Source organism: Mytilus edulis, chromosome 9 (assembly GCF_963676685.1).
Source record: "Mytilus edulis chromosome 9, xbMytEdul2.2, whole genome shotgun sequence".
NCBI lineage: Eukaryota > Metazoa > Mollusca > Bivalvia > Mytilida > Mytilidae > Mytilus > Mytilus edulis.
The window spans coordinates 30,506,594-30,578,682 of NC_092352.1; the positions used below are offsets into that span (position 1 = coordinate 30,506,594).

General features: G+C 40.6%; 2 protein-coding genes across 2 annotated transcripts; one reads left to right on the top strand and one right to left on the bottom strand.

Annotated features, from left to right (window-relative positions):
• The first annotated feature begins 26,016 nt into the window (after positions 1-26,016).
• On the top strand, positions 26,017-27,867 carry LOC139489907 (putative ATP-dependent DNA helicase Q1). Its single transcript, XM_071276754.1, has 3 exons — positions 26,017-26,448; positions 27,116-27,257; positions 27,728-27,867. The coding sequence occupies exons 1-3, from the start codon at positions 26,404-26,406 to the stop codon at positions 27,865-27,867; spliced, it is 327 nt and encodes a 108-aa protein (XP_071132855.1). The 5' UTR covers positions 26,017-26,403.
• Positions 27,868-28,501: 634 nt separating this feature from the next.
• Positions 28,502-31,620, bottom strand: LOC139490292 (uncharacterized). The gene is made up of 3 exons (XM_071277131.1): positions 31,569-31,620; positions 30,773-31,091; positions 28,502-29,710 (listed from the first exon to the last, which is right to left on the bottom strand). The coding sequence occupies exons 1-3, from the start codon at positions 31,584-31,586 to the stop codon at positions 29,085-29,087; spliced, it is 963 nt and encodes a 320-aa protein (XP_071133232.1). The 5' UTR covers positions 31,587-31,620; the 3' UTR covers positions 28,502-29,084.
• Positions 31,621-72,089: the final 40,469 nt, after the last annotated feature.

Below are 72,089 nucleotides of genomic sequence, written 5' to 3' on the forward strand. Positions count from 1 at the left end.
ATATCTCTACCAGTGTGACGTCGTCAAACACGCGGTTCTACGTAAGAGCCATGTTGATCTTGCAATTCAGTACCAGTGCTTTAAATTTTTCAATCTTTTACTGATGGATTTAACATACACATATAAAATTTAAAGGAAGGAAGCAATGAATGAGGTTGTTATATTTGATATATGCCTGTTTGTGCTTCTTTGTTAAATTTTTTTTTTTTAAGAAACTTGTGGTACCTGTACATCCTATTCTTATTGTTTATGATATTCTCGTATTCTTGTCTTTCATTTTGGCTTATGTGCTTTGTCTACATGCCTTTTGGTTTCGTAAACTAGTTTGCTGTTAGTCTTTCATTTTTGCGATGTGCTTTGTCTATATGCATATTATGTTTATTTGCTACATATATGACGTGGCTCTGTACTTCTACATCCCGTCATTGTGTTTTTGTACTATTGCAAATTTGTGTGTTCTTGTCTTTATTTTTTATTTAATATGCTTGGTCTATATTATAAGCCATTTTGTGCTTCTTTGTTACATATTTGTATGTTTGGTTAGTGATTAAGATTATAACACAATGTTGACTGCTGCATTTTTGACAATTTTATCTATCATGTCGCGTTATACCGCACGCAACGAAGTTGCAGAGGATATAATGCCCGTCCATCAGTCCTGTTCGTGTCATCGCATCTCATGAAACAGCACAACAGATTTTCATAAAACTGTGTAGATAATAAGAACATACTATGTAGATGTGCATATCGACAGACAGTTTTATCAGCTGACATTTGTAGAGTCTTTTAATTTAGGAATCTGGTGAGATTTGTTTGTCCAGTGACAATGTGGGGGCGAGGGGTATGTAAGCGTGCTCGCAAAGGTTCTTTAATTTGTTTTATCCATGCATCATTGTCGATATGATGGCATTTGATGCCACTGGCATACAAGCGAGAGGTTTAGCTAACTATAACACCAGGTTCAACCCACCATTTTCTACATAAAAAAAATGCCTGTACCAAGTTAAGAATATGACCGTTGTTATTCATTCGTTTGATGTGTTTTTGCTTTTGATTTTTACCATTTGAATAGGGACTTTCCGTTTACAATTTTCCTCGGAGTTCAGTTATTATGAGATTTTATTTTTTCTAGTTCAGTGAAGATGGACCTCATACTAAACTCCAAAACACATAAATGACCTAAAATTAAAAAAAATCCATTAAAAACGTACAAAGGCCAAGGCTTGTGACAGGCGCAACATTGCGACAGGATTAAAAATGTTTTATCAGATATCAACCGCCCCTATACCTTTAGCCAATGTAGAATAAAGAAACACACAGTAATATGCACGGTAAAAAGAAGTCAAGATTCCGATATCATAGATAACAAAAGAAACTACGGAAAATTACAATGATACATATATAAACAAAGGACTCCTTGAAGTTACTGGCATGCCAGCTTCAGACCTCAACTAAATTGATTAAAAGATGTCTTCATCATATAAAACTTAAGCACAATACCACTATGGGTTTAGTTCATACCATTATAAAATATATGAGACGAACGTAACCCGTATCATGCCAACAACTGGTTTTTAGAATAAATGAGTTTATTTCCGATGGAAAGACCCTATGAGTATATCAATATTACTACCAAAATATGCCATTCTTAATGACAACAGTATTGTAACTATATCCCTTCTACAAGAAGAAAGTATGAATCCTTTTTGCCACTTTATTGGACGATATTTCTCAAATCAACCAAAGTAAGGTCTGGACATCGCTTAATTTTTACCTACTAATATATAGTATTTGACATATGTTTTTGATTAAATAGCTTTCAATAAATTGATAAATTTATTCTTATGCATTGATAAGCCAGGTTATTCTTCGATTATAGTGTTTCTGATTTTTTTATTTCGAGTTTTTCAGGAGTTTGGGTACAAGCCTGGGAATAAGCGGAATCAAGTGAACAGAAAACACTGTGCTCACTAGTTAACATCCACTTTTTATATCAACAAGGCAATATAAACTATCTAAAATATGGCAAGTCTGAGAAATTGCACAAAAACCACAAAACTTCGTAAAAGGATATAATTAAGAAATCACAGACTAAATTGAAGAAAACTGATGAAAGTTTATGACTATCTAATGAAATAACAGTTTGCATTTCAAACGGATTAAATGACCCTCGCCGTGATAAGACATTTGTATGCTAATAGCCAATCATTGATCGCGTTACATGCCGATCAATTGTCGTGGATGCCGATCAATTGTCGTGGATGGATTACGTTTGGCAGCGGGATAAAGAATGATCTGTATCATTACCGCAGTTAAATATGGATAATCAAATCCCTAAGTTTATTTCAATTTGCAATTGTACAATGAATAATGACTAAAATGACAATTCGTCTTTCACTGATGAAGACTCGTGGGTCAGTGATGGTAATTGAACCATATTTCTAACAAATGTTCTGTCAACGGTGACGTAAACAACCCATCAATAACAATCCAATATGGAGACTTGGGAACAAATGTCACTACAAAAGGTAATATATTTAACATACAGTATGCCACTGGATCTTTCCAGCAAATTACTGGTAACATAATGGGAATAAGTCAGTCGTCCATTTCAAGGACTTTCCAGCAAGTTACTGGTAACATGATGGGAATAAGTCAGCCGTCCATTTCAAGGATTTTCCAGCAAGTTACTGGTAACATAATGGGAATAAGTCAGCCGTCCATTTCAAGGATTTTCTAGCAAGTTACTGGTAACATAATGGGAATAAGTCAGCCGTCCATTTCAAGGATTTTCTAGCAAGTTACTGGTAACATAATGGGAATAAGTCAGCCGTCCATTTCAAGGATTTTCCAGCAAGTTACTGGTAACATAATGGGAATAAGTCAGCCGTCCATTTCAAGGACTTTCCAGCAAGTTACTGGTAACATGATGGGAATAAGTCAGCCGTCCATTTCAAGGATTTTCCAGCAAGTTACTGGTAACATAATGGGAATAAGTCAGCCGTCCATTTCAAGGATTTTTACAGCAAGTTACTGGTAACATAATGGGAATAAGTCAGCCGTCCATTTCAAGGATTTTCCAGCAAGTTACTGGTAACATAATGGGAATAAGTCAGCCGTCCATTTCAAGGATTTTCCAGCAAGTTTCAACAGCAAATCTCAAGACATGGTGGACGATTCATAACTTTTCCAGTGACTGCACCACAACAACAAAGAGGAGTTTATTGCAAGATTCGGGATCCCTTGTGTTTTAGAGTGTTTTGATGGAATTCTAGCCCGGATCAAAATCCTGTCCATACTAGAATGAAGATATCGCACCTTAAATATGCAAGCAGTTTGTAATATTAGAAAAATGTTTTTGAACTTAGTCGTTAGATGGCCTGGCTCCACCCACGATGCTTTAATTTAGAGTGAGTGTGGCATAAATAACTACTTAAATCAGAACCCAAACACTGGTTCCTTGCTTTGTAACCAAGCTTTCCCGCTTAAACAGTTCTTATTATCACCTAAATGAAAATCCATTCTCAATTCAATTGCTGATCAAGATCGGAATAAAAAGGTAGTATAGATAAACAAAGGATATGAGGTATCCATGATCCATGACGAAAATAAAAATCAGTATATGCACATGGTTCTTTTTGGAAATGTCTGTACCGGTTTGTTAGATGATCATCCTAAGTACTCATTTAATACTCCTTTTTTCATTTCGTCAGGTTTCATTACCCCGCTGTAAGGAAAAGAAAAGTAACCAATTTCAACATTTTCAAATGCTGTTATCAACACATTTAAAGCGTGTTCACGTATACTGTAACAAAATACAAACCTAAGGAAAAAACAAAAGCTTGTACCATTTTCATTTTTGTATTGATATAATTTCACTAAATAAAATGAAACTGTTGTTTTAAGGAATCAATATTTGTTTTTTTAATTCTAACAAATCACGGTATTCTAACAGTCATCTCTGTAGCAATGGTTGCTACTGTGATCTTATCCGATTTTCTCAGATCCAAATTATGATGAAGTTGATAAGTTAATTTAGTTAAATAGATTGCTAATTAATCCTTTCCAAATGAAATGCGACACACGACGATAGCTATCATTTCTCTGATACAATTCCCAACGGTGTTAACATGAGAAATTCACAATCTCTACGGGAGAATTGGTTATCAAAACTTTGTCGTCAAAAGAAAGCTTAAGGAGGGAGACTGAAAAATGAACTTTATTATCTGATACAGTTAACTTGAATATTTAAATTTGTAATTCACCACAAGATTTTAATTAATGTGAGGATTACATGGATGTCGAAGTAAATTATTCAGTTCAGAAAAGCGTGCAGTGTGAAGTTTTTAAAAGTTTTGGTACGAGATAATGCTTTAGCTTTCTTTATTATCCTGAAACGTATGCATGATTTTATTTTTTTGTTACAGTATAATGTAGATAGTCTCATAGTTAACAAAACATGAGCTAATAGAACCGGTGCTAATAGATATAGGAAGATGTGGTGTGAGTGCCAATGAGACAACTCACCACAAGTTAATTTGTAAATTTAGATACATCGTCTCATAAACAAAGGCAACTGTAGTATACCGATGTTCAAACCTCATAAATCGATAGAAAAAAAAAACAAATCCGGGTCACAAACCAAAACACTATGAATTTTGCTGTAGTAGTACATTTTCATATTCCTATATGATAACCCAGTATGTTTATACCAGAAGCCCTATTCTGAGTAATATTTAAAAGCCAATATCTCTCTGTTACGGGATTATTTTCTTTATGTATTTCATGTTTTCTCCAACATTCATAATAAGATAAGGATCGGTAGTAAAATGCTAAAATTGAAAATTTGGATGAAAGTTGATCTTAATGTTAAATTCAAAAGTATGAATCTTAAATTATTTTTTTTAAAGATTTTAGTTTGTTCAGATTAAGGTACAAAGTAAACCCCCTGATAGTTACGTACAATAAAGTTTTTAGGTAAAGCTAAAGTTTTCACGGACCAAAACGATACCAAGATCGACGTATTTAAAAAAATGTATGTTCTGCTTGTTTCTATTAAAAGAACTATTACGTATATAAACAGGGAAATCCTAATATAAAGGGTTTATTATCGTACTCCATACTTTTGGTAAAACTGTATACTCCAATAATTCAAAGTTTTAAAAAGTAAAAGGGCATTACGTTTTTACTTGATAAAAGAAGAAGACAAAGCAAATAATTGCACGCAAATTAAAAGAAATGACACAAAGTTCCTTAAATTCATTATCAAGATTATCTTCGCTGTAATTGAATTAAGTCTTTCAATAGGATAACAAATTTGGCACTGCAAGAATGGAACGTACGCCGATGTCAATTTATGTCCAATTAAACTACATAATGTAGCAATATTATAATGAAACTGATTGAAGCTAAAAATCTGTCACTCATCAAGAAAAATTTAAATCTCACTTGAAGTATGTTCAACTTAGAATAAAAGGGCTCGTTTTGATTCACACGTTCAAGTATCGGCAACATGCACACACGCTCACAGCTTTAGATATCTTAAGAAAATGAGAAATAAAAAGATTTGCAGAGCTAGTGAAAGAGTTTAGGTTCAATACCAATTAATTCATGTTTATATCGTCCTAAGCTCATATTGACTTTAATAAATCAGAGAAATTAAATTTAAGACGGATGACTTAATTATTATATTCCGTTAATAAACATTTTACAGCATGCTACTGATCTTTTGGTTTAGGTCTGAATCACCTATCATACACCAAGGATCTGTATAGTAAATACCACTGGATTCTATGGTGGTAAAATAACAATCGCATGTAATTCTGGATTTGTGACAAAATCTCAGGTTAACAAGAAAAGTTTTCCACCAAACCTCAAAATAAGCTGGTATCTGATGATTAATTGTATGATATATACAAGCAGATTTCTAATGTTATTAATGGCATTTCTGGTGAATTAATGGTCTTTGAATTTTAATGCGGAATGGATCTAGTCGATTTTCCGGATGACTTGAGTAACTGCAAGTCGATAAATCCAATCATATTGTTTTGTTTAACGCTAAACGACGGCAGTAAAAGGCTATGATACAATTCTATTTGTAATTATCATCCAAATAACCATTTGACGACCAAACGACTGTAAACAATTCCGAACGAGATTACTGTCATGTCTTCTAGCTAAACAAATCAGGATTAATTTGTATATTGAATATCTAAATGAGGTATCGTCTGTTTCCAAACCAAAAACAGTGATGTTGGAAACGATACCGTCATTGAAGAAATGTCCTCTGACAAAAGAAATAACCGACCTTTTATGCTTGTCTTTATAAATCAACTATATTATATCAAAATTATTCATTGAATAAAAAAGATGACGACCTATATGGGATAAATTTTTTTTTGAAGATATCTTTTGTGTGGTAATCTATTTTTTTTTCAGATATCTTGTTACTAAATACAATGGGCAATGTACTTTATCCTGATCATTTGAAAGGTTGTGGTTTTTAACCGGATTTTTGTGACAAAAATGTCGGTTATTGATTTGGGGATGTACGGCGGGCGGCCGGCAACTAAATTTGTCCGTGCATTTACTCATGAACCGTTCAACCAAAGCTTTTCAAATTTTAATATGTTGTTACAGACAACAAAATGAAGGTCAAGTTCAATAATGACTTTTACTGTTCAGGAGTTATGGTTCTTGAAAGATTGAAAAATGGCATTTCCAGTCGTGTCCGTGCATTTACGCATGAACTGTTCAACCAAAGCTTCCCAAATTTTAATATGTTGTTACTGATGACAAAATGGAGGTCAAGTTCAATAATGACGATTTGGACTTTGGAGTTATGGTTCTTGAAAGATTGAAAAATGGCTTTTCCAGTCGTGTCTGTGCATTTACTCATGAACTGTTCAACAAAATCTTTTCCAATTTTAATATGTTGTTACTGATGACAAAATGGAGGTCAAGTTCAATAATGACGATCTTGACTTTAACCGTTCAGGAGTTATGGTTCTTGAAAGATCGAAAAATGGCATTTCCAGTTGTGTCCGTGCATTTACGCATGAACTGTTCAACCACAGCTTCCCAAATTTTAATATGTTGTTACTGATGACAAAATGGAGGTCAAATTTGATATTGACGATTTTGACTTTTACCGTTCAGGAGTTATGGTTCTTGTGATATTGGCAGGATACAAATAAATGCTAATAAATCCGGTTTGCTGTCGTTGTATAAGCCTCTTGTTGTGTTTAGAATTCAAAGTAAACTTGAAACGCTCATATACACCGACACTTTGAAATCAATTTCAATTCTTTATTACTTTGAGCAAATGATGCTCATCAGTACAAATATAATATATATGTAAATACAATATATCATAAATAAATACATAAAACATACATAACTGATAAATGAATACATCCGAGAAGAATAATAATCTATATTAAGTATTGGTTATAACATGTCTGTTCTACGTTTAAATGCATGGAAAAGAAATTTACAAAGGTTACATATGTCTTTTACATTTTCTGTGCTCAGCAACTGTAAAAGCTTAAATGACGATGGACGCTTATAATAATATGGCTTAATATACTGTCTCCTAATTGCATTATAACAATCACACTGTAAAATGAAATGAAACTCGTCTTCTATTGTATTTAAAGTACAGAGAGTGCATTTTCTTTCAGATCTATTAACACCGTGATATCGTCCTGTTTCAACAAATAAGTTATGTGAAGACAATCTTATTCTCGTTAGATACACTCTAAAATTCACATGTTTAGTAAGGTAAAATTGTAAACGAACATTATTTATACAGTATTTATATAAAAAAACACTTTGGCGAGCCATCCAATAATTGATTCAAATGTTGATTAGCTTGACTAAAACACACACAAACCACTAAAAAGTACAATATTTTTTTTAACGTAGAACTGTTATTCAAAAGATTATTCAAATTTACATAATTTTTAACGTAAAACTGTAAACCAAAAGATTATTCAAATATATATCATGATGATTTTCCATGTTGTCGGCTGGATTTACTTACTGAGAATAAGGGTACTAGACAAGCTTCGTTTTGTACTTCAAGAAAATATATCATCATTTTATTAACAGATAATGAATCATTTATGTCGTATCTAGTCATCTGTAAAATACTAAATATACCGCAATAATAGCAGACTTAATCAAAATAAATCCAGGATTTGAACAATTCCGTCTTTGAAATTTTAATATAAATGATGTAATCATAAAATTCAGTAAGATGTAATAGCAACTAGTCAAGTGCTTTTCTCAGGAACTAAACTTCAAAGTGAAAAAGTGTTGGATAGATTGGTAAGCATGTCGCCATCCGTATCGCCATTCTCTCGCGTGACAAGTGTCGAAGTGTTTGAAGTAGAAATTTAAGTATTTATTTCAAATAAAATGAGGCACCATACCCCATAGCGTTTTAATTTTCTTAGTTTATATTTTGGAAAGCTAACAAGAAGATTTAATTTCCCTTATACTGGTAACGAACATCAAACTTTGATCAATTAATAAAATCATTATGATGCTTGATATGAAGATTAAAGTAATAATTATCCAATTTATATACTATGTCTACGGTTTAACAGAAGTCAGGGTTTGTCTTTAGACAAGTGTAATGTAAAAATTAAGAGGTACTTCTTTATACTTTTGATGCTACATGGAAAATTAATTCCCCCTTAACACTAACAAGTGCGAAAATATCATACCACTTTGCAGTTAGATATTACAACATTACGTCTAATTAAAATGACCAAACCCCATTACATTTTACGATTGAAACTAACATTTTTCAAAGTTAACAATAATTACTACATTTTCAATTAAAAATTACAAAGCAAAAATATTTGCATCTAAAATTTTCCCTTGAGAAGGAATTCATTTTGCAGTTAAATTATAACTGTTTAATTTTGCTATAATAATTGTGATTATTATAAAGTTGTAAAATGCATGCTTTAACCGAAGTATTTTTGTGAAATTGGAAGATATTTTAGTCATTAGGATATACTCAAGGAATTATGGTATATAAGAACTATGTTTAGAAATTTAAAAACCTGTGAAAAAATTACCTTTTTAATTTTTTTTTCTTACTGTCATTATAACATTTTACATATCAAATGAAGTAATACTTAGAGAGACAATTATTACCTTTGAAAATTTGAAGCTCAAAACTGCGTCACTGCGACAAGGTTTGTAAATTGATACTTTAAATGCAATTATCAATACCCACATAAAAAAAAATAATATTTGCATTTTTAAGTCATTCCAAGACGAGGAAGAGAAATACAAATATTTCAAACAGAAAGTACACGTTATAATTATATAATTAAAATTTAGATACACGGAATTGACAAATCGTTTTGTTGGTCAGTAACTTCTATATGAAGATTTCTAAGTAATGAAATGCCGATTAACCTTTCACATATCATCGATATATTATACTAATAACTGGGTGATAGAATATTAATAAAAATTTCTCTTGACGGCACCAGGTAATCTCACGAGATTTTGATGTGATTTCAGGTCGCATGAACGCGTGTCACAATAGCAAAATAGCAGAGGTCAACATGGTGTTTGTCTTGTGTAAAGCGATTACAATTTTTGATAGCTCTTCAACATCTGTCCTTTTTGTTTGCAATGATAATGATTTGCATATTCATAAGATTACGGGACCTTAAGGTTACTAATTGTACATATTTACATGCAGGTTTCATACAAACGGAGGAGCATCTCAAGTATCCATCTGGTGTAAAACTAGTAATTTCCCATACTGTTATCGGGGAAATGTGGTGATATGGTACAAAAGGTGAAACAGTTGAAGAATAAAAACAAAATAAAAATAAAAGTGATGCGTGGTAGATTAAAAACTAAATGTAAATAAAATTGATGAAAGGGACAAAGAGGATAATAAATAAATACTAGATGTTGATATCGAGAAACTATGACTTCTTCCAAAAACTTCTTTAAAAAATTTACGTAAATCTTGGGGAGACTACATGACAATAGAGGGGTCCATACCACTAAAGGGAGATAACTCTGTAAAAATCAGCTGAACGTTTTAATGACGTAGTGTTTTAAGGAAATATTCAGCATATTAATGATAAAAAATTAGTGTTTGTCAAACTGCATAATATCCCACGAATTTTTTCGATAAAATGTGTTTCAATTTTGTTTATATTTTAAAATTTTTCAAATGATCAAATATTTTGTCAAAATTTTAAGAAAATATTAGGCATATAAATGAGCTAAATTAGTGCTTGTCAAACTGCTATATGTCCCACGATATTTTCCGATACAATGTGTTTCAATTTGTTTTATTTTTTGTCAAAATTTTTAGAAAACTAAACGAACCAAATTATTCAAGTTTTTATCATTAATAGGTTACTGACAAATTTATTTTTGTGTGTAATGTAGTTCAAAACAGAAAGTCCCTTATCAAATTGCAAAATCAAAAGCTCAAAAACATCGAACGAACGTATACCAAATTCTTTTATTAATAGTAACTTACTTACACAATTAAGAAGTGGTACTTTGAAATTGAACTTGGAATTAGGAAGACATAAAACTATTGCTAGACATATGCGTCTATGTGAATTTTGCAATATGGGTTGTGTTGAAAATTAATACCACTTCGTACTTGTATGTCCAGCCTACAGAACTGTGAGACAAGAATATTTGCCAAAATATTATTATTCTTGGCCAAATAATTTTAAACGTTCATTTGCTTCAAGGAAAATCGAAATCAATAACAATTAAACTGCGTAACTATCTGAAAAATGCTTAGAAAATTAGATCATGCATTGTGAATTAATTGTACCGAAACGTATCAGCACAAAATTCCACAACGATACGTGAACAATAGTTATCAAAGGTACCAGGATTATAATTTATACGCCAGACGCGCGTTTCGTCTACATAAGACTCATCAGTGACGCTCAGATCAAAATAGTTTGTAAAGCCAAACAAGTACAAAATTGAAGAGCATTGAGGACTCAAAACAGACAAATATACAATGTACCAATGTCCCAGGTTAGGGGAGGATTGGGATCCCGCTAACATGTTGAATCCCGCCACATTATTTATGTATGTGCCTGTCCCAAGTCAGGAGCCTGTAATTCAGTGGTTGTCGTTTGTTTTTGTGTTACATATTTGTTTTTCGTTCATTTTTTTACAAAAATAAGGCCGTTAGTTTTCTCGTTTGAATTGTTTTACATTGTCTTATCGGGACCTATTATAACTGACTATGCGGTATGGGATTTGGTCATTGTTGAAGGCCGTACTGTGACCTATAGTTGTTAATGTCTGTGTCATTTTGGTCTTTTGTGGATAGTTGTCTCATTGGGAATCATACCACATCTTCTTTTTTTTTTTTTTATAAAATAGTGACAATGTCAAAATAGGGATCTAACGTTGTGTTAAAATCTATATCACCAAGAAACAAACAATAATCTAACAAAGCACAAACAAAAGCGAAAGACAAGAATACACAAATTTACCTTAGAACAATAACGGGATGTACAAGTACCGAGCTACGTCAAATGGTTATCACTAAAAATAGACTGAACAGGAAAATCTAATATTCAATAGACAATAAAAGAATACTACAAAATGTTTATAAGATGACAATACATATGTAATCCATACTTCAAGACCAGCGTGTATTATTTGTGAAGTTGATAGGCGTGAGACTTACGGAACTCACCGGCACACATTTTGAAACAGACAGCGAGCGTTGGAATGGTTTGGAACAAGTAACGTCTCCATTTGGACCAAAAGCATTTATTCATCTAACAGTTGCAAGCTCTATCATTGGTTTTACTGACACATATATAGAAGTCAAAGATGACCATATTTCTAAACCCTCTTCAGCTCTTTGTGAGTATTATTTGTAGTAAGGTTTTATTTTTTTTTATTGTTTTTATAAGTGTTTGTAGTTTTGATATCTATTTTGTCTTTTATATATAGTGAGGTGCTTCCCGATGTTTTGAAAGCCGGAAACCTAACCAGTGTTTGTCTGGTGTTATTCCTATGTTTATTGTTAGGTGGAAAATTTGATGGTGCCGTGCCGGATGTGAATATGTGTTAAGTTTATATTTTAATTTCTTTACAACCTTCGTGACGAACTAAAGATATTGTGATTAGTGTATATATCATTCCATAGTTAAAGCATTCCATGGTTAAACCAAACGATGAAAGTTCACTCCTCAATGTTAGCAAATGCAGAAAAAAAGGAAATCAAACCAGTAAGAAAATCAAAAACTAACGTCCAATGTTAAAAATACTTGTTCAAGATGGGAACAAATTAGCAATCAATACAATGAGTAGAACCTGCAATATAGATTCACTGGAATTAAAGATAGGAGAGTTTGACTACGAAAAGGAAAGTTAGGGTATAATAGATAGTGACAGAAACATGGTCTGCAACATACCACTTACGAACCCTTAATAGAGTCGGTCCGAGGATTCTCAAAGTGCAGAATGCATGTCACTTTTTCTTCACACATTAGTCAGTTTTAAATTCCTCATTCCGAAACTACTGAAAGTGTTAACGAACTTAACTGGCTTTTCAGTCCTCACACGGTCGGTCCCCTTTCTGACAAAACGTGGCTGCGTATTAATACATTTTGCAAAATTAAACAGAAAGGAGAACATCCTAATAAATCTGATTTATTTTTGAGTAGTTGTATCTAATATAATGTTAAAGGCTATATGGATACATAAATGAACTACTGGTATACAATTTTTTTTATAATAATCATTTATTAATCTACTAAATACATTATTAAATTTTCATCATACATTTCGCAAATGAATGTACGTCTTCTGAAATCCAGTAAAAAAATCATGTCCTACCAGTTTCAGTTCGATGCTCTAGGAATGTAGCTTAGTCGGTTATACAGTAACATTCATCCTATTTATAATCAATACGGTTCTTTGGTACTCGATCATCGGAACAACGACATTCGTCGTCTATCTACCACTGTATAATTTTTTAAGATAAAACTGTAATTTAAGTCATATGAAACAAGTGACCGCTGAAAAATAATGTTATTCCAATTCTTGAACCAATGCATACAAACATCATAAACTAAGTCTTCTGTGCACGATCATTTTTTTCGCTTAAATTTCGTATAATCGTCAATTTTTTTTTCAATCGGTCAGTGTTGTTGTGAAAATATGGCAGGTAATTAAAGTTTGTGTTTTGAAACCGAAGTTTAACGATTGTCACCTGTTTGTCAACAATCAACAAAAAAACATGGATATAGAGGTAAACCAAAAGTGAGAATGTGTGACATAGAGGGTAAACCAAAAGTGAGAATGTATGAAAAAGAGGGTAAACAGAAGTGAGAATGTGTGATATGGAGGGTAAAAAGAATTGAGAATTTGTGATATAGAGGATAAACAGAATTGAGAATGTGTGATATAGAGGGTAAACAGAAGTGACAAAGTGTGATATAGGGGGTAAACCAAAAGTGAGAATGTGTGATATAGAGGGTAAACAGAAGTGATAATGTGTGATATAGAGGGTAAACAGAAGTGAGAACGTGTGATATAGAGGGTAAACCAAAAGTGAGAATGTGTGATTGACATAGAGGGTAAACAGAAGTGAGAATGTGTGATATAGAGGGTAAACCAAAAGTGAGAATGTGTGATACAGAGGTAAACCAAAAGTGAGAATGTGTGATATAGAGTGTAAACCAAAAGTGAAAATGTGTGATATAGAGGGTAAACAAAAGTGAGATTGTGTGAAATAGTGGGAAAACATAAGTGAGAATGTGTGATATAGAGGGTAAACAGAAGTGAGAATGTGTGATATAGAGGGTAAAACGAAGTGAGAATGTGTGATATAGAGGGTAAACAGAAGTGATAATGTGTGATATAGAGGGTAAACCAAAAGTGAGAATGTGTGATAAAGAGGGTAAAGAAAAGTGAGAATGTATGATAAAGAGGGTAAACCAAAAGTGAGAATGTGTGATATAGAGGGTAAAAAGAATTGAGAATTTGTGATATAGAGGATAAACCAAAAGTGAGAATGTGTGATACAGAGGTAAACCAAAAGTGAGAATGTGTGATATAGAGTGTAAACCAAAAGTGAAAATGTGTGATATAGAGGGTAAACAAAAGTGAGATTGTGTGATATAGTGGGAAAACATAAGTGAGAATGTGTGATATAGAGGGTAAACAGAAGTGAGAATGTGTGATATAGAGGGTAAACCAAAAGTGAGAATGTGTGATAAAGAGGGTAAAGAAAAGTGAGAATGTATGATAAAGAGGGTAAACCAAAAGTGAGAATGTGTGATATAGAGGGTAAACAGAAGTGAGAATTTGTGATATAGAAGGTAAAAAGAATTGAGAATGTGTTATATAGAGGGTAACAGAATTGAGAATATGTGAAATAGAGGGTAAACAGAATTGAGAATGTGTGATATAGAGGGTAAAAAGAATTGAGAATATGTGATATAGAGGGTAAACAGAAGTGAGAATGTGTGATGTAGAGGGTAAACCAAAAGTAAGAATGTGTGATATAGAGGGTAAAACGAAGTGAGAATGTGTGATATAGAGGTAAACCAAAAGTGAGAATGTGTGATATAGAGGGTAAACCAAAAGTGAGAATGTGTGAAAAAGAGGGTAAACCGAAGTGAGAATGTGTGATATAGAGGATAAAAAGAATTGAGAATGTGTGATATAGAGGGTAAACAGAATTGAGAATATGTGATATAGAGGATAAACAGAATAGAGAATGTGTGATATAGAGGGTAAACAGAAGTGAGAATATGTGATATAGAGGATAAACAGAAGTGAGAATGTGTGATATAGAGGGTAAACCAAAAGTGAGATGTAGGAAATAATTACAAAAAAGCAGGATTTGGAAAATGTGCTTTCTGTTGTCGAAACCCGCACATTAAATCACTATTTCTGTGAAATTAATTTTGATGACAACTCTACTTAATCGAGCAAATGAGCAACACGACGGGTGCCACTTGTGGAGCAGGATCTACATACCCTTCTGAAGCACATGAGACCACCCTTAGTTTTTTGTGGGGTTCGTGTTGCTTAGTCTTCAATTTTCTATGTTGTGTTCTCTTATTTGTCTTTTTCTTTTTTAGCCATGGCGTTGTCAAGTTTTTGTTTCGATCTATGAGTTGTACTGTCTCTCTGGTACCTTTCACTCCTCTTTTTTTTTACACTTGAGAGAAATATTTCTATCCCCTCTTACAGAAATTTTGTCGCAATATTTGACGAGTTCTAAGCGATTCTAGGTAAATTGTTCAGACCTTAGATATGTAAAATAAAATATTATTCTGAAAAACCAAATTTTTATATCAATTTCTTTTTGCAATTTAAGACAATAAAACATATGAAAATCTTGTGTTTCAGCAGCAGCTTCCAGCAGTGAGTATGTTTAATTATTTTACAATAAACTAATCATATATAAATTTAGTCATATTGAAGTCGAATCATATTATAATCCCTACGAAGAACTGAACCGGTCTCTTATTACATCAGCTTTAGGCTATAATTTCTCTTTAATAAACATCTTTTCATACGACCGACGAATTATTTGCAATGGCACAGTAAATGTTATTTTTTTAGGAAAGCATTTTTTTGCCGAGTTCTTGTGATAAACAGGTTTATGACTGATGAGTCTTATGTAGACGAAACGCGCGTCTGGCGTACTAAATTATAATCCTGGTACCTTTGATAACAATTATTATTTTCAATACGCGACGATTCTTCATAAATGAGCAGTGTGAAGCACTAATATCTTTGACCGGGAAAGAAAGATAACCCCTTTTGAAAATTCACGAAGGAGAATAAGATTTTGAAAGAAAGCTAAATAAAACCTTAAGATGTAGTAATGGCTGTGATTATACGTTATGCGTTTTTAGGTCTAGAAGTTTCAGTCATTTTTCAGCACTGAAAGTTACAGTAATTTTTCAGTTCAGAATATTTCAGACATTTTTCAATAATTAAATATTTCAGCTTAATTTCAGTACTGTAATTTTCAGTCATTTTTCAGTACTGCATAAATCCGTCATTTTCAAGTACTGTTAGTTAAGAGGAGCTGTCATTACAAGGCGAGTGTGAACATTCATATGTCAGATAGTCAAACTAAAATGTTTTTTTTTTAATTACTATTTAATTGTTTAATTACTAACGTTTAGTGACAATGAACTACTTACTTTTCATTTAAAAACAATATACAAAAATACACGAACTAACAAGTAATTAAAGACATCATGGTAATCGCTAAAAGATAACTACAAAGTACGATAAAACAAAGACCTTAAGAATTTTGACATTTCGACACGTTGTAATTAAGAGGGACTTCGTTGAAGTGATTGGTATGCTCAGTTACACAATACAGACACCTACACGTTCTGTATGTGCATGTTCAAAGTCAAAATCCTGTAATTCAGTGGTTGTCTTTGTGTTACTGTATACCCATCATATTTTATTTTTGTTCATTGTTTTGTACATAAATCAGGCTGTATGTTTTTTACGTTTGAATTGTTTTACATTTGTTTTTCGTGACCTTTATAGCTAACTATGCAATATGGGTTTGCTCATTGTGTCCGTACAGGGACTTTTAATTGTTAACCTCTACGTCATTTGGTTTCTTGTGTGGTCTCATAAGCAATCAAACCGCATCTTCCTATAAAAGTCCATGAAATGACAAATGTAAAACAATACCAGAAAACTAACGGCCTATTTCATGAAGAAAACTAAAATGTGTCCAAAGTACACGGATGCCCAACTCGCATTATCATTTTCCATGTTCAATGGACCGTGAAAGGAAAAAAAAATCTAATTTGGCATTAAAAGTAGAAAGATCATACAATAGGGAACATGTGTACTAAGTTTCAAGTTGACTTTAACTTCATCAAAAACTACCTTGACCAAAAACTTTAACCTGAAACTCACGTTCGTTTTCTATGTTCAGTGGAACGTGAAATTGGGGTCAAAAGTCTAATTTGGCTTTACAATTAGAAAGATTATATCATAAGGAACAGTTGTACTAAGCTTCATCAAAAACTTTAACCTGAAGCGGGACGAACGGACGGACGGACGAACAGACCAGGGCCCGGTTGTTCAAAAGGCTGGGTAAAGTTATCCACTGTTTATCTAGTGGAGAACTATCCAGCGGTAAAATTCTGTTGTTCAAAACCTGGTTAAGGATTGGTTAGTTATCCACTGGACAAACTATTATCCAGTGGACAAGTCCCATAACGCTTAGTACTTCCTGTCACATTTGTGAAATGGAACCGGAAAAGGGGAAAAGGGCTGCAAATTTTACGGATGCAGAAAAGGTATTCCTGACAGAGCTAGTTGACTTTTGAAGGAACATCAACATCATAAATGCTAAATTCAACAGCTCTATTACCAAGCAAAGGAAAAAGCAGGTCTGGGAAGATATTGCAAAACAGTTGAATGCAAGGAGTGGGGGCACAGGGAACTGCCAACCAAATCAAAGAAAAGTGGAGGGAATTGTGTGGAGCAGCAAGGTAGGAGGCAGCAAAGGACAAGGTACATGCAAGGACGACTGGTGATGGACCTCCAGCCAAGGCAAAAGACCCTGTAACGCAGAAAATATTAGAACTACATCAGGGGGCACCAAACTTTTATGGGGATCGATGGAGGTCTTAAAATAGGAATGCCACTGCCATTGGAATTGATCAACAATCCTTTTGGATTAAATGATTATACTATATAAAATATTTTCACAATGGTTTAAAAACACAAATGCTCATATAATGACTACTACAAACGAACGTTAATGTTTTTAATTTAAATTGTTACACGAGAAACAGCGTTTTTCTTAAATCATAAAATGTGAAGCCATTTGCATCCTCCATAAATTTTACATGGTATTTGACCAAAATATACATTTAATTAGTATATTTAATTAATATATACACATACGTATGTTTATTAATTTTGTAATGTGTATACCTTCACTGCCTCCAGTGGTGCCTGTTGTACCTTATCATTTACCGGTTGCCCTGTGTCTGCATATTCTTCATCTTTCATTTTTAAAACTTCGGTTTTGTTTTTGGTTGTTTTTACAAGTGTCCTTGACCATGTGACAGAAAAATATTTTTCACATTCCGTGTTCATGGGTTTTAAATCAACACTTCGTATCTCCCTTCCCATTAGGTTTTGTGCTAGAACTAGATTGTACTTTGTCAAAAAAACTTATCATACAGTAAGACGCATTATGAAAAATGTTCTTTAAAGTAACAGACTGTATATGAATAACAAAGAATATAGAGAAATGGAAAATACAATGCAGGATTGAAGTACCCCGATTGTGACCTTCAATGTGCATACCATTATATCACTGGTGCGCATGTCTCACCTACTTTAGAGTGAATTGACCACCTCTTATACAACCCCTTGATTCTGTTTTATCCAATAATAAAATAAGGGGTTGTATCAGAGATAGTTAATTAACTTCAAACTAGGTTAAATTGTATTTAATCAAAATTATACACCATTTGGGGGTCTTCCCAATAAGTGCCTGTGTTTGTAAAAGTTGGGTTTTATAAGTTTGAGTGTTTTTCAGTTTTTATGTTGTGTATGGGGATTCTTGTTTTACTTTTCGATGCTACTTTTTGGGCTTCCCGCATAAAATCGTCGTGTATTAAAGATTATTAAACCTTGAACAATTTTTCATTCAGTTGAGGAGGGGGTTGGAGGGGTCCTGATTATGAAATCCCAGGCTTAAATACAGGAAATCCCGAGGTCCTCAATTTAAAGAAATTTAAATCCTGACATTCCGAAATTCGAAAAAGAATCCCCGAACCCCAAAAGGATCAATCCCGAGCTTAAAAAATAAACTCACCATAGATACCAGGATTAATTTTAATAAAACCCGAAAAAAAAATTATACCAATATAACGACCGGGACGAGCTTAACGTTACCTTGAACTTGTTTACATCGCTCTTCAAAATCGGAGGTATTTCTTGACTGAACGCCGCCTTTTGGCGAACTTTTGAAAGATGGCGTCCTTGGAGACGCTTATTCTCAGGATGAACTCCAAGATGTCATCACAATATACGTATCTTAAAGACAAGCAGGAACAATGTATACAATTATGCAAATCAAGAGATGTCCTAGCAGTTTTGCCAACTGGATACGGCAAAACTGTTTTAATTCAGGTTAAATAATAGTATATATATGTATGTTATATGCCGAGAGAACCTGCATCTGAAGTGAATGTCGAAAAAATGCCCATAACAACAATCTAAAACATATTCTAGCTTCAAATCATGGCTTTCATCAACAAACGTATTAAACTGTTACCATATTGAACAATATTTACAATGTTTACCTTTATATTCGGTCAATATATGTATCTTGTATCATGTATGCAGTCATGCATATTGGACCAAGTTTTGAAGTGCATTTCATTGTAACTTCAATGTAAGGTTTCTAATTAATGAATAAAGTAAAGTGCAATTTTTTCTTTGTTTGTTTTTTGTGCCATGTTGAAAAGACTCATCATTCATTGATTCAGCCTTCTTTTTATACTTAATTCTTGTTGAACTAGTAAACTCAGTAAAATGGTTCTTCGTTAAAGCTTTATTTAACATGAATAGGCTGCATTTATACATTTGTACTTATATTAAATCAATGTATCATTTTTTAGAATCGGAAACATATAGGCATGTTTCATGCGAAAAAAATCATAATTTACGAGAACTGCCATCCAATCAGAACCATTGATACCAAATGATTGCATTAGAATATGGTATGAATACTAATGAGACAGTCCTCCATTCAAGACATGATATCATATCAATATACTCCTGGTCGCAGTACAGCCTTCACTGAGCAAATGTATAGTAGATTTTGATGGAACACACAAAAACAACCATTTTCACCATTCAACATATATATGTATAATTTTAAAGTTAAAACAGATTTCTAAATTTAAAAAGCTGTGACGTCAAGTGTTATTTTTATAAGATTTAATATTGACACAACATGTATACGTTCATTTTGTCCTCAGACTCTCCCTTATATCGGAGAAGACAGCAAATGTTGTCTTGTAATCAATGGCTTAAATGCCATAATAGAGGAACAGGAGAAAAGATTCGGGGATAGATGTATAAACATTACAGATGAAGTTTTGAAGTTACTGGAAAAGGATGACAACCCAGACTTAATGCATTCAACAAAAGCTAGGTATTATAGAAGCCATTACAAACAAAATAAGTCATAGGAAACAAAACATTTAGTAACAAAAAATTTATTATGATAATGGGTATTATTCTTGTTACTTTGTTTTTCAAGATACAGTGTACATCATGTACATAACTGTTCTACAAATAAGCAATATAATCAAATTCGGATTAACAACAATATTATTTACAGTTATGAAACCTAATTCAAGATATTTTTGATTAAATCATATATATAATTTGAATTAGATACAAATGTGGTTAATACTACAAAAGTTTAAATATTATAAAAGTTTTATCACACTTCTTATACAATAAGAATTTATATACAGTTTTTCTCTTTAGACCACCTGATCTGATTATAATTTATGGTCTTCTATTCAAAACATTTAAACAAGTTAAAAAACATTCATAAATTGATTCATTAGACGCCCAGCGGTCATTGTATAAAGAAACAACAATAATAATTAAAAAAAAAAACCAATGCAAAATAAAAATCTTCACAAATTAGATAACTATGACATTTTCTTGTATATATTTCAGGATACTATTTCAAGGTTGAAAAATGTTGATTTAAGTATACGATTCATTCTGTTTCATCCAGAAAATATTTTACATTCAAAAATAAAGCAAATGCTGATGACGGAAGATTGATCTAATCATGTATGTTCATCACTTTGAAATCTTGATAAATCATAAAATCACAGAATTATTTTGTTTCTTAAGTGTCAAATGTGCAGTCAACTATTTTTAAAAACTATCTACACCTGTAAGAAAAAAATCATTGTTTTTAACCATAACTTGCAATTGATTTATTTGGATAATTAATTAAAATACTTGTCTATTTGAGAGTTTATGAAATAATAATAATAATTTATTTTATTAAAGTGTCACATACTTGTCTACAGATTGTTTATACAGTTTATATAATATACATTGCACAATAATAAAATAAGACAAATACCCAGCCTAGAAAGGCTTATGAGACACTATATATACAAATATATATCTATTTAACAAATACAAAATAAAAACATAATAAAATGTTAAAAATTATCCGGATATTACACATCATAAAAAAAAAATATTAACATAAGTAGTAAAAAGAAAAACCCAAAAAAACAAACCAAAAAACATATCTTTTAAAAATAGATATGACAAAATTAAGTATGACGTAAAAAATAAATAAATGATATGTGATAAAAGAATATATTTTAAAGAGGTTATACAAACAGATTGCGAAGAATAAAACGAAATAATCTTGTTTTATTAAAACCCTCTCAGTAAAATAGTCAATAAAAGAATATGATTGAAATGAATTAAAAAAAAAAAAATAATAATAATAATTAAAAAAAATAACTGTTACTTTGACTTTTACAGAAATATACAATCATGAATTAAAAAATAAATAAATTAAATATAACTTGACTTTTACGAAAATATACAATTAAGACTGTAGATTACTTTTCAGAGCGCGACGTCTTCTTATCATATTATGCACCAAGATAGATAACTCGTATTGTAATTCAGCATTTTGAATTAAAAATACAAATTGATTAAAATCTGACTTTGTACAAAAAGAATTATCCATGACCATAGCTCTGTGAAACAAATTAAACCTTAAGTCACTGTAAATGTCACAATTAATCAAAAAGTGTATTTCATCTTCTACAGCATTATTACAAAATGGACAAATTCTTTCTCCTAACGGTATTGGTGGTTTCGTATAACGACCCGTCTCGACAGACAGAGGTAAAGTTCCACATCTAAGTTTACATAAATTACTTCGTAAGTGGCGTGGCATTGCGTTAGTAACATAGTGTTCTGGTTGAAGGTCCTTCTTATAACGTCTATATAGCCTCAATTTGTTTCCATTCACATTCGAATTGTCATTCCAAAGTTTGGTAAACCACAACTGTTCGTCTAGTATTCGTAATTTACTTTTAATCACTTTAAAAAATAGTTCTTTGCTAATTCCGGGCTGCATTAAGTGTTCTACAGACATGTTGCGAAATAACTTAATCACATTACAGTTCCAGGATCTACGTTTTCGTTTCGACCATAAATGTATCTTATAGAAAGTACGAGAATTATCTGAATTTTCAAGTTTATAAAAGAATCTCAAAACTTCCAGTCTTTGTTTAGCATGACATGACAGCCATCCTAAATCACCCTGTACTGCCGTATTGCTAGTCAATTTAGTCACTCCAAGGAATATTTTACTAGCCCTATTTTGTACGTTATTAATGAGTCTATGTTCAGTAAGTCCCCATATCGATGCACCATATAACAATATTGGTTGTACCAAACTTTCATACAGTTTTGTGAACACTTGATATGTCATACCACCATAAGCGTAAAATTTCACAGTCAAACAGCTCAAAGCTCGGCTGGCAGATTTAGAGAGTTCTTTGACGGTTTTATTCCATGTTACATGTTCACTGAACCAAATGCCTAAATATTTGTATGAATCTACATATACTAAACTATGACTTCCACAGAAAAAATTGAAAGTAGAACGTTCAACAGAGCTAGGCCTAAAATGTATGACATTTGATTTACTACAATTAATACTTAATCTCCATTTATGGCACCATGCATTAACACAATCAAGCATACATTGTAAACTTGCCTCACTTGGACCTAGTAAGACGATATCGTCTGCATATAGTAAGATGCTTACATTTATACTATCAATATCAATACCCTTATTCAAAGACTTAATTTCTGTAGCTAAATCATTGATATACAAAGCAAAAAGTGTCGGAGAAATCAGACACCCTTGTTTCACACCACATGAAACCGGAAACATTGACGCAAAGACGTTGTTAACACGTACAGAACATGTTGTGTTGTCATACAAAGATTTAACAGCATTCAAGATTTTTCCGTTAACACCAAACGTTTGTAATTTAAACCATAAACAGTCCCGATTCACATTGTCGAACGCCTTCTTCAGGTCAATAAAGCAGGCAAAAGTTGACAGACGTGACAATTTACGGTCATTGATGATAGAGTACAGACTATATATTTGATCTAGGCAGCTTCGCTTTCTACGAAATCCACATTGTTCATCAACCAATACACCCGAATCTTCAATCCAATCTCCAAATCTAGAATTAAGAATGTCACAGTAAACTTTACATGGCACCGACAAAAGTGTTATCCCACGATATGACAAAGGAAGCCGAACGTCTGTACTATTTGGTTTCACTATTGGATTTATAATTCCTTGTTTCCACTCAAGTGGCGAAAAACCGTTTTTAAAACAAAAATTTATAATATTTTGTAACATATCGATACAGGTTTTGTTTTTTAGAACTTCTGCTGGGATATTGTCTATGCCAGCTGCCTTTCTTAATTTTAATCTGCTCACCGCTTTCTCAACTTCGCAACGAGTGATAGGTTCGTTTAAACCAGATGTATCAACGTGTTCCGGGTCTGATGAAATTTCCCCCTTCTTTATTCTGTCTAGGTGACATTCATCATATAACATGCTGTCAGTTTGATCGTTGAACAATGTTTGATAGTCCGTTTTCCACTTTTGTAATACACGTTCTTTGTCCGTAGTAACTTCGCCATTATCATCAATAACCTCCCACGGTATCTGATCCCGCCTGTCATTTGAAATTCCAATTTTGCCAATTTGTTTCCAAAAATCTCGAGAGTTCGGTTTTTCAAGTTCAGTCATCAAATCCATTTGAAGTTTATTTTGATAAGTTCGTTTTGCTTTCCGTAAATGTTTGTCAAAATCGTTTCGGGCAGCACAATACTCTTGTTTTAATTTACGTTTAATGTTTGTGTGGTCACTACATTTAAGCCATAACTTTTCCTTTTTGCTTGCTGCGTCCCACTTCTGTTGTAGTAAGTCACTCCAATAAGGCTTTAAGAAAGTCTTTGCCTTACTTTGCTTCGATTTACATTCATATTTGATAGGACTGGTTACAGTAAGCCCGGCTAGATCCATTTCGTTCATTAAAAAGTTAGTGAAGGAACCATATGCTTCGTTGATACATCTATTTGATGAAAGTTCATTTTCAATACGGTTGACAGTTTCGCTGATTCTTTTAACACAATCTTCCGAATTCAAGAATTCTGTTGTTAACCTTGACGTATCATATATTTTATTTCCCTTGAATTGAGTTTCAAATGCTGGTTCATCATTCGGACGTTTGTTCATAACAGCTAATTTCCATTCAAGAATCGAATGATCCGGTGTTTTATCTGGCACGTCCATGTTGTATCGGTCGATCAGGTCGGATATCATATTCACTTTAAAATCGCTCACTGAAGGTATAGATTCATGCGGTACCATAACATAATCCACAACAGACTTTCCTTTCTTTGAAACGCATGTATAATTGTTTTCGTTTCCTATACGGCCGTTCAAAACACAAAAATTACTATCGACTAAGAAATCCACAAACAAATCTCCATAGTGATTCTCGGTTTTATCGATTACCTCACGAGAAGGGATGCGATCAACACCTTCAATAAAGTCAGTATTATATCCGATACGTGAGTTGAAGTCGCCAGATATACACACAGTTCCTTCATTTTGATACATATAAACCTGATAGAGAAGGTCGGCAAAAAAGGTTTCTGGGTCACACCGTCTTGAAGAACCTTCCGGTGGTAAATAACAGACACACAAACAGAAACATAAAGTTGATCCCTTTTCTTGTAATTTAATCCATAGAATATCCTCTTTTGAACAATCTAGCAAGGCCACATCAAACAATTTATATACGCTATCTTTGATAAGAAAACATACACCGCCTGAGCCTCTCTTAGCATTGCGATGCAACAACGAACGGTTATTCCCTACAAATCTATATCCAGGTACGCTTATGGTATCAGAATTTCTTAAGAATGTTTCACATAAAGCTATAACATCATAATCGCCACATAGAAGAACGCTTTTCCTAAACGCTGAATTATCATTGTCATATATAGACCACCCATTTACATTCCAAGAACTTAGATGAAGAAATTCCTATTTTCCGTCGGTTCCGTCACGCTGATTACGTACGATTTTAGATCCAACCACTCTATATTTATCGGACTTTCCAATTTCTTTGAGAATCGTGCGGAGATTATTTTGCTGAGAGCGCACCTCCCACGGGATATCGTTTTCTATATATGTCTTTGAATAATTACCAACTTTCACTTTCACTTACCAATATTTCAAACATTTACAGATTACTCATGTTGTAATTGATGAGGCCCACTTAGTATTGGCCTGGGGAAAGCAGTAATTTAGACCTGCATACATGAAAGTAGGTCTAATAAAGACTTTCCTGAAAAAAGACACAAAAATACTTGCTTTAACTGCAACTGCCAATATAGCAGCACAAAAACAAATAAAATCAGTTTTACAAATGGTTATGCATGAATATGTCAATGAACAGAATGAGCAGTTCATTTAACACAGGTTTTATCAGAAAACAGTCCATGCTTTGAAACACTATTTAATAATTTAATTGAATTTCTTGGTATGTGGGTTCGATTCCCACCCAGGGCTGTTACTGAATAAATATCTGTATGTTGTTTTGTTTTTGTATTTTTCTGAATTTTATAAATGGTTTGTTAATTATTTCTTATTTTATAGTTTAATCAATTTTTGTTAATTTATTAAAAGTTTAATACTTTGATCTTTATGAAATGTTTAATCAGTTTTATTCCACTTTATGCAGTATTATTTCATAGTTATAGAAAAATTAATTATATATATATTTAAAAATTAATATGACCATTAAAAACTACCATTATTCAATTACCTTTCAAGATAAAATACAGATATCTATTTTATTTGCTGGTGCAAACGGGGGAGATTGCTCTGTGCCTCCACCAAGAAATTTAAATAATACTATAATATTCATAATTATACATGATTTTACATGTTTTCCATTCATATTATATTATATTCATTTATATTCATATTATATTATATCAATGTTTATATCATTGGCAGACGAAATGTTTCCCTAGAAGTCCTGAAAAGGCCACCCTCAACTGGAGGAGTTAATTGTACGGAAGATGCAATGTTCAAAACTGTGGACCCTTATTTACATAAATTAAAATTAGAGGGAATAAATTTCCCAAAACAATAATGTATGTCCCTCCAAGTGGTGTGGAGTCCTACACCACAGGGCAACACCATTTCAAGAAGAGGCAGGAGAAGAAGAGATGAAACCATATGTTTCACAATATCATGCTCCACAATCAAAAGATGTTAGTTGAAAAAAAATCTTGCTATTTTTTCTTATAAAACAACTTTTAATGTACTTTCCAGACATCTGAATGCACTACACTGTTTTAAAACTGGTCATAGTTATTATAAGACAAAATATTAAAGCTTTAAAGTCATATGAAAACTCAAATTAAAAAAAATGATGCATGTGTTTTAAAACAAAATGGATAGTTGTCATTATTAACTTTTTTTTGAAGGAAAGAAGAAAATTCTTCTCCACATTTAGATGAAGTTTACTTTTTTTAATTGGTTGCTTCCAGGAAACAATTCGTAAAAATCCACTGATCTCAATATGCATAGATCTGTCACTGAAATAAACTGTTATCTGATTGTACATGATACACACATGCTCAATATCAATGCTTCTTTGTTGATTGTTTACTATGAGGTGATAATTGATAAACAACGGCTTCAAAACACGACAATTAATGAGCTTTCATACTTCACTTCAAAACAGACGGAGAGAAAAAAAAAAGGATGATTATTTGATAATTTTGCAAAAAAAATAATAAAATCATGCACAGATGACTAAGTTTATGATATATACATGCATTGGTTCAAGAATTGGATAAACATTAATTTTCACCGGTCACTTGTTTCATATGACTTTAAGTACAACAACTGACAACAAAAAATCAAAATTTGTAGATGAAGGCACTCATCACACATAGAATGTATGAGACACATGACAGCCTAAGACTTGTTTTTGCCACAGAGGCATATGGCACTGGTATAGATGTTCCAGATATTAAACAGATCATACATGTTGGTCCTCCTAATACCATGGAAAGTAAGAATACATTGATTATAGATATTAACCATTCACATGATGTTTGCTTCTCATTTTCAAAATCAAAAGCTTTTTAAATGAAGACTATACAATTGCAGTAATAAAGAAAATATAAAAAAACATCAGAAAACCTGATATGTAAGCGACTCAGCGTTCTTGTATTGAGCACTTAAAATTCACAGAAACATGTTTCATCTTAATTTATTATACCTTTAATATTGGCTAATTATCAGGATTTCACGAGAGTATCAAAAAAGGCTTTTAAAACTATATGAAGAGAAAAGTGGGGGTTAGTGGACAAAATTCTACATGTTGGTTTGGTGGATAAAACCAGAGAATTCCAAAAATCAGACAAATAGTAAAACACATAAGATGTGAACAAGCTTAGAGAGTAGTTACGTTTGCAATTTAAAAAAATAAATATGATAAACGTCTAAGAGTTTCTTATAAGAGTCTGTTTTACATAACAGCTTATGTCCAAGAAATAGGAAGATGTGACAGGAATGGCCAACAGGCAACATCTGTGCTGTACTACAACAACACTGACATTGCTGACAATAAGGAACACCTTAAATCCGAAATGAGGGAATACATCAAAAATGAGGACTGATGCAGAAGGGAATTTCTTCTAGATTATTTTGGTTTTATTGCACCAACCAACAGAGACAAACAGAAATGTTGTGACATATGCAAAAAATCATGTACATGTGATCTGTGTTTGAATGTATCATGTAGTTCAGGTTCAGAGGAGATTCCTATGAAATATTCAAAAAAGAAGCAGGAGGTTGTAAAGCATATGCTTATGCAATATTTCCATGCTGAGAACAGCTTAATAAATAAATATGTATTTCCTCATCTACATACTGGGTTGTCTGAAAGCTTTGCAGCATCCTTGGCATCAAAACCTGCATATAGGAATTACGTTAAACTGTCAGAAGATTTCCCCATGTTGAAAGGTTCCTATCTTTTAAACATTTCAAACATTTTGTCACAAGTACATACAATGAAAATTTGAAACTTTACAAGGGCATTTAATACAATAAGGAATTCAAGTTGTATGTTTTGTTTTAGAAATGCTGCTATAAATGCTAAACATTCACAATTCACAAAAAAATCTATAATGTCATCAAAAAGTGAAATATAATCTTATTTTTTTCAGGCTTCAAATCTATGTTTTCTCCATTTAGCACTAAAATGAGCACATGGACTCCCATATCTGTAGTCTCATTTGTTTTGAAACTTATCTTAAGATGTTATAATGAAATTTCCAAGAAAACCTATTAAAAATATGATGAAAAAACTGAAGTAAATATCATCTTTTGTTAGAAAGTTTAGGTATTTTTCAGCATTAATATCAACACCTGAATAAATTTGATTTTACTTAAAATAGCTAAATTTCAATGTGAAATATATAAAAAAGTAAATCATCAAGGTATTTTTGTTTTGATGGCATATTTCATAAGTGGATATTAAACTTGGCCTTCACTCAATATTCAAAGAAAATTTAAAAGTGTTTTTTTCCCCCTGTATTGCATGTCTTTAAAGAAATTTACAATTTGCTATGAAAATACATGCAATGTCTTATTGTTTTTCTATATCTACATAATAGCAACAATGCGAATTAGGAAACAATGTTGAAATAAATGGAATGGTTGTGCCATCTTTGAGACATATGTTAGTAATTATATTTCAAATAAAAAAGTCCTCCTGTTCTTATTGAACCACTTTAATAACAATTGACCATCAACCTTTTGAGAAATTGACCTTGGAATAGTATTGAACTCCTTATAAGATCTACCACTGGTATATTCAAATGGTCAGATTTTTTTATGTCCTAAATAAGCAGTAGCTCATCTTCGTCATTTTGTTTCCTGGTATGTTTTTTTGATCTAATAATAATGCAAGCTTCTGTGTCAAAGTTGTCTGCAATCGTGTGTTTTGATGGTAAAGCCGATGTCCTGTTGCAGATGTTTGCATCAAGCTTATTACTGTACATGTGCTTAATATGTTTTTGCACTCTTTCACATTCCACTCTTGCACGAGATCTGCAGGGACATGTCCATCAGATTTTCCCATAGTGTTTATAAAACAGGCTTGAAAAACCTGACAAGCCTCTTGAAGTCCCATGACAGAATACTGTTGAACAAGGATTCTGAGTATTTCTTTGGGGTACTTAGCATTCATGCTGTGACCCCGAAGTTGAATCATCATCATTTTCAATAACGGGAGCATTTTTCGTCTCTCTGGGTTTTTCACATTTTGTAAAAAGTAAATAAATGTCATCCCAACCTCTAAACCATAGTGTGCATAATCTTTAATCTTGTCAGGTTTATTTTCCTTATTTCCATCATGTGCAGGTGTCGTCATAGGAATCTCCAATACAATACCATTTGCCAAGGTCACTTTGACTACTTGACATGGACCCATGTCCCTTTGATCATCACAAACATCTCCTATAATCATAATATAAAAGCAACATTTTAGTGTGTATCTTATTTCAAGGTATATGTTTTTTTTTAACAATTTTCTTTTTTAACATGTCCAATTATTACAGTTAAACATTAAAACCTCACTTTAAAAATTTCTATTAGAAGAATTAAATTAGGTCTTTCAAATTAGGTTTTACAACTAGATACTTTAAAAATAATGTAAATATAATGTCAATAAAAAATTAGTAAAGTTCCATTTTTCCAAGAAATGTCTGAAGAGTAAAAGATCAAATGTTGTTAATTTCAAATAATTTGACATAAAAAACAACATGTTTTTTTACAATGTACTAAGAAATAAACTAGATGATAAGAATAAACTACAATTATATTTATGTGTATTCTTATAGCTTAATTATGTATCTGTATTGAAATATTTTATAAGATGTTTAATAGCAATCTATAAAGAATAAAATTCTTTGTGAAATCTGTATTATAATGTACTATTATTTATATATTATGAATCTTTGTTAACCTTGAAACGGGTATTTGCGACAATAAAACTACCAATGTACGTCCGCAAAGCTTCAAATACAATACAGCTATCTCTATTCTAATGCAAAACAAGTTCATAATTAAATTTTAATCATTATTTCAGTGTAAAATCTTCATTAAAGAAAATTCTGTGAAAAGATGTTCTCTTCTTTGGTCCCTACACTAGGTGACGTCATAGGTATGCTTCCTGCGTCAAGCATAAACACCAGGTGTTTTCTGGCTTCTGTGCCGCTTCAGAATGTAATAAAATTTGATAAAAAGAAGATTTTCAGGTGCAACATGCGAGTTTTTTGGTATATTATTGTAGAAGTTACATGTCAATACATTCAGCAATTCAAAATGTCGGCTACCTTAGTCACTTACAGACAAAGAGATTGAGAATTTTACGCTAACTGTCATCCAATCAGAACCATTGATAATTGCATTAAAATGTACCTTAGATCATCTGATCATGTAGATGGAGGGTAGTGTCAATGGCACTCATATAACATCCTTTTATTTTATTATTACATGAATTTGGATTGTACATTGTACCTTTCAAATCTGTACACTGATCATTTTCTCCAGACCAAACTGGAAAGATATACTTGTCGACACCCATCAGGTCATACGATGATTCTTGGGCTGATGGACAATTTCTGACTGGATTGTCATTTTCCGTTTCCATTCCAAAAAAGTGCATCACAGCAACTACCAAATTGGATGTAACATAGCTGGTGACATACTTTTTATCTTCCTCATATGCATTCATAACGTTGGTATCTTCTCCTTTTCTGCTGATTCTCTCACACTCTCCTCTTAAGGTTCCAGCTTCAACTAATCCTTTCTTATTCCACAGCTCCGCAAAAATTACCTGTTATGCAGGTTACACAAATACAAGAGTGCATACACTGGAATTTATCATGTAGGAAGTCTCAAAGATAAAGGTTTTTTTTAAAAGCAATACAGAAACTTAAAATTTTTAAAAATCTTAAGACAATTAGGTTTAGGACAGATAAAACTGTTAGGCATACATATTCACTGCAATTTTTCAATACACCAACTTAACATAGACAATGAAAAATCTTGGTCTTTAGACTTACAAATATTCCAAATACTATTATATAGGTTTTAGAATGTAATCACTTGTGAATGAATTTGTCTGCTAAAAAATATTGACATAAATTGTAAAGAAGTTTACAATTAAGAAAAAACAACTCATAAAAAAATCTACTGGCTGGTTACTACTTAAAGTAACAGTAAATAGTCTTTAGTAAATTAATTTTCTTGATTTCCTGTTTACTTATACTCTTCTACAAACTTTGAATAAGTATGTAATTTACTCACTAACCTTTTCTAAAAAGTTCATTCCTAGGTGGAAAAACTCTGCCACACATCGCCCGACATTCATTCGTGAGAGAGTATGCTAAAAGCTAATACCTGGAACGTAGTACTGGGAACCAGGATAAGGTCAGGCCTACGCCAATCCAGAATGTGGCGAGGTTAAACATGTTAGCTGGCGCCCAACCCTCCCCTAACGTGGGATAGTTGTGTAATAGTACAACTTAAGAGCAGACTAAACAATCCGGTTCACACAAATAAAAATAAATGTTACACAAAGTGAACGTAGGAGGGTACTTGCACATTCAAACAACAAACAGACACTAAATACAGATTTTTAGAATAATCACAAGTTCTGAAAGCTTGTTTAAGGTCAATAAAATTTAAAAAAAAATCTGAGATGATTTTTTTCTCATTTATTAAACATCCAACATCAAAAGGATTTAGCGTGAAGACGTCATAAACATGGGAATTTTTCTAATGTTGTCTTTGTCTTCTTCTTGTGCAATTTTTTTTCAACCTGATTTCCAACATTGTAAAGAATTTATGACAGTTCTATATCCGAAAAAAGAGGGTCCGAACTATTAAATTGAGGATAATGAATGAAGCAGAAACAACGCAACTGAACAGTTACAGATATACTGAGCTAACGTTTATTTCAGTTACGGATATCAGTCTATACTGTTACCCATCTTCGCGATATTTTTGAAATGACGATTTCTCCGTTTAGCGATTGAACTATAATGAAAAGAATTTTTGTATTTCAGTTTCAAACTTAGTAATACTTTAAATAAGGCACGAAATACCAAAGAATAATACAGAATTATTACAGAATCGATAAAAGATGTATTGACCAGAAACATCGTCCGCCATCTTAGGATATACTTTATTGCAGTTACGGAGATCACATTTACCCCCAGTGAATTCTAATATCGTCTTATATGTTGAAGAGTGTCCTTTGTTAAATATTAAACATACAAAAGTGAGCGACACAAGTAAGAGCTTCTAGTTTGTTGCATTGGAAAATTTCAGCTATACGCCTATAATCTATTTTACTTTTTCCAATTCATGAGGCAATAGAATTTGAAATTGTAAGATAAGATATAAGATATAAGATTTTATTGATATAAAAATCCAAAATCTGGATTGTCATCAACACATACACAAAGAACAAACAAACAGTAATCATTAACAATCAATTATATGTACATAAAATGGTAATATATATTTTCTTTCTTATCTATCTATTTGACTGAGGAGGTACAGTTTTACATCATAGTTATACAATTTATATACTAAATAACGTAAAATAGCTTAAGTTAGTGAACGTCTGAACTTGTACATCTCACTAATACCTTATATGCAACATTTACTGACATCATAATCGTTACTTCAAAAAATGAGGTGAAATTTTTCTATGTCTGAAAGATTATTGAAAGATGGTAAAATATCTGAAATATTCTGAAAAAATTTAATTCTCAACTCATTGAGTTTGGTACATTTTATGGTGAAGTGTAATTCATCCTCAACTTCAAATTTACATAGAGGGCATATTCTGTTTTCTAAATCAATCTTTCTGTGTCTGCCCTTTTCAATCATAAGGATACTATTACTAATTCTAATTCTCACAAAGTTTGAAATATCAGCTCTGTCTATATCTAATTTTAAAAAGTCTTCCATCTCAAATTTCTTTTTCAAATCTTTGTAAGTTCTTAATTTATTTCCTCTTTTATCAATAATATTTTTTGAAATAGAATGGTCCCAAAATTTTATGAAATCATTTTTCAATTTTTTATATATAGAAACAGTCAAACGATTTTTACTAAATGAATTTTGATTTTCCCAGACATGGTCAAATTTTAATTCTATACCAGTCTGACTTATTATTAAGGTTTGATGAATAAATTTTATTTATTAAGCTATCCGGATTTGAATTGACTATATGATGCCAGTAACCTACACAAAGTTTAGTAGCATCAACAGAGCATGGGATCATACCCAATTCTTCCAAAACTGCTAAATTTGAAGCAGTTTTGTTAACTCCTAAGACATATTTAGCAAATTTAATTTGTACTCAAACAGGTTGATATAAAAAATATCTAGACTCCATGGAAACATTATTTTTCAACAAAGTATCTAAACATAAAACTTCACTACAATAAAGAAGTATAGGTTTAACACATGAATCAAATAATTTAAGATTTGGTAATATATTTAATTTGTCTGAATGCAAAGTTTTATAAATGCAAAATGATGCTTTCCTTGCTTTTTTACATAAGTATTCATTTGCCTTGGTAAAGCTACCTGAAGGTTTAAATAATACTCCAAGATATTTGTATTCTGGTGTAATTTCTAATACATAATCTTTGTACTTAAAATTGTGTTTTTTAATTACTCTCCCAGATTTATTGAAAATAATAACCTTTGATTTGTCTATATTTATGTATGAAATTCAAGATTAATGACATCAAATTTAGTCAGGAAAACGTCATTAACATAACCAGCGTTTAGTATAGACTACCATCGTCTGTTCACCTAACTAGAATTAAATTATACTCCATCTTATTAAGTCACCCTTGTGTACGAGGGTACAAGTGTTTTATACAAATTAGTTACAAGGTTCATGGCCATTGCTAACATGTATAAAAAAATAATGGCTGAACACTTCTAAAATGAAGCTTCTCAAAGCCTTTAGCATCCAGAATTTTCATCCTCTAAATGGTTTATGTATAGGCATTAATCCTGAAAGATATTAAATCCTAACCTCCTGATTGCTCATGTGCATGGTCGAATTACCATTATAGTCTAGATGCTTATGTTATTACTGGCGACCTTAACATCGTAGGCAAATGGACCTGTAAATAGAATACTTAAGCCCTTCAACTGGAATAAGAACTTCAGATTACTGATAGATGCAGACTATGCCAGAGAATGAACAAATCGAGAAGATGAACCATAACTGGAATCTTTGCCTAAATGGATCAAAGCTATTCGATGATACATTCAAAAGCTACGATGCTCTATGATAACACTGGTTTCTATCCATTCAAGATACCGGAGTTGTGGATGCTTCATCCTCTTTAAATGACCAAAATGTCATTTGATTTTGCTATTTGATAAGTGACTTTCCGTTTTGAATTTTCCTCGGAGTTCAGTATTTTAGTACTTTTAATTTTTATCCAGCAGACAAAGCCTACTAGTGTTTCCATATGTAGAAAAGTGAGTTTTTGTCAGACTATCGGAATTCTCTGGTTTTATCCATTTGAATGCCTTAAAAAAATTTGGCCATAGACCCCCATAATTCTTTTAATAAATCTTTTACATGTATAATTATTAGCCATTTGTAAACGTCTTATAAAATCTTATTTATTTTTTAATAGTTTTTTTAGAACTTTAACTGGTCAATGATAAAGCTATGAAAAATCAAGAGAGAACATTTTCCCGCCAAAATTCCAACTGCTAATATCTCGAAAACAAGCACATTGACCCCTATATTTTTTTTGCTTTTTTAATTCCTCAATTAATCCCCTATCAATATACACTAGTTTTATGGAAAGAGCAACTGAGCAGCAAACATCCTTAAATTATATTTCAAAATGTCTGCAATTTGATTTTTCTACGCTTTTCTCTTTTATTCTGCATGCTCAATTAAAAGATCGAATTCACTATCTCAATCAACAGATCTTTTTCTATATAATTATAAATGGAAATCGTAGTTATCTATTTTTGGGTTATGCATATTGTTATTTTGTGAAGAACCACACCGATTCTATCAGAACATACACTGAAGAAGATATTATCAAAATGATGTACTTTTTAATGGAGAACATATTTGTTGAGTTTTGAGGAATAATATTTCAACAGCCAGTCGGTATTCAATGGGTATTCATTGTGCAACCCACTTGCCGATTTGTTTGAGTACTCGCATGAAGCGCAACTCATTCAGAACCTTGTACAAGACAAAAAGACAAAGCCCTGTGCGAAATTCTTTGATTTTACTTCAAGATATATTGATGATGTCCTAACATTAAATAACCATATGTTAGTCAGTACTTGCAGTTCCAGTGACCTTAAAGGTAGAAGGACTGCTTCAAGCCTTGATCTTTTTCTCAATATTGACTCGGATAGACGATTTCAGACTAATCTATGACAAACGGGATGATTTCAACTTCCCAATTATCAATTTATCATTTCTAAGCAGTGACATACCCTCTGCTCCGTCGTATATTGTTTTATTTCTCAATTGATCAATTATGCTCATGCATGTTCACACTATACGGACCCCATATACAGGAGAAAATGCGTAAATTTAATGGATATCATCACGATGTGGTAGATTTATTCGATGTGTCTTTACTAACTAACGTCATATTTACCACGTCATAGATTGTGGTTTACCATCTACGTTTTCTGGCCTGATTAGTATCTAACATGACCTTTTCCCTAATATGACTGTTTTGAAGAGTGCGAATCCGCATTGCTATACGGCGTGACTATTTATACTTAAAATATTCACGTATTTAGTTTTACAGCAAGTCTGGTTAGATGGTTTGTTATATCTTATGTTTGATGTTCGAGACGACGTGGTTCAGTATGTATATATCCCTCTTTCGTGCATTATGTTACTTTGCACATTAAGATGAGTAATTTGGGGTTTGTCTCCAGGGTTTTTATTTTGTTTTGTTTGATTTCATGTGTTTTCTGTTTGGTCTTTCATGATCTTGCCTTTTGTTACAGTCATTTTATTTTTGTTGTTTTATATGCATATAAAAGTTAAAAAAAAATCCGCTATTTCAATTGATTTCAAGCAACAAAATGCACAAGATTTTTTGCGAATACACAATATTGAATTCGAAGAAAAAACGACATGATTAGAAAATACAAATTATTGTAATCTTTGATGGGGTGTCATTGGTCTTGTCGATTCGTTTACTCTGTTGTATATTTGTAATTAAACTCTTCAAATAAACTTTGCCAATCTTTTGTCAACAAATTGAGCCCTAAAGTATGCAGCAACTGTCCTATTAAATCTTTCCACACGTTCTGAAATCATCGTGTTAAGATATATTTTGTATCATTCTACCCCGTTACCCGTTTGAAGAATCCGAGGTGGAACTTAATTGTAGAGCAATTTTAGGAGCAATTGTTAAACTTATTTTGTCGTCTTTTCCTCAAGATGTCCACCAAAAGCAGACTGGCTGTCGCAGTCAAGAAAGTTACATATGAAATTATATCCTTTACATGGAGGCACCATCTTTAAGTCCATCTGCCACCGACTATTTGAATATGTAGTAAATTGGTATTGTTTTGTTTTTAGTTCTCTGCGTCTTTGGTAAATCAACCGCTGCAAGACATTGGGAATAATTAGATAATGCTTTGAAGTAATTTAGTGACTATGGGAAATATGATTTCCTTAGTGTTTCATAAACAGTTTTAATTTTATGGTGGTATGAAAGAAAAGTTGAAAGTTGGCCAAATTCTTTCTAATATTTGTTTCTCCCATTTGTAAATTTAGTTCCTCCTTTTTTTTTGCACCCCAGCTGTTTTCTTCAAATCTCTTTTTACATATCAAATTAACCTCTTACAATACCTACCGGAAATGATATCTTTTTCTTTATTTTCTTGTCGATTATAAATCCTTCATCAGGAAACAGATACTGATAGACCAGCACGTCCATTTTTTGTTTTTTCAAACGGTATGATAGTTACAATTCAAACGTCCATATTGTAGGTGCATCTGACTTTAGCATATACCATCTTTATTATTTAAGTCAACTTTTAGAAAAGTTTCTTTCAATCCAAGAAATACCATACATCACATTTCACATGTACCAAACATGTTCAAATCGAAAATAATCTCAACTGTATAAAATATGAACTGATTTTATTATTACCCTCTACGAACGGGATAAAACGGAAATCGGGGACAATGTTTCACTTTGATAAACCTGCAAAAAAGTTGGAAAATTTACTGAATTCTCAATTACGATATTCAATGTTAATGTTCATTCATTTTTTGCTACACAATTAAAATATATGACCAAATAGGTTTGTTTTGTTCCTTATTTTTGATTAAATGTTTCGTACAACACAGTTTATATTTCTTTTTGTTTAATGTGCTTTGAAAATATTTAATGTTTTTTGTAGTATGTGCCTATTATGGTTATTATGTTTATTATGGTAGTTATTTTTTTCTACGAATACGTTGTTCTGCATACTTCACAGACAAAGGTTTCCCCGCAGTGTTCACTTAGAATGTGCTCCAGTAGCTCTTGTTTGTAAGTATATGCTTTAGAGAACTTGTCATGATCACACTTGCAAGCATTCTGTTCATGTTTAGCTCTGATATGAGAATTCAAGTCTTGTATGAACATATCATTTATGAAATTCTTTGCATTGATCACGACAGCACCACAAATATTTTGAACATGTTCTAGAAACTGTTCATGAAGACCTTACTATGATCATACCGCGACCTTGCTGCAACCATCGTTAAAATTGACGAGTAAATTGAAAGATGCTCGTTTTAAACATAGCGTTTACATTGCTTAATAATTCTATTTCCCTATATCAACATCAGTCACATCGGAAACCTTTTTTAACAACAAAGTAACAAAATATTCTCATTATATTCTTCTTTTTTTTAATTTTTTTTTATTGTTACCGCTGTATTAATATCATGTTATCAATAATAGACCAAATTTACAATTTATATTTAACCAAAAAAACAAATTTTTTTCAAAGACCCCATTCCCCACGCCTTGTAGCATTGCCTTGTAGCATTGCCGATGGTCTAGAGCACGTTCGATGATCAGATTGACCGTTCAAAGTAGATACCCTGATCGACCCACAGGACCCGAACTTACATACCGTAGGTTCAAACGATCCCTCGCTCTGACACCCGGACCCGTGACTTCCTAGTATAGCCCCGTGACTTCCTAGTATAGCCCCGTGTACATGGGTGGTTATCCGTCCTTATCTGGGCATGCGGCAATACCTTGGGAGCAGTCCCTTTGGTCTCTTGATCGGCCGTGCTCTTGGGTCCGACACCTTCGCGAAGGTTTGAACTAGGGTTGTCAGGACCAAAGCTAGGGTTACAGTAGGTGCTAAGCCTAACGTGTCAGGACATAAGCGTGACTTGTAATTTTTTTCCCACAATGCCTTAACCAAGGGGTTAATGTTTTACCCGTCTCGCCGTATAGTTTATTCTTGCGGACATCAGTGCGGGGCCACTAAGCTAATATGCCCACAATACAATAAAAAAGATAACTAATGTCACTTCATTCTTTGCTCTCCAAATTTTCTCCATCTCCCTCCCACTCATCACGGTCCCCTAGTCCTGCTGAGTCGGGGTTAAGGAGACAGCAAAAGATACCCCGACGCAGCAAAGTGTTCAGTATCTCGTGGCATATAACCGGGCAAAACACGACTATATACCCCAGCCCCGTTTGAAGCGGACCTCTGATGAGGAGCCAGACCTCGTCCAAGATCCCGACCCTCAAAAACCAGCCATGATCAAAAACATGTATGGTGTAGGTGGCCATTGTGTTAGTTGGTTAGTTGGTTAGTTCTAAAATAACAGGAGTAAACGACTAGTATCAAAAATGTTGGTGCTAGCATGTTATGCACTAAACTAAATTAATAAGGTAGCATCCTAATGATGCTTTAAACTTACGACCTACCCCTACTTCTTTTGCAAACAGGCTTGGGACCGTCTTTGGCGGAGTTTGTAAGCGTAAGCCGCGTTTGAGACCCGTGGTAGTCAGCCAAGCAGGCAAATGCATTATTCCCCGATACTTTACCCTTGATTCGTGTCAGGCGTACCGGACATAAGCGGGACTTGTTATCTTTTTTGTTTTCCCATGCCTTACTGCCTTACCCGATGGTTAAGGTTTTACTCGTGTCTTGCCCGTTAGTTGTTTTGGACAGCAGTGCGGGGCCACTAAGCTAATCTGCCCGCTTTGCACCAGCCGTGCGTTACCCGTTAAAGCCTCAGTGGGAATCGAACCCACGTACACTGCTGTCCGTCAAACCCCCTCCCAACTGACGACTGGACAAATAAGATGATACACACCGGTGGTGTGTACCGTCTTATTTGCCCCCAGTAAAAAGCTGAACCTCAAAATGGCGTACCGTACTGTCACCGGTACATTTTCAATTTTTGTTATCGTTTTTCTCCTCGCGGCTCCCCATGCGCTTGTCCCGTAAGGTGGTCCCGTGCGTAGGCGGTTTTCCCGTGCGATGAACCAACCGGGTTGCGGATCTAAATAAGGCAAAGAGAAGTTATATCCAACCAACGTGTGTGCAAGCCCTCACCAAATAAAATAAATTGCTTACGCACAAGATAGCGGATACTCTCCGCTGTCTTCGTTGCCCCGTAGTTATCAAGTAAATAAGCGAAAGGAGGCGGTTCGGATTCCAGCTTAAGTTTAATGTCCGCAGCTGTCACTTTTAGGTCCCGGTTGGCACGGCGTTCGCTGATGTAGCTCTGAAAGTAGCGCTGCAACAGAGCTGCATCTTCGTCGCTCCACAACTTCGTCCAGGTTCGTGCGCGGCGAACCCTGGACAGCTCCGGAGCAGCACCACGTACAGACGAGCGGTCCGGCTCAGGCGCAGAGTCCGAGTCGGTATCTGCAATGATGCCGGCCCCGGTGACTTAAGAAGGTTTGGGTTGAGAGGAGAAGGGCTTCTTGGACTTCACAACTTTGGCCTTGGGAGCAACTGTCTGACTAACGGGAAGGCGTTCAGATCCATCCCGTCGTGGGCTGACAGACTGACCATCAAGTTCTCCCGCCAGTGCATCTGCATCCTCCTCGTCGTCTACATCGACGACACTGGGATCGTCTACATCCCCATCAATGTTTTCTTCCTCCGTCGTCTCTACCCGGACAGATGTTTTATTCAAAACGTTGGCCCGTATATCATTAATAATGATGTCGCCTGCCTGTGAGGACCTAAACGTGCCCTGACCCATGTCATACCAACGGTCTGCAACCGCGGGTGAATGAGCCATGTGGGCGGCAAGGTCATCCTGTGACGCTTTAGTCTGGCTGGTGGATCTATGGATCGTGACGATCAATTTACGGGCCCTGGTTGTGGTAAACCGTGGCAGTTTCTCGTCAATCTCGCACCCATATATTTGCCAACACTTATTCATGGCGTCAGTGATCTGGCTACTGGTTAACTGTGAGCCGGGGGTTCCGAGGAACACATTCTCCGTAACGACGCCCTTCTTTAACACTATCGGCCTGTAGTACTTTATGAACGTTTTCATATAGCGATAAACGAGGCCCGGGAAATTAATGTTGCAAGGTTTAGTGATAACCTTATGTCGTCGAACCCGGACGATGTAATCAATCCCCACCAGTGTGCCTTCTTGCCACTCCTGCATGGTCAAGTTCCGGAAATCTCCGGCCCTCTTTCCATTTATGATCTCCAAGAGCATGAGAATGTGCCCTCGGACTAGAGTGTATGCCTCCACAGATAGATCCAAGGGCGTAGCCACTGATAGAAGTAACTCATTTAGTCTTACAGCTAGATCGGATGTAGTGTAGCCCCATCGAGAAGTTGCGTTTGGTCAATGCGGCGCATGGCTTGCTCTTTGGTTTTGTCCACGTTATACGTAGTATAGACGCGGTTAACATGCTGAGTGAGCGTGGCCCAGGAATGTAGGTCCGATACGATGGATAGGACCCGGTCTTGCCTCCCGTGGAGAAACTCACAGAAGCAATTCAATGCCAGCACGTAGTTAGACATGGTACCAGCCCCTAGTGGCTTCTCACGTCTTTCCATCGTGCCCGACGAACTGTGCTTGTATGTGACAACCTGCTCTAGAATGCCATCTTTATTTCCACATCTCTGCAGCTCACGTAACGACCCCAAAGTGAAGACGCTTGGATTCACGATGAAAAACACGATAGTTTTGACTTTCTGTACCAAGTCCTTCGCGATGCTCGCCTTGTACACGTAGCGCCCTCTACTGGACAGGAAAGCTTCAAAGCCTGTCATGACCGAATTGTATAAATCCATTGGTCTACCGTCCGATTCGCCGGCCGTCTGCGGGCGTGATAATGCCGCTACGACCAGGCGATCTTTAATTATTTAATGCTTCCTCAACAAATGTACTTATATGTAATGTAATGTAAACTAATGTGTTTTTCTGTATACCTTTGTCCAACTTAGGTGATACCAGAATAAATGATATATAATTAAATCTGGATCTGACAATTTCCAAGTGACGCTTAAGTCGAGTGTGAGATGTTCTGCAGTAAGGGCATGTAAGGGCCTTCTTGTTAGCAGGTCCGGCGGTCATTTGCTTCCACTGAACGAGGAGTCCGTCGATCTCTTCATTACAAAGTTGGTGACCCAGCCGCAAATGCCGCCGCATATGGCCGGACTTCTGCTGATTACACAGATGAGACGTCCGCAGCGCCTGATCTTCCACTTTATGTGTACTGTCCCTTACTTTGCCAGCAGTACTTCGTCCCATGGCGACAGCCCATTCATGTTTCGTCTTGTTTCTTAGCCAATGCCGCAGCGGGCAAAGCTAGAGAGGCATTGTGCATCTGCATCCTCCTCGTCGTCTACATCGATGTCACTGGGATCGTCTACATCCCCATCAATGTTTTCGTCAAAACGTTGGCCCGTATATCATTAATAATGATGTCGCCTGCCCGTGAGGACCTAAACGTGCCCTGACCCATGTCATACCAACGGTCTGCAACCGCGGGTGAATGAGCCATGTGGGCGGCAAGGTCATCCTGTGACGCTTTAGTCTGGCTGGTGGATCTATGGATCGTGACGATCAACTTACGGGCCCTGGTTGTGGGAAACCGTGGCAGTTTCTCGTCAATCTCGCACCCATATATTTGCCCACACTTATTCATGGCGTCAGTGATCTGGCTACTGGTTAACTGTGAGCCGGGGGTTCCGAAGAACACGTTCACCGTAACGACGCCCTTCTGTAACACTATCGGCCTGTAGTACTTTAGGAACGTTTTCATATAGCGATAAACGAGGCCCGGGAAATTAATGTTGCAAGGTTTAGTGATAACCTTATGTCGTCGAACCCGGACGATGTAATCAATCCCCACCAGTGTGCCTTCTTGCCACTCCTGCATGGTCAAGTTCCGGAAATCTCCGGCCCTCTTTCCATTTATGATCTACAAGAGCATGAGAATGTGCCCTCGGACTAAAGTGTATGCCTCCACAGATAGATCCAAGGGCGTAGCCACTGATAGAAGTAACTCATTTAGTCTTACAGCTAGATCGGATGTAGTGTAGCCCCAGACTTGTACTCCATCGAGAAGTTGCGTTTGGTCACACACGTAGCCACCTCTACTGGACAGGAAAGCTTCAAAGCTTGTCATGACCGAATTGTATAAATCCATTGGTCTACCGTCCGATTCACCGGCCGTCTGCGGGCGTGATAATGCCGCTGCGACCAGGCGTTCTTTAATTAAATCTGGATCGGACAGTTTGTGTACGATTTCCAAGTGACGCTTCAGTCGAGTGTGAGATGTTCTGCAGTAAGGGCATGTAAGGGCCTTCTTGTTAGCAGGTCCGGCGGTCATTTGCTTCCACTGAACGAGGAGTCCGTCGATCTCTTCATTACAAAGTTGGTGACCCAGCCGCAAATGCCGCCGCATATGGCCGGACTTCTGCTGATTACACAGATAACGTCCGCAGCGCCTGATCTTCCACTTTGTGTACTGTCCCTTACTTTGCCAGCAGTACTTCGTCCCATGGCGACAGCTCATACATGTTTCGTCTTGTTTCCTAACCAATGCAGCAGCGGGCAAAGCTAGAAAGACATTGTGCATCTGCATCCTCGTCCTCGTCTACATCGATGTCACTGGGATCGTCTACATCCCCATCAATGTTTTCTTCCTCCGTCGTCTCTACCCGGACAGATGTTTTATTCAAAACGTTGGCCCATATATCATTAATATGATGTCGCCTGCCCGTGAGGACCTAAACGTGCCCTGACCCATGTCATACCAACGGTCTGCAACCGCGGGGGAATGAGCCATGTGGGCGGCAAGGTCATCCTGTGACGCTTTAGTCTGGCTGGTGGATCTATGGACCGTGACGATCAACTTACGGGCCCTGGTTGTGGTAAACCGTTGCAGTTTCTCGTCAATCTCGCACCCATATATTTGCCAACACTTATTCATGGCGTCAGTGATCTGGCTACAGGTTAACTGTGAGCCGGTGGTTCCGAGGATCACATTCTCCGTAACGACGCCCTTCTTTAACACTATCGGCCTGTAGTACTTTATGAACGTTTTCATATAGCGATAAACGAGGCCCGGGAAATTAATGTTGCAAGGTTTAGTGATAACCTTATGTCGTCGAACCCGGACGATGTAATCAATCCCCACCAGTGTGCCTTCTTGCCACTCCTGCATGGTCAAGTTCCGGAAATCTCCTGTCCTTTTTCCATATAGGATCTCCAAGAGCATGAGAATGTGCCCTCGGACTAGAGTGTATGCCTCCACAGATAGATCCAAGGGCGTAGCCACTGATAGAAGTAACTCATTTAGTCTTACAGCTAGATCGGATGTAGTGTAGCCCCAGACTTGTACTCCATCGAGCAGTTGCGTTTGGCCAATGCGGCGCATGGCTTGCTCTTTGGTTTTGTCCACGTTATACGTAGTATAGACGCGGTTAACATGCTGAGTGAGCGTGGCCCAGGAGTGTAGGTCCGATACGATGGATAGGACCCGGTCTTGCCTCCCTTGGAGAAACTCACAGAAGCGTTTCAATGCCAGCACGTAGTTAGACATGGTAGCAGCCCCCTAGTGGCTTCTCACGTCTTTCCATCGTGCCCGACGAACTGTGCTTGTATGTGGCAACCTGCTCTAGAATGCCATCTTTATCTCCACATCTCTGCAGCTCACGTAACGACCCCAAAGTGAAGACGCTTGGATTCACGATGAAGGACACGATAGTTTTGACTTTCTGTACCAAGTCCTTCGCGATGTTCGCCTTGTACACGAAGCCCCCTCTACTGGACAGGAAAGCTTCAAAGCCTGTCATGACCGAATTGTATAAATCCATCCGTCTACCGTCCGATTCGCCGGCCGTCTGCGGGCGTGATAATGCCGCTGCGACCAGGTGATCTTTAATTAAATCTGGATCGGACAGTTTGTGTAAGATTTCCAAGTGACGCTTCAGTCGAGTGTGAGATGTTCTGCAGTAAGGGCATGTAAGGGCCTTCTTGTTAGCAGGTCCGGCGGTCATTTGCTTCCACTGAACGAGGAGTCCGTCGATCTCTTCATTACAAAGTTGGTGACCCAGCCGCAAATGCCGCCGCATATGGCCGGACTTCTGCTGATTACACAGATGACACGTCCGCAGCGCCTGATCTTCCACTTTATGTGTACTGTCCCTTACTTTGCCAGCAGTACTTCGTCCCATGGCGACAGCCCATTCATGTTTCGTCTTGTTTCTTAGCCAATGCCGCAGCGGGCAAAGCTAGAGAGGCATTGTGAATCTGCATCCTCCTCGTCGTCTACATCCCCATCAATGTTTTCTTCCTCCGTCGTTTCTACCCGGACAGATGTTTTATTCAAAACGTTGGCCCGTATATCATTAATAATGATGTCTCCTGCCCGTGAGGACCTAAACGTGCCCTGACCCATGTGGGCGTCAAGGTCATCCTGTGACGCTTTAGTCTGGCTGGTGGATCTATGGATCGTGACGATCAACTTACGGGCCCTGGTTGTGGTAAACCGTGGCAGTTTCTCGTCAATCTCGCACCCATATATTTGCCAACACTTATTCATGGCGTCAGTGATCTGGCTACTGGTTAACTGTGAGCCGGGGGTTCCGAGGAACACATTCTCCGTAACGACGCCCTTCTTTAACACTATCGGCCTGTAGTACTTTATGAACGTTTTCATATAGCGATAAACGAGGCCCGGGAAATTAATGTTGCAAGGTTTAGTGATAACCTTATGTCGTCGAACCCGGACGATGTAACCAATCCCCACCAGTGTGCCTTCTTGCCACTCCTGCATGGTCAAGTTCCGGAAATCTCCGGCCCTCTTTCCATTTATGATCTCCAAGAGCATGAGAATGTGCCCTCGGACTAGAGTGTATGCCTCCACAGATAGATCCAAGGGCGTAGCCACTGATAGAAGTAACTCATTTAGTCTTACAGCTAGATCGGATGTAGTGTAGCCCCAGACTTGTACTCCATCGAGAAGTTGCGTTTGGTCAATGCGGCGCATGGCTTGCTCTTTGGTTTTGTCCACGTTATACGTAGTATAGACGCGGTTAACATGCTGAGTGAGCGTGGCGCAGGAATGTAGGTACGATACGATGGACAGGACCCGGTTTGCCTCCCGTGGAGAAACTCACAGAAGCGTTTCAATGCCAGCACGTAGTTAGACATGGTACCAACCCCTAGTGGCTTCTCACGTCTTTCCATCGTGCCCGACGAACTGTGCTTGTATGTGGCAACCTGCTCTAGAATGCCATCTTTATCTCCACATCTCTGCAGCTCACGTAACGACCCCAAAGTGAAGACGCTTGGATTCACGATGAAGGACACGATAGTTTTGACTTTCTGTACCAAGTCCTTCGCGATGCTCGCCTTGTACACGTAGCCCCCTCTACTGGACAGGAAAGCTTCAAAGCCTGTCATGACCGAATTGTATAAATCCATCCGTCTACCGTCCGATTCGCCGGCCGTCTGCGGGCGTGATAATGCCGCTGCGACCAGGTGATCTTTAATTAAATCTGGATCGGACAGTTTGTGTAAGATTTCCAAGTGACGCTTCAGTCGAGTGTGAGATGTTCTGCAGTAAGGGCATGCAAGGGCCTTCTTGTTAGCAGGTCCGGCGGTCATTTGCTTCCACTGAACGAGGAGTCCGTCGATCTCTTCATTACAAAGTTGGTGACCCAGCCGCAAATGCCGCCGCATATGGCCGGACTTCTGCTGATTACACAGATGACACGTCCGCAGCGCCTGATCTTCCACTTTATGTGTACTGTCCCTTACTTTGCCAGCAGTACTTCGTCCCATGGCGACAGCCCATTCATGTTTCGTCTTGTTTCTTAGCCAATGCCGCAGCGGGCAAAGCTAGAGAGGCATTGTGAATCTGCATCCTCCTCGTCGTCTACATCCCCATCAATGTTTTCTTCCTCCGTCGTTTCTACCCGGACAGATGTTTTATTCAAAACGTTGGCCCGTATATCATTAATAATGATGTCTCCTGCCCGTGAGGACCTAAACGTGCCCTGACCCATGTCATACCAACGGTCTGCAACCGCGGGTGAATGAGCCATGTGGGCGTCAAGGTCATCCTGTGACGCTTTAGTCTGGCTGGTGGATCTATGGATCGTGACGATCAACTTACGGGCCCTGGTTGTGGTAAACCGTGGCAGTTTCTCGTCAATCTCGCACCCATATATTTGCCAACACTTATTCATGGCGTCAGTGATCTGGCTACTGGTTAACTGTGAGCCGGGGGTTCCGAGGAACACATTCTCCGTAACGACGCCCTTCTTTAACACTATCGGCCTGTAGTACTTTATGAACGTTTTCATATAGCGATAAACGAGGCCCGGGAAATTAATGTTGCAAGGTTTAGTGATAACCTTATGTCGTCGAACCCGGACGATGTAACCAATCCCCACCAGTGTGCCTTCTTGCCACTCCTGCATGGTCAAGTTCCGGAAATCTCCGGCCCTCTTTCCATTTATGATCTCCAAGAGCATGAGAATGTGCCCTCGGACTAGAGTGTATGCCTCCACAGATAGATCCAAGGGCGTAGCCACTGATAGAAGTAACTCATTTAGTCTTACAGCTAGATCGGATGTAGTGTAGCCCCAGACTTGTACTCCATCGAGAAGTTGCGTTTGGTCAATGCGGCGCATGGCTTGCTCTTTAGTTTTGTCCACGTTATACGTAGTATAGACGCGGTTAACATGCTGAGTGAGCGTGGCGCAGGAATGTAGGTACGATACGATGGACAGGACCCGGTTTGCCTCCCGTGGAGAAACTCACAGAAGCGTTTCAATGCCAGCACGTAGTTAGACATGGTACCAACCCCTAGTGGCTTCTCACGTCTTTCCATCGTGCCCGACGAACTGTGCTTGTATGTGGCAACCTGCTCTAGAATGCCATCTTTATCTCCACATCTCTGCAGCTCACGTAACGACCCCAAAGTGAAGACGCTTGGATTCACGATGAAGGACACGATAGTTTTGACTTTCTGTACCAAGTCCTTCGCGATGCTCGCCTTGTACACGTAGCCCCCTCTACTGGACAGGAAAGCTTCAAAGCCTGTCATGACCGAATTGTATAAATCCATCCGTCTACCGTCCGATTCGCCGGCCGTCTGCGGGCGTGATAATGCCGCTGCGACCAGGTGATCTTTAATTAAATCTGGATCGGACAGTTTGTGTAAGATTTCCAAGTGACGCTTCAGTCGAGTGTGAGATGTTCTGCAGTAAGGGCATGCAAGGGCCTTCTTGTTAGCAGGTCCGGCGGTCATTTGCTTCCACTGAACGAGGAGTCCGTCGATCTCTTCATTACAAAGTTGGTGACCCAGCCGCAAATGCCGCCGCATATAGCCGGACTTCTGCTGATTACACAGATGACACGTCCGCAGCGCCTGATCTTCCACTTTATGTGTACTGTCCCTTACTTTGCCAGCAGTACTTCGTCCCATGGCGACAGCCCATTCATGTTTCGTCTTGTTTCTTAGCCAATGCCGCAGCGGGCAAAGCTAGAGAGGCATTGTGAATCTGCATCCTCCTCGTCGTCTACATCCCCATCAATGTTTTCTTCCTCCGTCGTTTCTACCCGGACAGATGTTTTATTCAAAACGTTGGCCCGTATATCATTAATAATGATGTCTCCTGCCCGTGAGGACCTAAACGTGCCCTGACCCATGTCATACCAACGGTCTGCAACCGCGGGTGAATGAGCCATGTGGGCGTCAAGGTCATCCTGTGACGCTTTAGTCTGGCTGGTGGATCTATGGATCGTGACGATCAACTTACGGGCCCTGGTTGTGGTAAACCGTGGCAGTTTCTCGTCAATCTCGCACCCATATATTTGCCAACACTTATTCATGGCGTCAGTGATCTGGCTACTGGTTAACTGTGAGCCGGGGGTTCCGAGGAACACATTCTCCGTAACGACGCCCTTCTTTAACACTATCGGCCTGTAGTACTTTATGAACGTTTTCATATAGCGATAAACGAGGCCCGGGAAATTAATGTTGCAAGGTTTAGTGATAACCTTATGTCGTCGAACCCGGACGATGTAACCAATCCCCACCAGTGTGCCTTCTTGCCACTCCTGCATGGTCAAGTTCCGGAAATCTCCGGCCCTCTTTCCATTTATGATCTCCAAGAGCATGAGAATGTGCCCTCGGACTAGAGTGTATGCCTCCACAGATAGATCCAAGGGCGTAGCCACTGATAGAAGTAACTCATTTAGTCTTACAGCTAGATCGGATGTAGTGTAGCCCCAGACTTGTACTCCATCGAGAAGTTGCGTTTGGTCAATGCGGCGCATGGCTTGCTCTTTGGTTTTGTCCACGTTATACGTAGTATAGACGCGGTTAACATGCTGAGTGAGCGTGGCGCAGGAATGTAGGTACGATACGATGGACAGGACCCGGTTTGCCTCCCGTGGAGAAACTCACAGAAGCGTTTCAATGCCAGCACGTAGTTAGACATGGTACCAACCCCTAGTGGCTTCTCACGTCTTTCCATCGTGCCCGACGAACTGTGCTTGTATGTGGCAACCTGCTCTAGAATGCCATCTTTATCTCCACATCTCTGCAGCTCACGTAACGACCCCAAAGTGAAGACGCTTGGATTCACGATGAAGGACACGATAGTTTTGACTTTCTGTACCAAGTCCTTCGCGATGCTCGCCTTGTACACGTAGCCCCCTCTACTGGACAGGAAAGCTTCAAAGCCTGTCATGACCGAATTGTATAAATCCATCCGTCTACCGTCCGATTCGCCGGCCGTCTGCGGGCGTGATAATGCCGCTGCGACCAGGTGATCTTTAATTAAATCTGGATCGGACAGTTTGTGTAAGATTTCCAAGTGACGCTTCAGTCGAGTGTGAGATGTTCTGCAGTAAGGGCATGCAAGGGCCTTCTTGTTAGCAGGTCCGGCGGTCATTTGCTTCCACTGAACGAGGAGTCCGTCGATCTCTTCATTACAAAGTTGGTGACCCAGCCGCAAATGCCGCCGCATATGGCCGGACTTCTGCTGATTACACAGATGACACGTCCGCAGCGCCTGATCTTCCACTTTATGTGTACTGTCCCTTACTTTGCCAGCAGTACTTCGTCCCATGGCGACAGCCCATTCATGTTTCGTCTTGTTTCTTAGCCAATGCCGCAGCGGGCAAAGCTAGAGAGGCATTGTGAATCTGCATCCTCCTCGTCGTCTACATCCCCATCAATGTTTTCTTCCTCCGTCGTTTCTACCCGGACAGATGTTTTATTCAAAACGTTGGCCCGTATATCATTAATAATGATGTCTCCTGCCCGTGAGGACCTAAACGTGCCCTGACCCATGTCATACCAACGGTCTGCAACCGCGGGTGAATGAGCCATGTGGGCGTCAAGGTCATCCTGTGACGCTTTAGTCTGGCTGGTGGATCTATGGATCGTGACGATCAACTTACGGGCCCTGGTTGTGGTAAACCGTGGCAGTTTCTCGTCAATCTCGCACCCATATATTTGCCAACACTTATTCATGGCGTCAGTGATCTGGCTACTGGTTAACTGTGAGCCGGGGGTTCCGAGGAACACATTCTCCGTAACGACGCCCTTCTTTAACACTATCGGCCTGTAGTACTTTATGAACGTTTTCATATAGCGATAAACGAGGCCCGGGAAATTAATGTTGCAAGGTTTAGTGATAACCTTATGTCGTCGAACCCGGACGATGTAACCAATCCCCACCAGTGTGCCTTCTTGCCACTCCTGCATGGTCAAGTTCCGGAAATCTCCGGCCCTCTTTCCATTTATGATCTCCAAGAGCATGAGAATGTGCCCTCGGACTAGAGTGTATGCCTCCACAGATAGATCCAAGGGCGTAGCCACTGATAGAAGTAACTCATTTAGTCTTACAGCTAGATCGGATGTAGTGTAGCCCCAGACTTGTACTCCATCGAGAAGTTGCGTTTGGTCAATGCGGCGCATGGCTTGCTCTTTGGTTTTGTCCACGTTATACGTAGTATAGACGCGGTTAACATGCTGAGTGAGCGTGGCGCAGGAATGTAGGTACGATACGATGGACAGGACCCGGTTTGCCTCCCGTGGAGAAACTCACAGAAGCGTTTCAATGCCAGCACGTAGTTAGACATGGTACCAACCCCTAGTGGCTTCTCACGTCTTTCCATCGTGCCCGACGAACTGTGCTTGTATGTGGCAACCTGCTCTAGAATGCCATCTTTATCTCCACATCTCTGCAGCTCACGTAACGACCCCAAAGTGAAGACGCTTGGATTCACGATGAAGGACACGATAGTTTTGACTTTCTGTACCAAGTCCTTCGCGATGCTCGCCTTGTACACGTAGCCCCCTCTACTGGACAGGAAAGCTTCAAAGCCTGTCATGACCGAATTGTATAAATCCATCCGTCTACCGTCCGATTCGCCGGCCGTCTGCGGGCGTGATAATGCCGCTGCGACCAGGTGATCTTTAATTAAATCTGGATCGGACAGTTTGTGTAAGATTTCCAAGTGACGCTTCAGTCGAGTGTGAGATGTTCTGCAGTAAGGGCATGCAAGGGCCTTCTTGTTAGCAGGTCCGGCGGTCATTTGCTTCCACTGAACGAGGAGTCCGTCGATCTCTTCATTACAAAGTTGGTGACCCAGCCGCAAATGCCGCCGCATATGGCCGGACTTCTGCTGATTACACAGATGACACGTCCGCAGCGCCTGATCTTCCACTTTATGTGTACTGTCCCTTACTTTGCCAGCAGTACTTCGTCCCATGGCGACAGCCCATTCATGTTTCGTCTTGTTTCTTAGCCAATGCCGCAGCGGGCAAAGCTAGAGAGGCATTGTGAATCTGCATCCTCCTCGTCGTCTACATCCCCATCAATGTTTTCTTCCTCCGTCGTTTCTACCCGGACAGATGTTTTATTCAAAACGTTGGCCCGTATATCATTAATAATGATGTCTCCTGCCCGTGAGGACCTAAACGTGCCCTGACCCATGTCATACCAACGGTCTGCAACCGCGGGTGAATGAGCCATGTGGGCGTCAAGGTCATCCTGTGACGCTTTAGTCTGGCTGGTGGATCTATGGATCGTGACGATCAACTTACGGGCCCTGGTTGTGGTAAACCGTGGCAGTTTCTCGTCAATCTCGCACCCATATATTTGCCAACACTTATTCATGGCGTCAGTGATCTGGCTACTGGTTAACTGTGAGCCGGGGGTTCCGAGGAACACATTCTCCGTAACGACGCCCTTCTTTAACACTATCGGCCTGTAGTACTTTATGAACGTTTTCATATAGCGATAAACGAGGCCCGGGAAATTAATGTTGCAAGGTTTAGTGATAACCTTATGTCGTCGAACCCGGACGATGTAACCAATCCCCACCAGTGTGCCTTCTTGCCACTCCTGCATGGTCAAGTTCCGGAAATCTCCGGCCCTCTTTCCATTTATGATCTCCAAGAGCATGAGAATGTGCCCTCGGACTAGAGTGTATGCCTCCACAGATAGATCCAAGGGCGTAGCCACTGATAGAAGTAACTCATTTAGTCTTACAGCTAGATCGGATGTAGTGTAGCCCCAGACTTGTACTCCATCGAGAAGTTGCGTTTGGTCAATGCGGCGCATGGCTTGCTCTTTGGTTTTGTCCACGTTATACGTAGTATAGACGCGGTTAACATGCTGAGTGAGCGTGGCGCAGGAATGTAGGTACGATACGATGGACAGGACCCGGTTTGCCTCCCGTGGAGAAACTCACAGAAGCGTTTCAATGCCAGCACGTAGTTAGACATGGTACCAACCCCTAGTGGCTTCTCACGTCTTTCCATCGTGCCCGACGAACTGTGCTTGTATGTGGCAACCTGCTCTAGAATGCCATCTTTATCTCCACATCTCTGCAGCTCACGTAACGACCCCAAAGTGAAGACGCTTGGATTCACGATGAAGGACACGATAGTTTTGACTTTCTGTACCAAGTCCTTCGCGATGCTCGCCTTGTACACGTAGCCCCCTCTACTGGACAGGAAAGCTTCAAAGCCTGTCATGACCGAATTGTATAAATCCATCCGTCTACCGTCCGATTCGCCGGCCGTCTGCGGGCGTGATAATGCCGCTGCGACCAGGTGATCTTTAATTAAATCTGGATCGGACAGTTTGTGTAAGATTTCCAAGTGACGCTTCAGTCGAGTGTGAGATGTTCTGCAGTAAGGGCATGCAAGGGCCTTCTTGTTAGCAGGTCCGGCGGTCATTTGCTTCCACTGAACGAGGAGTCCGTCGATCTCTTCATTACAAAGTTGGTGACCCAGCCGCAAATGCCGCCGCATATGGCCGGACTTCTGCTGATTACACAGATGACACGTCCGCAGCGCCTGATCTTCCACTTTATGTGTACTGTCCCTTACTTTGCCAGCAGTACTTCGTCCCATGGCGACAGCCCATTCATGTTTCGTCTTGTTTCTTAGCCAATGCCGCAGCGGGCAAAGCTAGAGAGGCATTGTGAATCTGCATCCTCCTCGTCGTCTACATCCCCATCAATGTTTTCTTCCTCCGTCGTTTCTACCCGGACAGATGTTTTATTCAAAACGTTGGCCCGTATATCATTAATAATGATGTCTCCTGCCCGTGAGGACCTAAACGTGCCCTGACCCATGTCATACCAACGGTCTGCAACCGCGGGTGAATGAGCCATGTGGGCGTCAAGGTCATCCTGTGACGCTTTAGTCTGGCTGGTGGATCTATGGATCGTGACGATCAACTTACGGGCCCTGGTTGTGGTAAACCGTGGCAGTTTCTCGTCAATCTCGCACCCATATATTTGCCAACACTTATTCATGGCGTCAGTGATCTGGCTACTGGTTAACTGTGAGCCGGGGGTTCCGAGGAACACATTCTCCGTAACGACGCCCTTCTTTAACACTATCGGCCTGTAGTACTTTATGAACGTTTTCATATAGCGATAAACGAGGCCCGGGAAATTAATGTTGCAAGGTTTAGTGATAACCTTATGTCGTCGAACCCGGACGATGTAACCAATCCCCACCAGTGTGCCTTCTTGCCACTCCTGCATGGTCAAGTTCCGGAAATCTCCGGCCCTCTTTCCATTTATGATCTCCAAGAGCATGAGAATGTGCCCTCGGACTAGAGTGTATGCCTCCACAGATAGATCCAAGGGCGTAGCCACTGATAGAAGTAACTCATTTAGTCTTACAGCTAGATCGGATGTAGTGTAGCCCCAGACTTGTACTCCATCGAGAAGTTGCGTTTGGTCAATGCGGCGCATGGCTTGCTCTTTGGTTTTGTCCACGTTATACGTAGTATAGACGCGGTTAACATGCTGAGTGAGCGTGGCGCAGGAATGTAGGTACGATACGATGGACAGGACCCGGTTTGCCTCCCGTGGAGAAACTCACAGAAGCGTTTCAATGCCAGCACGTAGTTAGACATGGTACCAACCCCTAGTGGCTTCTCACGTCTTTCCATCGTGCCCGACGAACTGTGCTTGTATGTGGCAACCTGCTCTAGAATGCCATCTTTATCTCCACATCTCTGCAGCTCACGTAACGACCCCAAAGTGAAGACGCTTGGATTCACGATGAAGGACACGATAGTTTTGACTTTCTGTACCAAGTCCTTCGCGATGCTCGCCTTGTACACGTAGCCCCCTCTACTGGACAGGAAAGCTTCAAAGCCTGTCATGACCGAATTGTATAAATCCATCCGTCTACCGTCCGATTCGCCGGCCGTCTGCGGGCGTGATAATGCCGCTGCGACCAGGTGATCTTTAATTAAATCTGGATCGGACAGTTTGTGTAAGATTTCCAAGTGACGCTTCAGTCGAGTGTGAGATGTTCTGCAGTAAGGGCATGCAAGGGCCTTCTTGTTAGCAGGTCCGGCGGTCATTTGCTTCCACTGAACGAGGAGTCCGTCGATCTCTTCATTACAAAGTTGGTGACCCAGCCGCAAATGCCGCCGCATATGGCCGGACTTCTGCTGATTACACAGATGACACGTCCGCAGCGCCTGATCTTCCACTTTATGTGTACTGTCCCTTACTTTGCCAGCAGTACTTCGTCCCATGGCGACAGCCCATTCATGTTTCGTCTTGTTTCTTAGCCAATGCCGCAGCGGGCAAAGCTAGAGAGGCATTGTGAATCTGCATCCTCCTCGTCGTCTACATCCCCATCAATGTTTTCTTCCTCCGTCGTTTCTACCCGGACAGATGTTTTATTCAAAACGTTGGCCCGTATATCATTAATAATGATGTCTCCTGCCCGTGAGGACCTAAACGTGCCCTGACCCATGTCATACCAACGGTCTGCAACCGCGGGTGAATGAGCCATGTGGGCGTCAAGGTCATCCTGTGACGCTTTAGTCTGGCTGGTGGATCTATGGATCGTGACGATCAACTTACGGGCCCTGGTTGTGGTAAACCGTGGCAGTTTCTCGTCAATCTCGCACCCATATATTTGCCAACACTTATTCATGGCGTCAGTGATCTGGCTACTGGTTAACTGTGAGCCGGGGGTTCCGAGGAACACATTCTCCGTAACGACGCCCTTCTTTAACACTATCGGCCTGTAGTACTTTATGAACGTTTTCATATAGCGATAAACGAGGCCCGGGAAATTAATGTTGCAAGGTTTAGTGATAACCTTATGTCGTCGAACCCGGACGATGTAACCAATCCCCACCAGTGTGCCTTCTTGCCACTCCTGCATGGTCAAGTTCCGGAAATCTCCGGCCCTCTTTCCATTTATGATCTCCAAGAGCATGAGAATGTGCCCTCGGACTAGAGTGTATGCCTCCACAGATAGATCCAAGGGCGTAGCCACTGATAGAAGTAACTCATTTAGTCTTACAGCTAGATCGGATGTAGTGTAGCCCCAGACTTGTACTCCATCGAGAAGTTGCGTTTGGTCAATGCGGCGCATGGCTTGCTCTTTGGTTTTGTCCACGTTATACGTAGTATAGACGCGGTTAACATGCTGAGTGAGCGTGGCGCAGGAATGTAGGTACGATACGATGGACAGGACCCGGTTTGCCTCCCGTGGAGAAACTCACAGAAGCGTTTCAATGCCAGCACGTAGTTAGATATGGTACCAACCCCTAGTGGCTTCTCACGTCTTTCCATCGTGCCCGACGAACTGTGCTTGTATGTGGCAACCTGCTCTAGAATGCCATCTTTATCTCCACATCTCTGCAGCTCACGTAACGACCCCAAAGTGAAGACGCTTGGATTCACGATGAAGGACACGATAGTTTTGACTTTCTGTACCAAGTCCTTCGCGATGCTCGCCTTGTACACGTAGCCCCCTCTACTGGACAGGAAAGCTTCAAAGCCTGTCATGACCGAATTGTATAAATCCATCCGTCTACCGTCCGATTCGCCGGCCGTCTGCGGGCGTGATAATGCCGCTGCGACCAGGTGATCTTTAATTAAATCTGGATCGGACAGTTTGTGTAAGATTTCCAAGTGACGCTTCAGTCGAGTGTGAGATGTTCTGCAGTTAGGGCATGTAAGGGCCTTCTTGTTAGCAGGTCCGGCGGTCATTTGCTTCCACTGAACGAGGAGTCCGTCGATCTCTTCATTACAAAGTTGGTGACCCAGCCGCAAATGCCGCCGCATATGGCCGGACTTCTGCTGATTACACAGATGACACGTCCGCAGCGCCTGATCTTCAATCTCGCACCCATATATTTGCCAACACTTATTCATGGCGTCAGTGATCTGGCTACTGGTTAACTGTGAGCCGGGGGTTCCGAGGAACACATTCTCCGTAACGACGCCCTTCTTTAACACTATCGGCCTGTAGTACTTTATGAACGTTTTCATATAGCGATAAACGAGGCCCGGGAAATTAATGTTGCAAGGTTTAGTGATAACCTTATGTCGTCGAACCCGGACGATGTAACCAATCCCCACCAGTGTGCCTTCTTGCCACTCCTGCATGGTCAAGTTCCGGAAATCTCCGGCCCTCTTTCCATTTATGATCTCCAAGAGCATGAGAATGTGCCCTCGGACTAGAGTGTATGCCTCCACAGATAGATCCAAGGGCGTAGCCACTGATAGAAGTAACTCATTTAGTCTTACAGCTAGATCGGATGTAGTGTAGCCCCAGACTTGTACTCCATCGAGAAGTTGCGTTTGGTCAATGCGGCGCATGGCTTGCTCTTTGGTTTTGTCCACGTTATACGTAGTATAGACGCGGTTAACATGCTGAGTGAGCGTGGCGCAGGAATGTAGGTACGATACGATGGACAGGACCCGGTTTGCCTCCCGTGGAGAAACTCGCAGAAGCGTTTCAATGCCAGCACGTAGTTAGATATGGTACCAACCCCTAGTGGCTTCTCACGTCTTTCCATCGTGCCCGACGAACTGTGCTTGTATGTGGCAACCTGCTCTAGAATGCCATCTTTATCTCCACATCTCTGCAGCTCACGTAACGACCCCAAAGTGAAGACGCTTGGATTCACGATGAAGGACACGATAGTTTTGACTTTCTGTACCAAGTCCTTCGCGATGCTCGCCTTGTACACGTAGCCCCCTCTACTGGACAGGAAAGCTTCAAAGCCTGTCATGACCGAATTGTATAAATCCATCCGTCTACCGTCCGATTCGCCGGCCGTCTGCGGGCGTGATAATGCCGCTGCGACCAGGTGATCTTTAATTAAATCTGGATCGGACAGTTTGTGTAAGATTTCCAAGTGACGCTTCAGTCGAGTGTGAGATGTTCTGCAGTAAGGGCATGCAAGGGCCTTCTTGTTAGCAGGTCCGGCGGTCATTTGCTTCCACTGAACGAGGAGTCCGTCGATCTCTTCATTACAAAGTTGGTGACCCAGCCGCAAATGCCGCCGCATATGGCCGGACTTCTGCTGATTACACAGATGACACGTCCGCAGCGCCTGATCTTCCACTTTATGTGTACTGTCCCTTACTTTGCCAGCAGTACTTCGTCCCATGGCGACAGCCCATTCATGTTTCGTCTTGTTTCTTAGCCAATGCCGCAGCGGGCAAAGCTAGAGAGGCATTGTGAATCTGCATCCTCCTCGTCGTCTACATCCCCATCAATGTTTTCTTCCTCCGTCGTTTCTACCCGGACAGATGTTTTATTCAAAACGTTGGCCCGTATATCATTAATAATGATGTCTCCTGCCCGTGAGGACCTAAACGTGCCCTGACCCATGTCATACCAACGGTCTGCAACCGCGGGTGAATGAGCCATGTGGGCGTCAAGGTCATCCTGTGACGCTTTAGTCTGGCTGGTGGATCTATGGATCGTGACGATCAACTTACGGGCCCTGGTTGTGGTAAACCGTGGCAGTTTCTCGTCAATCTCGCACCCATATATTTGCCAACACTTATTCATGGCGTCAGTGATCTGGCTACTGGTTAACTGTGAGCCGGGGGTTCCGAGGAACACATTCTCCGTAACGACGCCCTTCTTTAACACTATCGGCCTGTAGTACTTTATGAACGTTTTCATATAGCGATAAACGAGGCCCGGGAAATTAATGTTGCAAGGTTTAGTGATAACCTTATGTCGTCGAACCCGGACGATGTAACCAATCCCCACCAGTGTGCCTTCTTGCCACTCCTGCATGGTCAAGTTCCGGAAATCTCCGGCCCTCTTTCCATTTATGATCTCCAAGAGCATGAGAATGTGCCCTCGGACTAGAGTGTATGCCTCCACAGATAGATCCAAGGGCGTAGCCACTGATAGAAGTAACTCATTTAGTCTTACAGCTAGATCGGATGTAGTGTAGCCCCAGACTTGTACTCCATCGAGAAGTTGCGTTTGGTCAATGCGGCGCATGGCTTGCTCTTTGGTTTTGTCCACGTTATACGTAGTATAGACGCGGTTAACATGCTGAGTGAGCGTGGCGCAGGAATGTAGGTACGATACGATGGACAGGACCCGGTTTGCCTCCCGTGGAGAAACTCACAGAAGCGTTTCAATGCCAGCACGTAGTTAGATATGGTACCAACCCCTAGTGGCTTCTCACGTCTTTCCATCGTGCCCGACGAACTGTGCTTGTATGTGGCAACCTGCTCTAGAATGCCATCTTTATCTCCACATCTCTGCAGCTCACGTAACGACCCCAAAGTGAAGACGCTTGGATTCACGATGAAGGACACGATAGTTTTGACTTTCTGTACCAAGTCCTTCGCGATGCTCGCCTTGTACACGTAGCCCCCTCTACTGGACAGGAAAGCTTCAAAGCCTGTCATGACCGAATTGTATAAATCCATCCGTCTACCGTCCGATTCGCCGGCCGTCTGCGGGCGTGATAATGCCGCTGCGACCAGGTGATCTTTAATTAAATCTGGATCGGACAGTTTGTGTAAGATTTCCAAGTGACGCTTCAGTCGAGTGTGAGATGTTCTGCAGTAAGGGCATGCAAGGGCCTTCTTGTTAGCAGGTCCGGCGGTCATTTGCTTCCACTGAACGAGGAGTCCGTCGATCTCTTCATTACAAAGTTGGTGACCCAGCCGCAAATGCCGCCGCATATGGCCGGACTTCTGCTGATTACACAGATGACACGTCCGCAGCGCCTGATCTTCCACTTTATGTGTACTGTCCCTTACTTTGCCAGCAGTACTTCGTCCCATGGCGACAGCCCATTCATGTTTCGTCTTGTTTCTTAGCCAATGCCGCAGCGGGCAAAGCTAGAGAGGCATTGTGAATCTGCATCCTCCTCGTCGTCTACATCCCCATCAATGTTTTCTTCCTCCGTCGTTTCTACCCGGACAGATGTTTTATTCAAAACGTTGGCCCGTATATCATTAATAATGATGTCTCCTGCCCGTGAGGACCTAAACGTGCCCTGACCCATGTCATACCAACGGTCTGCAACCGCGGGTGAATGAGCCATGTGGGCGTCAAGGTCATCCTGTGACGCTTTAGTCTGGCTGGTGGATCTATGGATCGTGACGATCAACTTACGGGCCCTGGTTGTGGTAAACCGTGGCAGTTTCTCGTCAATCTCGCACCCATATATTTGCCAACACTTATTCATGGCGTCAGTGATCTGGCTACTGGTTAACTGTGAGCCGGGGGTTCCGAGGAACACATTCTCCGTAACGACGCCCTTCTTTAACACTATCGGCCTGTAGTACTTTATGAACGTTTTCATATAGCGATAAACGAGGCCCGGGAAATTAATGTTGCAAGGTTTAGTGATAACCTTATGTCGTCGAACCCGGACGATGTAACCAATCCCCACCAGTGTGCCTTCTTGCCACTCCTGCATGGTCAAGTTCCGGAAATCTCCGGCCCTCTTTCCATTTATGATCTCCAAGAGCATGAGAATGTGCCCTCGGACTAGAGTGTATGCCTCCACAGATAGATCCAAGGGCGTAGCCACTGATAGAAGTAACTCATTTAGTCTTACAGCTAGATCGGATGTAGTGTAGCCCCAGACTTGTACTCCATCGAGAAGTTGCGTTTGGTCAATGCGGCGCATGGCTTGCTCTTTGGTTTTGTCCACGTTATACGTAGTATAGACGCGGTTAACATGCTGAGTGAGCGTGGCGCAGGAATGTAGGTACGATACGATGGACAGGACCCGGTTTGCCTCCCGTGGAGAAACTCACAGAAGCGTTTCAATGCCAGCACGTAGTTAGACATGGTACCAACCCCTAGTGGCTTCTCACGTCTTTCCATCGTGCCCGACGAACTGTGCTTGTATGTGGCAACCTGCTCTAGAATGCCATCTTTATCTCCACATCTCTGCAGCTCACGTAACGACCCCAAAGTGAAGACGCTTGGATTCACGATGAAGGACACGATAGTTTTGACTTTCTGTACCAAGTCCTTCGCGATGCTCGCCTTGTACACGTAGCCCCCTCTACTGGACAGGAAAGCTTCAAAGCCTGTCATGACCGAATTGTATAAATCCATCCGTCTACCGTCCGATTCGCCGGCCGTCTGCGGGCGTGATAATGCCGCTGCGACCAGGTGATCTTTAATTAAATCTGGATCGGACAGTTTGTGTAAGATTTCCAAGTGACGCTTCAGTCGAGTGTGAGATGTTCTGCAGTTAGGGCATGTAAGGGCCTTCTTGTTAGCAGGTCCGGCGGTCATTTGCTTCCACTGAACGAGGAGTCCGTCGATCTCTTCATTACAAAGTTGGTGACCCAGCCGCAAATGCCGCCGCATATGGCCGGACTTCTGCTGATTACACAGATGACACGTCCGCAGCGCCTGATCTTCAATCTCGCACCCATATATTTGCCAACACTTATTCATGGCGTCAGTGATCTGGCTACTGGTTAACTGTGAGCCGGGGGTTCCGAGGAACACATTCTCCGTAACGACGCCCTTCTTTAACACTATCGGCCTGTAGTACTTTATGAACGTTTTCATATAGCGATAAACGAGGCCCGGGAAATTAATGTTGCAAGGTTTAGTGATAACCTTATGTCGTCGAACCCGGACGATGTAACCAATCCCCACCAGTGTGCCTTCTTGCCACTCCTGCATGGTCAAGTTCCGGAAATCTCCGGCCCTCTTTCCATTTATGATCTCCAAGAGCATGAGAATGTGCCCTCGGACTAGAGTGTATGCCTCCACAGATAGATCCAAGGGCGTAGCCACTGATAGAAGTAACTCATTTAGTCTTACAGCTAGATCGGATGTAGTGTAGCCCCAGACTTGTACTCCATCGAGAAGTTGCGTTTGGTCAATGCGGCGCATGGCTTGCTCTTTGGTTTTGTCCACGTTATACGTAGTATAGACGCGGTTAACATGCTGAGTGAGCGTGGCGCAGGAATGTAGGTACGATACGATGGACAGGACCCGGTTTGCCTCCCGTGGAGAAACTCACAGAAGCGTTTCAATGCCAGCACGTAGTTAGACATGGTACCAACCCCTAGTGGCTTCTCACGTCTTTCCATCGTGCCCGACGAACTGTGCTTGTATGTGGCAACCTGCTCTAGAATGCCATCTTTATCTCCACATCTCTGCAGCTCACGTAACGACCCCAAAGTGAAGACGCTTGGATTCACGATGAAGGACACGATAGTTTTGACTTTCTGTACCAAGTCCTTCGCGATGCTCGCCTTGTACACGTAGCCCCCTCTACTGGACAGGAAAGCTTCAAAGCCTGTCATGACCGAATTGTATAAATCCATCCGTCTACCGTCCGATTCGCCGGCCGTCTGCGGGCGTGATAATGCCGCTGCGACCAGGTGATCTTTAATTAAATCTGGATCGGACAGTTTGTGTAAGATTTCCAAGTGACGCTTCAGTCGAGTGTGAGATGTTCTGCAGTAAGGGCATGCAAGGGCCTTCTTGTTAGCAGGTCCGGCGGTCATTTGCTTCCACTGCACGAGGAGTCCGTCGATCTCTTCATTACAAAGTTGGTGACCCAGCCGCAAATGCCGCCGCATATGGCCGGACTTCTGCTGATTACACAGATGACACGTCCGCAGCGCCTGATCTTCCACTTTATGTGTACTGTCCCTTACTTTGCCAGCAGTACTTCGTCCCATGGCGACAGCCGATTCATGTTTCGTCTTGTTTCTTAGCCAATGCCGCAGCGGGCAAAGCTAGAGAGGCATTGTGAATCTGCATCCTCCTCGTCGTCTACATCCCCATCAATGTTTTCTTCCTCCGTCGTTTCTACCCGGACAGATGTTTTATTCAAAACGTTGGCCCGTATATCATTAATAATGATGTCTCCTGCCCGTGAGGACCTAAACGTGCCCTGACCCATGTCATACCAACGGTCTGCAACCGCGGGTGAATGAGCCATGTGGGCGTCAAGGTCATCCTGTGACGCTTTAGTCTGGCTGGTGGATCTATGGATCGTGACGATCAACTTACGGGCCCTGGTTGTGGTAAACCGTGGCAGTTTCTCGTCAATCTCGCACCCATATATTTGCCAACACTTATTCATGGCGTCAGTGATCTGGCTACTGGTTAACTGTGAGCCGGGGGTTCCGAGGAACACATTCTCCGTAACGACGCCCTTCTTTAACACTATCGGCCTGTAGTACTTTATGAACGTTTTCATATAGCGATAAACGAGGCCCGGGAAATTAATGTTGCAAGGTTTAGTGATAACCTTATGTCGTCGAACCCGGACGATGTAACCAATCCCCACCAGTGTGCCTTCTTGCCACTCCTGCATGGTCAAGTTCCGGAAATCTCCGGCCCTCTTTCCATTTATGATCTCCAAGAGCATGAGAATGTGCCCTCGGACTAGAGTGTATGCCTCCACAGATAGATCCAAGGGCGTAGCCACTGATAGAAGTAACTCATTTAGTCTTACAGCTAGATCGGATGTAGTGTAGCCCCAGACTTGTACTCCATCGAGAAGTTGCGTTTGGTCAATGCGGCGCATGGCTTGCTCTTTGGTTTTGTCCACGTTATACGTAGTATAGACGCGGTTAACATGCTGAGTGAGCGTGGCGCAGGAATGTAGGTACGATACGATGGACAGGACCCGGTTTGCCTCCCGTGGAGAAACTCACAGAAGCGTTTCAATGCCAGCACGTAGTTAGATATGGTACCAACCCCTAGTGGCTTCTCACGTCTTTCCATCGTGCCCGACGAACTGTGCTTGTATGTGGCAACCTGCTCTAGAATGCCATCTTTATCTCCACATCTCTGCAGCTCACGTAACGACCCCAAAGTGAAGACGCTTGGATTCACGATGAAGGACACGATAGTTTTGACTTTCTGTACCAAGTCCTTCGCGATGCTCGCCTTGTACACGTAGCCCCCTCTACTGGACAGGAAAGCTTCAAAGCCTGTCATGACCGAATTGTATAAATCCATCCGTCTACCGTCCGATTCGCCGGCCGTCTGCGGGCGTGATAATGCCGCTGCGACCAGGTGATCTTTAATTAAATCTGGATCGGACAGTTTGTGTAAGATTTCCAAGTGACGCTTCAGTCGAGTGTGAGATGTTCTGCAGTAAGGGCATGCAAGGGCCTTCTTGTTAGCAGGTCCGGCGGTCATTTGCTTCCACTGAACGAGGAGTCCGTCGATCTCTTCATTACAAAGTTGGTGACCCAGCCGCAAATGCCGCCGCATATGGCCGGACTTCTGCTGATTACACAGATGACACGTCCGCAGCGCCTGATCTTCCACTTTATGTGTACTGTCCCTTACTTTGCCAGCAGTACTTCGTCCCATGGCGACAGCCCATTCATGTTTCGTCTTGTTTCTTAGCCAATGCCGCAGCGGGCAAAGCTAGAGAGGCATTGTGAATCTGCATCCTCCTCGTCGTCTACATCCCCATCAATGTTTTCTTCCTCCGTCGTTTCTACCCGGACAGATGTTTTATTCAAAACGTTGGCCCGTATATCATTAATAATGATGTCTCCTGCCCGTGAGGACCTAAACGTGCCCTGACCCATGTCATACCAACGGTCTGCAACCGCGGGTGAATGAGCCATGTGGGCGTCAAGGTCATCCTGTGACGCTTTAGTCTGGCTGGTGGATCTATGGATCGTGACGATCAACTTACGGGCCCTGGTTGTGGTAAACCGTGGCAGTTTCTCGTCAATCTCGCACCCATATATTTGCCAACACTTATTCATGGCGTCAGTGATCTGGCTACTGGTTAACTGTGAGCCGGGGGTTCCGAGGAACACATTCTCCGTAACGACGCCCTTCTTTAACACTATCGGCCTGTAGTACTTTATGAACGTTTTCATATAGCGATAAACGAGGCCCGGGAAATTAATGTTGCAAGGTTTAGTGATAACCTTATGTCGTCGAACCCGGACGATGTAACCAATCCCCACCAGTGTGCCTTCTTGCCACTCCTGCATGGTCAAGTTCCGGAAATCTCCGGCCCTCTTTCCATTTATGATCTCCAAGAGCATGAGAATGTGCCCTCGGACTAGAGTGTATGCCTCCACAGATAGATCCAAGGGCGTAGCCACTGATAGAAGTAACTCATTTAGTCTTACAGCTAGATCGGATGTAGTGTAGCCCCAGACTTGTACTCCATCGAGAAGTTGCGTTTGGTCAATGCGGCGCATGGCTTGCTCTTTGGTTTTGTCCACGTTATACGTAGTATAGACGCGGTTAACATGCTGAGTGAGCGTGGCGCAGGAATGTAGGTACGATACGATGGACAGGACCCGGTTTGCCTCCCGTGGAGAAACTCACAGAAGCGTTTCAATGCCAGCACGTAGTTAGACATGGTACCAACCCCTAGTGGCTTCTCACGTCTTTCCATCGTGCCCGACGAACTGTGCTTGTATGTGGCAACCTGCTCTAGAATGCCATCTTTATCTCCACATCTCTGCAGCTCACGTAACGACCCCAAAGTGAAGACGCTTGGATTCACGATGAAGGACACGATAGTTTTGACTTTCTGTACCAAGTCCTTCGCGATGCTCGCCTTGTACACGTAGCCCCCTCTACTGGACAGGAAAGCTTCAAAGCCTGTCATGACCGAATTGTATAAATCCATCCGTCTACCGTCCGATTCGCCGGCCGTCTGCGGGCGTGATAATGCCGCTGCGACCAGGTGATCTTTAATTAAATCTGGATCGGACAGTTTGTGTAAGATTTCCAAGTGACGCTTCAGTCGAGTGTGAGATGTTCTGCAGTAAGGGCATGCAAGGGCCTTCTTGTTAGCAGGTCCGGCGGTCATTTGCTTCCACTGAACGAGGAGTCCGTCGATCTCTTCATTACAAAGTTGGTGACCCAGCCGCAAATGCCGCCGCATATGGCCGGACTTCTGCTGATTACACAGATGACACGTCCGCAGCGCCTGATCTTCCACTTTATGTGTACTGTCCCTTACTTTGCCAGCAGTACTTCGTCCCATGGCGACAGCCCATTCATGTTTCGTCTTGTTTCTTAGCCAATGCCGCAGCGGGCAAAGCTAGAGAGGCATTGTGAATCTGCATCCTCCTCGTCGTCTACATCCCCATCAATGTTTTCTTCCTCCGTCGTTTCTACCCGGACAGATGTTTTATTCAAAACGTTGGCCCGTATATCATTAATAATGATGTCTCCTGCCCGTGAGGACCTAAACGTGCCCTGACCCATGTCATACCAACGGTCTGCAACCGCGGGTGAATGAGCCATGTGGGCGTCAAGGTCATCCTGTGACGCTTTAGTCTGGCTGGTGGATCTATGGATCGTGACGATCAACTTACGGGCCCTGGTTGTGGTAAACCGTGGCACTTTCTCGTCAATCTCGCACCCATATATTTGCCAACACTTATTCATGGCGTCAGTGATCTGGCTACTGGTTAACTGTGAGCCGGGGGTTCCGAGGAACACATTCTCCGTAACGACGCCCTTCTTTAACACTATCGGCCTGTAGTACTTTATGAACGTTTTCATATAGCGATAAACGAGGCCCGGGAAATTAATGTTGCAAGGTTTAGTGATAACCTTATGTCGTCGAACCCGGACGATGTAACCAATCCCCACCAGTGTGCCTTCTTGCCACTCCTGCATGGTCAAGTTCCGGAAATCTCCGGCCCTCTTTCCATTTATGATCTCCAAGAGCATGAGAATGTGCCCTCGGACTAGAGTGTATGCCTCCACAGATAGATCCAAGGGCGTAGCCACTGATAGAAGTAACTCATTTAGTCTTACAGCTAGATCGGATGTAGTGTAGCCCCAGACTTGTACTCCATCGAGAAGTTGCGTTTGGTCAATGCGGCGCATGGCTTGCTCTTTGGTTTTGTCCACGTTATACGTAGTATAGACGCGGTTAACATGCTGAGTGAGCGTGGCGCAGGAATGTAGGTACGATACGATGGACAGGACCCGGTTTGCCTCCCGTGGAGAAACTCACAGAAGCGTTTCAATGCCAGCACGTAGTTAGATATGGTACCAACCCCTAGTGGCTTCTCACGTCTTTCCATCGTGCCCGACGAACTGTGCTTGTATGTGGCAACCTGCTCTAGAATGCCATCTTTATCTCCACATCTCTGCAGCTCACGTAACGACCCCAAAGTGAAGACGCTTGGATTCACGATGAAGGACACGATAGTTTTGACTTTCTGTACCAAGTCCTTCGCGATGCTCGCCTTGTACACGTAGCCCCCTCTACTGGACAGGAAAGCTTCAAAGCCTGTCATGACCGAATTGTATAAATCCATCCGTCTACCGTCCGATTCGCCGGCCGTCTGCGGGCGTGATAATGCCGCTGCGACCAGGTGATCTTTAATTAAATCTGGATCGGACAGTTTGTGTAAGATTTCCAAGTGACGCTTCAGTCGAGTGTGAGATGTTCTGCAGTTAGGGCATGTAAGGGCCTTCTTGTTAGCAGGTCCGGCGGTCATTTGCTTCCACTGAACGAGGAGTCCGTCGATCTCTTCATTACAAAGTTGGTGACCCAGCCGCAAATGCCGCCGCATATGGCCGGACTTCTGCTGATTACACAGATGACACGTCCGCAGCGCCTGATCTTCAATCTCGCACCCATATATTTGCCAACACTTATTCATGGCGTCAGTGATCTGGCTACTGGTTAACTGTGAGCCGGGGGTTCCGAGGAACACATTCTCCGTAACGACGCCCTTCTTTAACACTATCGGCCTGTAGTACTTTATGAACGTTTTCATATAGCGATAAACGAGGCCCGGGAAATTAATGTTGCAAGGTTTAGTGATAACCTTATGTCGTCGAACCCGGACGATGTAACCAATCCCCACCAGTGTGCCTTCTTGCCACTCCTGCATGGTCAAGTTCCGGAAATCTCCGGCCCTCTTTCCATTTATGATCTCCAAGAGCATGAGAATGTGCCCTCGGACTAGAGTGTATGCCTCCACAGATAGATCCAAGGGCGTAGCCACTGATAGAAGTAACTCATTTAGTCTTACAGCTAGATCGGATGTAGTGTAGCCCCAGACTTGTACTCCATCGAGAAGTTGCGTTTGGTCAATGCGGCGCATGGCTTGCTCTTTGGTTTTGTCCACGTTATACGTAGTATAGACGCGGTTAACATGCTGAGTGAGCGTGGCGCAGGAATGTAGGTACGATACGATGGACAGGACCCGGTTTGCCTCCCGTGGAGAAACTCACAGAAGCGTTTCAATGCCAGCACGTAGTTAGATATGGTACCAACCCCTAGTGGCTTCTCACGTCTTTCCATCGTGCCCGACGAACTGTGCTTGTATGTGGCAACCTGCTCTAGAATGCCATCTTTATCTCCACATCTCTGCAGCTCACGTAACGACCCCAAAGTGAAGACGCTTGGATTCACGATGAAGGACACGATAGTTTTGACTTTCTGTACCAAGTCCTTCGCGATGCTCGCCTTGTACACGTAGCCCCCTCTACTGGACAGGAAAGCTTCAAAGCCTGTCATGACCGAATTGTATAAATCCATCCGTCTACCGTCCGATTCGCCGGCCGTCTGCGGGCGTGATAATGCCGCTGCGACCAGGTGATCTTTAATTAAATCTGGATCGGACAGTTTGTGTAAGATTTCCAAGTGACGCTTCAGTCGAGTGTGAGATGTTCTGCAGTAAGGGCATGCAAGGGCCTTCTTGTTAGCAGGTCCGGCGGTCATTTGCTTCCACTGAACGAGGAGTCCGTCGATCTCTTCATTACAAAGTTGGTGACCCAGCCGCAAATGCCGCCGCATATGGCCGGACTTCTGCTGATTACACAGATGACACGTCCGCAGCGCCTGATCTTCCACTTTATGTGTACTGTCCCTTACTTTGCCAGCAGTACTTCGTCCCATGGCGACAGCCCATTCATGTTTCGTCTTGTTTCTTAGCCAATGCCGCAGCGGGCAAAGCTAGAGAGGCATTGTGAATCTGCATCCTCCTCGTCGTCTACATCCCCATCAATGTTTTCTTCCTCCGTCGTTTCTACCCGGACAGATGTTTTATTCAAAACGTTGGCCCGTATATCATTAATAATGATGTCTCCTGCCCGTGAGGACCTAAACGTGCCCTGACCCATGTCATACCAACGGTCTGCAACCGCGGGTGAATGAGCCATGTGGGCGTCAAGGTCATCCTGTGACGCTTTAGTCTGGCTGGTGGATCTATGGATCGTGACGATCAACTTACGGGCCCTGGTTGTGGTAAACCGTGGCAGTTTCTCGTCAATCTCGCACCCATATATTTGCCAACACTTATTCATGGCGTCAGTGATCTGGCTACTGGTTAACTGTGAGCCGGGGGTTCCGAGGAACACATTCTCCGTAACGACGCCCTTCTTTAACACTATCGGCCTGTAGTACTTTATGAACGTTTTCATATAGCGATAAACGAGGCCCGGGAAATTAATGTTGCAAGGTTTAGTGATAACCTTATGTCGTCGAACCCGGACGATGTAACCAATCCCCACCAGTGTGCCTTCTTGCCACTCCTGCATGGTCAAGTTCCGGAAATCTCCGGCCCTCTTTCCATTTATGATCTCCAAGAGCATGAGAATGTGCCCTCGGACTAGAGTGTATGCCTCCACAGATAGATCCAAGGGCGTAGCCACTGATAGAAGTAACTCATTTAGTCTTACAGCTAGATCGGATGTAGTGTAGCCCCAGACTTGTACTCCATCGAGAAGTTGCGTTTGGTCAATGCGGCGCATGGCTTGCTCTTTGGTTTTGTCCACGTTATACGTAGTATAGACGCGGTTAACATGCTGAGTGAGCGTGGCGCAGGAATGTAGGTACGATACGATGGACAGGACCCGGTTTGCCTCCCGTGGAGAAACTCACAGAAGCGTTTCAATGCCAGCACGTAGTTAGATATGGTACCAACCCCTAGTGGCTTCTCACGTCTTTCCATCGTGCCCGACGAACTGTGCTTGTATGTGGCAACCTGCTCTAGAATGCCATCTTTATCTCCACATCTCTGCAGCTCACGTAACGACCCCAAAGTGAAGACGCTTGGATTCACGATGAAGGACACGATAGTTTTGACTTTCTGTACCAAGTCCTTCGCGATGCTCGCCTTGTACACGTAGCCCCCTCTACTGGACAGGAAAGCTTCAAAGCCTGTCATGACCGAATTGTATAAATCCATCCGTCTACCGTCCGATTCGCCGGCCGTCTGCGGGCGTGATAATGCCGCTGCGACCAGGTGATCTTTAATTAAATCTGGATCGGACAGTTTGTGTAAGATTTCCAAGTGACGCTTCAGTCGAGTGTGAGATGTTCTGCAGTTAGGGCATGTAAGGGCCTTCTTGTTAGCAGGTCCGGCGGTCATTTGCTTCCACTGAACGAGGAGTCCGTCGATCTCTTCATTACAAAGTTGGTGACCCAGCCGCAAATGCCGCCGCATATGGCCGGACTTCTGCTGATTACACAGATGACACGTCCGCAGCGCCTGATCTTCAATCTCGCACCCATATATTTGCCAACACTTATTCATGGCGTCAGTGATCTGGCTACTGGTTAACTGTGAGCCGGGGGTTCCGAGGAACACATTCTCCGTAACGACGCCCTTCTTTAACACTATCGGCCTGTAGTACTTTATGAACGTTTTCATATAGCGATAAACGAGGCCCGGGAAATTAATGTTGCAAGGTTTAGTGATAACCTTATGTCGTCGAACCCGGACGATGTAACCAATCCCCACCAGTGTGCCTTCTTGCCACTCCTGCATGGTCAAGTTCCGGAAATCTCCGGCCCTCTTTCCATTTATGATCTCCAAGAGCATGAGAATGTGCCCTCGGACTAGAGTGTATGCCTCCACAGATAGATCCAAGGGCGTAGCCACTGATAGAAGTAACTCATTTAGTCTTACAGCTAGATCGGATGTAGTGTAGCCCCAGACTTGTACTCCATCGAGAAGTTGCGTTTGGTCAATGCGGCGCATGGCTTGCTCTTTGGTTTTGTCCACGTTATACGTAGTATAGACGCGGTTAACATGCTGAGTGAGCGTGGCGCAGGAATGTAGGTACGATACGATGGACAGGACCCGGTTTGCCTCCCGTGGAGAAACTCACAGAAGCGTTTCAATGCCAGCACGTAGTTAGACATGGTACCAACCCCTAGTGGCTTCTCACGTCTTTCCATCGTGCCCGACGAACTGTGCTTGTATGTGGCAACCTGCTCTAGAATGCCATCTTTATCTCCACATCTCTGCAGCTCACGTAACGACCCCAAAGTGAAGACGCTTGGATTCACGATGAAGGACACGATAGTTTTGACTTTCTGTACCAAGTCCTTCGCGATGCTCGCCTTGTACACGTAGCCCCCTCTACTGGACAGGAAAGCTTCAAAGCCTGTCATGACCGAATTGTATAAATCCATCCGTCTACCGTCCGATTCGCCGGCCGTCTGCGGGCGTGATAATGCCGCTGCGACCAGGTGATCTTTAATTAAATCTGGATCGGACAGTTTGTGTAAGATTTCCAAGTGACGCTTCAGTCGAGTGTGAGATGTTCTGCAGTAAGGGCATGCAAGGGCCTTCTTGTTAGCAGGTCCGGCGGTCATTTGCTTCCACTGCACGAGGAGTCCGTCGATCTCTTCATTACAAAGTTGGTGACCCAGCCGCAAATGCCGCCGCATATGGCCGGACTTCTGCTGATTACACAGATGACACGTCCGCAGCGCCTGATCTTCCACTTTATGTGTACTGTCCCTTACTTTGCCAGCAGTACTTCGTCCCATGGCGACAGCCCATTCATGTTTCGTCTTGTTTCTTAGCCAATGCCGCAGCGGGCAAAGCTAGAGAGGCATTGTGAATCTGCATCCTCCTCGTCGTCTACATCCCCATCAATGTTTTCTTCCTCCGTCGTTTCTACCCGGACAGATGTTTTATTCAAAACGTTGGCCCGTATATCATTAATAATGATGTCTCCTGCCCGTGAGGACCTAAACGTGCCCTGACCCATGTCATACCAACGGTCTGCAACCGCGGGTGAATGAGCCATGTGGGCGTCAAGGTCATCCTGTGACGCTTTAGTCTGGCTGGTGGATCTATGGATCGTGACGATCAACTTACGGGCCCTGGTTGTGGTAAACCGTGGCAGTTTCTCGTCAATCTCGCACCCATATATTTGCCAACACTTATTCATGGCGTCAGTGATCTGGCTACTGGTTAACTGTGAGCCGGGGGTTCCGAGGAACACATTCTCCGTAACGACGCCCTTCTTTAACACTATCGGCCTGTAGTACTTTATGAACGTTTTCATATAGCGATAAACGAGGCCCGGGAAATTAATGTTGCAAGGTTTAGTGATAACCTTATGTCGTCGAACCCGGACGATGTAACCAATCCCCACCAGTGTGCCTTCTTGCCACTCCTGCATGGTCAAGTTCCGGAAATCTCCGGCCCTCTTTCCATTTATGATCTCCAAGAGCATGAGAATGTGCCCTCGGACTAGAGTGTATGCCTCCACAGATAGATCCAAGGGCGTAGCCACTG

Bases quoted from the DNA above. Each gene is read 5' to 3' on its own strand.
- LOC139489907 (XM_071276754.1), top strand. From the start codon at position 26,404: ATGAAACCATATGTTTCACAATATCATGCTCCACAATCAAAAGAT. The intron at 26,449-27,115 runs GTTAGTTGAAAA...CAAAATTTGTAG, and splicing joins ATGCTCCACAATCAAAAGAT to ATGAAGGCACTCATCACACA. The intron at 27,258-27,727 runs GTAAGAATACAT...TTTACATAACAG, and splicing joins TCCTCCTAATACCATGGAAA to CTTATGTCCAAGAAATAGGA.
- LOC139490292 (XM_071277131.1), bottom strand. The intron at 29,711-30,772 runs GTACAATGTACA...TTATGATTATAG, and splicing joins TCAGTGTACAGATTTGAAAG to GAGATGTTTGTGATGATCAA.